General features: G+C 37.1%; 3 protein-coding genes across 3 annotated transcripts; all 3 read left to right on the plus strand.

The window, feature by feature from the left end:
• Nucleotides 1–6,279: 6,279 nt before the first annotated feature.
• Nucleotides 6,280–6,933, plus strand: LOC140890061 (alpha-amylase/subtilisin inhibitor-like). The gene has a single exon (XM_073297815.1). It carries the CDS (start codon nucleotides 6,280–6,282, stop codon nucleotides 6,931–6,933), a length of 654 nt encoding a protein of 217 aa, XP_073153916.1.
• A 15,213-nt stretch (nucleotides 6,934–22,146) lies between these two features.
• Nucleotides 22,147–23,935, plus strand: LOC140892625 (uncharacterized). The gene has a single exon (XM_073301570.1). The coding sequence runs from the start codon at nucleotides 22,484–22,486 to the stop codon at nucleotides 23,726–23,728; it is 1,245 nt and encodes a 414-aa protein (XP_073157671.1). The 5' UTR covers nucleotides 22,147–22,483; the 3' UTR covers nucleotides 23,729–23,935.
• Nucleotides 23,936–50,719: 26,784 nt separating this feature from the next.
• On the plus strand, nucleotides 50,720–52,240 carry LOC140891561 (anthocyanidin 3-O-glucosyltransferase 2-like). The gene has a single exon (XM_073300115.1). The coding sequence runs from the start codon at nucleotides 50,737–50,739 to the stop codon at nucleotides 52,177–52,179; it is 1,443 nt and encodes a 480-aa protein (XP_073156216.1). The 5' UTR covers nucleotides 50,720–50,736; the 3' UTR covers nucleotides 52,180–52,240.
• The last annotated feature ends 8,708 nt before the right edge of the window (nucleotides 52,241–60,948 follow it).

Below are 60,948 nucleotides of genomic sequence, written 5' to 3' on the forward strand. Positions count from 1 at the left end.
AAGTGTCTCAAGATCATGCGTTGTAATAGGGTATTTAAGTTGATACTATTCATCATCAACATTCAAGGAATGAAATCACATTTCTTCATCCTCGTTCTTATTTTCTAACTTGGTATCAAAGCTTCAATGGCTGACGCCTCCTCTGATTCTGGGATTTCTACCCCAATGCCCTCCACGACCATAAATCCAAATTTTCTCCTGGTGAATCCTGCTAATCAGATCACTTTCGTAAAACTCAGTGATGAGAATTTCCTTCTTTGGCATCTGCAAGTTCTAGCCGCCATTCGAGGTCTTGGTCTTGAGTCCTACATCTCTGATAACCCTCCTGTACCACCTCAAGTTCTCTCCGAAAATGGGGCACCAGAAACCATCAATCCTGGTTTTATTATTTGGGTTCGACAGGATCAACTCCTCTTCTCTTTTCTTTTGGCTTCTAGGAGTGAATCAGTTCAAAGTCAAATGATAGGTTGTCAAACCTCAACACAACTCTGGTCACGAGTTGCTCGCCTCTTTGCCACTCGATCTAAGGCGCGAGTGATGCAGTACAAACTGCAACTCCAAACCTTGAAGAAAGGTAATCTCGGCATGAAGGATTACCTTGGTAAAATGAAAGGACATATTGATATTCTTACTGCTTGTGGTCATACCATTACTGAAGAGGATCAGATCTTATATGTTCTTGGTGGTGTTGGACATGAATATGAATCTGTTGTGGTTCATGTCACCTCTCGAGTAGATGCACTCAATCTCTCTGAAGTAGGAGCTCTTCTCATGGCTCACGAGGGCAGACTTGAAGCTTACAATATCACCGGAGACAACCCATCGCTTACTGTCAACACTACCACTTTTTCACAGCAAAAGAAATCAGATAACTCATCTCAATCCTGAGGTTCATCATTTCAGTCTCACGGATCTACCCACAAAGGTAGAGGCAGAGGACGAAACAGTCGTGGGGGTCGGCGATATTGGCATCAAAATAATGGTTGGCCAGTATGCCAAATCTGTAAGGTACCTGGACATGTTGCTGAAATCTGCTACTATAGGTTTGATCAAGAATTTGCTCTCAAGAACACTACAAGTTCACGATCCAGCCCACAGGTTTCCAATCGATCATCCCACTCCTATCCTGCTACTGCCTTCACTACTACTCGAACTGAACCAGTGCATGAGGATTGGTGGTATCCTGACTCAGGGGCTTCTCATCATGTGACCAATGAATTTGGGAATCTTGCTGTTGGCTCCGAATACTCTGGTGGTGGTAAGGTTCATATTGGAAATGGTGCAGGTTTGTCAATAGCCCATATAGGACATTCTAGGTTCCACGCACCCACTTCTTCACGTTCATTTTTCTTGAAACATCTTCTTCATGTTCCAAGTATTACTAAAAACTTGATTAGTGTAAGTAAATTTGCTCAAGACAATCAAGTTTTCTTTGAGTTTCACCCTCTTTTTTGCCTTGTCAAGGACCTAGCAACGCGAACAACACTTCTCCGCGGGACTTTGCATGATGGCCTTTACAAATTTCATCTTGGCTCTCCAGTCTCGGCCTCTCCCACTCCAGCAACCTGTCTCCAGTCTACTTTTTCTCCCACAAGTGCTTCTGGTCAGCACATTCAGTCCTCCTTTTCATCAAATGCTTCGTCCACCACTTTAGATCAATGTCATCTTAGACTAGGCCATCCCACTCTAGCTACTGTTAAGCAAGTTTTACTCAATTGTAATGTCTCTACTTCAAAGAATGATGCAATGAAATTTTGTTCAGCTTGTCAACTTGGCAAGAGTCACCAATTACCTTTTTCTGCTTCTATCACTAAGTTTTCTGCGCCTTTTGAATTAGTATATTCTGATTTATGGGGACCAGCTTCTACACCTTCTCGTAATGGTTCACGTTTTTACATTAGCTTTGTTGACGCTTTTACACGTCACACTTGGATTTACTTTCTTAAACTTAAATCTGAAGCTAGCCGAGCCTTCTTTAATTTTCAAAAATATGTTGAGCTTCAATTTAATTCCAAAATCAAAGTCATACAAACTGATGGGGGAGGGGAATTTAGACCTTTACACAATTATTTTCAAACCTCTGGTATTGTTCATCGTTTATCATGTCCTTACACTTCTAAACAAAATGGTGTAGTTGAACGTAAGCATCGCCATATAGTCGAAACCGGAATATCTTTGCTAGCTCATGCTTCTATGCATTTCGAATATTGGGAAGATGCTTTCTCTACAGCCGTGTATCTCATTAACTGACTCCCTTCCTTGAGTCTTGGTGGGGCTGTTCCTTTAACTCAGTTATGCAACAAGGGTCCTGATTATACTTGGCTTAAAATATTTGGGTGTCGTTGCTTTCCTTGTCTTAGACCCTACAATCATCATAAACTAGCCTTTCGCTCCACTCCTTGCACTTTTATCGGCTATAGTGACCTCCACAAGGGTTATAAGTGTCTCAGTTCTGATGGGAGATTATATCTTTTGAGGCATGTTCGATTTGATGAAACCACTTTCCCCTTCTCTCGGCAGTCCACTTCATCTCCTTTATCATCCTTAAGTCATCCCTACCAATCTTTTTCTTCCTATTCTTTCTGGTTCTGGTCCTATTCATTCCTCCACATCCTCTGATTTTCCTACTCCACCTACTAAAGCTCCTTCTTCCTCTCCTTCAGATTTGTCTAGTTCACCTTCTCCTCAATCTCAAAATGCTCCTTCCTCTGGTACCCTCACTGCTCCATCTCCATTGAACACTCATCACATGATTACTCGGGCCAAGGCAGGGACTTTCAAACCAAAGGTCTACATGGCTGATGTTCCTCTCTTTCAGGAACCTTTGACAGTTAAAGAAGCCATGCTTCATCCTCAATGGTGTCTAGCTATGCAGACTGAATTTAATGCATTACTTGCTAATGATACTTGGTCTCTTGTCACTGCTCCGGCTGATACACCACTTATTGGTTGCAAATGGGTGTTTAAACTCAAAACCAATCCTGATGGTTCCATTGCTCGTTATAAGGCTCGTCTAGTGGCCAAAGGGTATTCACAAACTCCAGGCTTGGACTACACTGAAACTTTTAGCCCTATCGTGAAGCCTACAACTATTCGAATTGTGCTCACAATTGCCGCTTCAAAGGGCTGGAACATCAAACAAATTGATGTTAATAATGCTTTCTTGCATGGTACTCTTAATGAAGTTGTTTATATGCGTCAACCACCTGGCTTTGAAGTTCAAAGTGGTGATCTGCCTCTTGTTTGTAAACTTCATAAAGCCATCTATGGGCTTAAACAAGCCCCGCGAGCTTGGTTTGACAAACTTCGAGTCACTCTTCAATATGTTGGTTTCGTTTCCTCTAAAGCTGACTCCTCCTTATTTGTTAAATTTTGTGCTACTTATGTCATTTATATACTTGTTTATGTGGATGACATTTTAGTCACAGGCAATAATGATCATCAGATTCACACTTTGATTCAACAACTCAGCAGTATGTTTTTCTCTTAAAGATCTTGGGGATGTTTCTTACTTCCTTGGAATCGAAGTACATCGTTCAGCAGTCCAATAGACATTGGTGTAGGTAGTGGCTTGGCATGTTCCATTTTTGTGCGAAGCAGGAGATCTCGAGTATACTTTGTTTCTCACTCAAACAAAGTATACTCGAGATCTCCTGCTTCGCACAAAAATGGAACATGCCAAGCCACTGCCTACACCAATGTCTATTGGAGTCAAGCTTTCTTCACATGATGGTGATCCTTTTGACGATGTCACTCTTTATCGCAGTACCGTTGGTGCACTTCAGTACTTAACCATCACCAGGCCCGATATTGCATATAGTGTCAACAAGGTCTGTCAGTTTATGCAAACGCCTCTACATTCTCACTGGAAAGCTGTCAAACGCATCTTGCGTTACCTACATGGTACTCTTGACTTTGGTATTCAACTTGGTGCTTCAGGTGATCTTCGTTTATCTGGATATTGTGATGCCGATTGGGGAAGTGATCCAGATGATCTTCGATCTATTTCTGGGTTTTGTTGGTTTCTTGACCATTCACCCATATCATGGAGTTCTAAGAAACAATCTGTGGTCTCCCGCTCTAGCACCGAAGCTGAGTATCGCAGCCTTGCCAATGCTACGTCTGAACTTTTATGGATTCGGTCTTTATTTACTGAGCTTCACATCTCCTCGGATGGAATCCCACTGCTGTGGTGTGACAATATTAGCACGATTGCCTTAAGCGCTAATCCTGTTCTACATGCTCGCACAAAGCATTTAGAACTGGATCTTCACTTTGTTCGCGAAAAGATTCAATCCAACATTGTTTCTGTTCGTCATGTTCCGTCCTATGATCAGACTGCTGATGTGCTTACAAAACCTCTTTCTGCTGCTACCTTCATATCCAAGCTCAGAGTGCATTCTCATCCCCTGCTAAGCTTGAGGGGGACAGTTAAAGACCTCAAGCCCAATCTGTTAACCCATGGAGCAAAGCCCAAATAGTTGTGCAGCCCAATTACTAGACTCTTCTAAATAATTATCATTTTATTTGTTTTATTTAAAGTTGTTAGATTTGTTGTAACTGAATCACTAGATCTTCTCCAAGTGCCTCAAGATCATGCGTTGTAATAGGGTATTTAAGTTGATACTATTCATCATCAATATTCAAGGAATGAAATCACATTTCTTCATCCTCGTTCTTATTTTCTAACTCTATATCTGGGGACGCCAAAGATAAATTTTCTTGAAGTGTGAATTAATATGCTTTATATGATAAAATGGTCATTCCGTATTTAATTTCATTCACGCGTGAGTGGAATACGTACCACTAAGAGCATATTCTATGATACTAACAATATTATATCATATCAGTATTTTCTAGAAAAAAAAAATATTTTTTACGCATATATTGTTTATTTATATATCACATCAGTATTTTCTAGAATTTATATATATATATATATAAAAGCATAATATCGAACTAAAATACTCAAATGCTATGGAAAATTATTGATTTGTCTTATATCATATTTTCAATTGAGAAAAAATTTGTCAGGAACTGTAGTATACCAAAACTAAAATTTGAGAATTTATATATGGAGCAAAACCTAAAATTGTACAAGTTAAAAAGAAGAGATTATTTTCCAATTTATATATGTTGAGCATTAATTTGACATTCAATTTTTTTTTAAAAAAAAATTATACGAAATTCTTATATAATGTGGATTATCGAATGTGATTAAATCGCAATTAAATCATAGTCGTATTCCATCTTGATATTGGAAAATCACTATCAACGGTCATATAATTAAGATTGCGAATAAATCAAATAACTCGTGATACTCATACGACCGGTTCAAAGCTACTATGCACCAAATTTCAGAAGCCGCACGTGCAAATGAGACAAAAGCAAGACGACATTCATGCGATAATTAAGGAATTAATTATCAAACAAATGTGTTTAACAACAAAACAAGATCGATCCCACAAGATTTGTACGATATGATTGGTATGATTATGATTCTCCACCAAAAATTCTGCAAAATAATCTTATCAAACTTACTCAAATACGTACACTCGATGAGTATAATTTTTCAAAAATAAAATTTTATCAAAATTATTTTGCTTGTGCTTTTTTAAGTATAACTTATCATTAAGTAACCGAACTAGTTAATTTTAACTAAAGTTACATTATATGTATAACGAAGCTTATACTAATACAGTTGTATATTATTTTAAAATTATAAACTATCTTATTTTAAAAAAGGAAAAATTATTTTTTTGGTCCTGTATGTTTGTCATTTTGCGATTTCACACCTTTATATTTTCAGATTTCAGTTTTAGTCCGCTATCTTTATTTTTTTGCAATTTTAATCCTTTTTCGACGTGACGCTGGCGTGTCACCAATTCAGTGGTGGTGTGGAGCTGACGTGTACAATGTCACGTAAGCATTTTCGAATAAAAAAGACCGAAATTGCAAAAAATCAGAACATGCAGGACTAAAACTGAAATATGAAAACATAGAAAACCAAAATCGCAAAGTGATAAACATACAGAACCAAATTTGTAGTTTTTCCAAAAAAAATTATAAAACTATCTCAAATCCACTAATCGAAAGATATTCTCATTGAAATGATTTTATATTTTCAAAGATAATATATAACTGTATCTTCCTTATACATATAACGAAATAATATAATTAATTCAATCCTTGACATTTAAAACCTTATCCTACCTATAAGTACTACCATGATATATACAACAACATGCATCATATCATCATTAGCATTTCACAAACAATATGGAAATTAAAAGAAAACTCACCATAAGTATCCTCATCAAAATTTACCTTGTCTATTTTTGTTGCCCAACATCATGCAAACCCACGGAGAATTCCATCCAAGATGTAGAGGGCAACGAACTCCAAACACATATAAAGTACCACGTATTCACCGCCTCCGGCGGCGGGCTCTCCCTCTCCGCCAGGGACCGCCGCTACCCCTGCCCACACAACGTCATGCAAGAGACGAAAAACAACACCGTCGGGCTCTCTATAGAAATTTTCCCTGCCGATCACCAGCAAGCTATTATAAAGCCGTCCACCGACGTAAACATAGCATTCCTCGCGGCCACGGTTTGCGTGCAGCCGACCGTGTGGCGACTCGGCGGCGTGGACCCATTCACAGGGCGGCGGTACGTGAGGATCAACGGGAAGCTGGGTGGGCCCCGCGGGGCGGAGACGGGGAGCAGCTGGTTCAAGATAGAGCGGGACGGGGGCGGAGACGAGGGCTATTACAAGATGGTGTGGTGCCCTAGCGGAGTGGATGTATGCGAGGATGTGGGAGTGTTTGTGGAGAATGGTAGGAGGTGGCTTGGGTTGGGTGGCGACACACTACTATTGATTGCTTTCAAGAAAGTGGATCCACCAGTTATTGTTCACAACATGTATCACTAGCTAGTAAACAAATTGCCAATATTGGATCCGGCCAGAGTTTGATAGATATATATATACTACTATTTTATAATCTCTCTATCCTGATCTGAAAATAGAAGAAAACTATTTCATACATCTTGCACCATCTGCATTTTAGTTAACTTCTCAAGTAACTCCAAGCTATATATATATCTTGTATAAACAGACATCTAAATTCTATGTTTTAGTTGTCTCGAGACCCAAAACGATATTTCCAAGACAATTATTCGATGGCTTCTTGATAAACACAAATTCTATCATTTATTTGACAATTTATTTTGTCGTATTCGTGTTTATCTAGCATTTTTATTCTGACTTTTGTGCCTAAATCGTCATACTTTTTTTATATGTTTGTAGGTTTGACTAAAAGTTGAGAAGGCTTAAATATTGAAAAAAAATTCAAACAATGCGATGCCACGTGGGAACTTGGCCGAAAAACACGGAAAAATCCTAAGAAGCCAAGAAGAGTGAGAGCATGATAATACACGGACCACGTGCTGCTTCTGGAAGGGGGTTCGTGCATGTTTGTTGGAAGGGAAATCAGTCCAGAAAAATATCCAGACCCTGTGCCCTGTCTGGAACCACCTCCGTGCCTATGTAAATGAAGAATTCCGAGACAGAAGACATCCGGAGGGGTACACGGACCCTTATCCGGGGTCCGTGTAGTTACTGTTCACAAGAAAATTTAATATCCGGAGGTGTATCCGGGATTCGTGTGGTTAGCGAATTTGGAAAAAATTATATTGCCAGAATTTGGAAATTTCGAGACTCTTTTATTGGAGGCAATATTGGACATTATTTTGGAAGAAAAATAAGGCTTTTTGAGAGACACATAAAAGGGAATCAAGCCCTAATGGGAAAAGGACTTTTAATTTTTTAGATTTTTGCCAGATTTTCGGAATTTGACGGCTGAGAGCTGAGAAAAGAAGAAACGCGCAACGCAAGCAAGATTCAGCACTATTGCTGAGAATTTTCTATTCTTTTTTTTTTTTCTGTTTTATTTTATTATGAATTCAAACATGAAACTTTTGTTTGATTTTATTATTATGGAGTAGTCGTCCTTTGACCGGCAATAGGGCCAGACTATTGATTTTTGTTCATGGAATGAATTGATTGATTCTTTATTTATGAAATATTTATTGATTAATGTTTGTGCATAATTCTTGCTTTTAATCTGTCCAATTAATTGCATGTCTGTTGTTCGATCTGGACTTGAAAAAAAAAGATTGAAATTAGCTTCAAAAATATTAATCAACACATGGTTAAACTGACAAGAAATAGTATTCGGTTTCAGTGTGCGATTTTAGGCGAAAGCTGAAATTTCATAACTCGTGAATGAATTTTTGTTTAATTAAATTCAATTAGAAACAATTGGACTGTTAAATAAAAATAGGATTGTTAATTCTAGAAATAAATTAATAACTATTCTAGGGAATTTCGTCGTGAATATGAATGATTCTTGCTTAATCAAATCTAATACGTGACAATCATCAATGTTTGGTACCGTTGTGTGTTCCTGGTCATTTTTCTGAAATTTGAATCAGTCTTAAATTTATTCTGCTCATTTAATTTAATTTAAACTTCTGCTTTAGAATAATTTAGTTTATTTTCATTAGTTGAATAATTCGTAAAAATCCCTTATTTTAATTAGCCTAGATTATAACTTGACCTAGTTCACTTGCTAGAATTTTCCCAACCGAAATCGTCGGTTACTTTTTATAATAATAATAATTATTATAATAATTATAATAATAATAAAGATGACGATGATGCTTAAGTCAGCTTGGATTTGAACATGTATATATTTTGAAAGACGTGTGTGTTTATTAAATTTATCAATTGTTACTTAATCATATAAAAAAGATGACTTGCGATTTATTCAACTTGAAAATGTTGATTTTAAAAGCATTACTTCTGCGTAAACAAAATATTTAATATCCTTAATTAAAATACCATATTGTCCCGTCCATGTATTGCATAGGATGAAATACTAGCTAGTACGTATAAAAATAAAAATGTTGAATACCTTATCGGATCGATAGTTTAGATTCAAAAGAAGCTGAAAAAATAAGTGTGGTTGAATTTCAAATCTTGAATTTTTACCCTTAACTAGGTAACATGTGTTGCATGTGAGATTGTTAGGATATTTCGGATCAGTAGGATAGAGTTTTTTGGAGTTTTATATGAAAGGAATATTTTATTCCTTAAAATCATCATATTTTGAAAAAGATTTTATTAAATATCTTTTGTCTTTCTTGGACATGAAGTAATCTTTATTTATGTGATTTAGAATCGTACGCCTACAAGGAAACATATTGAAGAAGGATTCTTGGTCTATTTATATTAAGAGAGGCGTACACAAGAGAGGAAGATTGAGAGAGAGAAAAACGTGAGAACCTAAGTATGTACATTGTGAAAAATTGAAGATCTCTCGGAAGCTTAGTTGAAGCTGTGACAATTTGAGGCCGTGTAGAACACTTGAAGATTGGAGATCAAGAAGTGTGCTGCTCGTGTGATTTTGGCTTCAACATAGTTTTTCTCCTTACTGTGTTTTAGTTATTCTATTTCATATAGAATGTTTTAGGAGAACTTTTATTCTTTATTTTCTCACTTGTTTTGAGAAATTGAATTTTACAATAATCACTAGTTTTAGGGTTTGTAAAACTCTTTGAAAGTTTTCTAGTGAAGTTTTGCCCTGAGGCGCTGCAAGAATATTTTATACTCTTGCTTAAATCATTTGAGTCTATTTTTTTGGTTGCTTGTTTATTTTATTTACGCTTTAATTATATTCCGCTGCAATTTACTCAAGGTGTTATTGTAGGTGTTGTCAACACCTTGTGACAACACCTCAAACTGTTTATGTGCAACCCTTATTTACTTACAAGTGGCATCAGAGCCATATTCTTGATACACTAAGAACTGATCTTGGTTTGTTTATTTTATTACAGGGAATAAGATGGACTCATCGTCTGTTGCAAACTCGTTCCTAAAACCTCCGGTCCTTGATGACACGAATTATGAACTATGGAAGAATAGGATGCGATATACTATTAAAGCAATGGATGTTCGTGCTTGACAAAGTATTCTTACTGGGTGGACTCCTCCAAAACGCTAGATGAAGATGGAGACTATATCATAAAGAAAGAAGAAACTTGGACTGCTGAGAAAACACAAAGTTCAAGCTATAATGCTAAAGCACTCAATGCAATTTTTGCAACTATTGATATGAGGATGTATGGAATCATTGCTGACTGCACTGTTGCTAAAGATGCATGGGATGCTCTTCAAGAACACTGTGAAGGAACTGATAGCATGAGAAGAACAAGATTGAGATTGTTGAACGCAAGATTTGAGAATATCAGGATGGGTGAGAATGAATCTATTGCTGATTATGATAATAAACTTAGGGAGATAGCTACAGAGGCGCATGCTCTTGGAGGACCTATTGCGAGTGAAACTATGGTGAACAAGGTTCTTCGATCTTTGCCTAAAAGATTCAATGGGAAGATTTAGGCACTTGAAGAAATAAAAGACACTTCAAAGATGAAGATGACTGAACTGATTAGAATTCTTCAAGTTTTTGAGATGAACAATACAGAAAAAGAGAAGGATAAAGGAAAATCAATAGCCCTTCAAGCCTTAAAACCCTCATACGAGGAGTATGTTCAATTTCATCAAGAATTCCATCAATCTGATTTAGAAGATGATTCGATCTCTCTCATGACTAGGAAATTCAATGATTATCTAAAGAAGATAAAAGAGTCAAGAAAGACGGATAAAAAACTCAAGGCTTCAATGTTCTCTAATAAGCCTTTAAGGATTACTGGACCAGAACAATCACCAAGAAAACCTGTTGATACTCCTAAGCCTCAACTGATGATGGAAGGGAAGCAGAAGTTTGTCTCAAAGAAGTTGGACACTGTTCAATGTCATGCTTGTCAAGGTTTTGGACACTATGCAAATGAGTGTGCCAACACGCTTAGGAAAGGAATGAACACATCTTTGAGTGATGAAGAGTCTGAAGAAGAAGAACAGGAAGATGAAAAAAGCCATACTGCCTTATCTGCCCTATTGAAGGGCAAGAAAAAATTTCAAGTGAATCCTTTAGGTGTTGCCGCAGGTGTCGCCACACCTGGCCGCAACATCTCCCAAAGGTCAGTGTGTTTGAATTCCTCCATTACTGATAACATGTGTGATAATGATACAGGTGAAGAGACAATGTTCGTGGAAGAAGCTCGGATGATGTTTGAATAACTTCATACTGATTGGGTTGAAAGGAATAAGATGAATGCTATTCTTTCAAAGGAAAATTCTGATCTAAAGGCTGATGTGTCAAGACTGGAAGTCATGCTGAGTAAGAAAGACATGGAATTAAGCCAAGTGAAGAAAGAACTCGGAAAAGCAAACGCTACTTTGACCAAGTTTAATTCAAGCACTTCCAAGCTTGATTCGTTACTCATGATGGGAAGAGATGGTATGGCTGGTTTAGGTTTTGAAAACAAAATATTTGAGGTTGGTGAAAGCTCGAAAGGCCCTGTGTTTGTCAAAAAAAGTAGCAGTACAGAAAGCTCAAGCAAAAAGGCCTTACCAATTGACCCTCCAAAACCAAAGCCACAGCATGCTGCTCCTTCAAAATCTAGAAGGAAACGTAAGTACATTTGTCACTACTGTCATAGACCAGGTCACATCAAACCATACTGTTTTAAGCTGCAGGAAGACTACAGGTATAGATCTGCATCGAAGGTGTTGCCAACACCTCCCCACAACATCCCTAGAAACAGATCTTATGTAAGAAAGATTTGGGTACCAAAAGCTGATATTCAATGTCATATGATTTATACTGCTTTAAGAACAAATGTTTCAGGTGCATGGTACTTTGATAGCGGTAGCTCTCGTCACATGACAGGTTCCAAAAAGTTTCTCACTGACTATGTTGAACAGAAAAGTGGAAAAGTAACCTATGGTGGAGGTTCGAAGGGAAACATTGTTGGAAAGGGAACTCTGAATGTTGCTGGTCTGCCCAAGCTTCGCAATGTGCTTCATGTTGAAGGATTAACCGCAAATCTAATAAGCATAAGCCAACTTTGTGATGATAATCTGCATGTGCAATTTGATAAGAAATTATGCAAAGTTTTTGATGATTCAAATCTCTGTGTCATGACAGGTACTAGGTCATCCGACAACTGCTATCAACTCGGAGAAGAGATAGCTTGTAGACACACCAAATTTAATGAGTTTGATCTATGGCATCAAAAATTGGGTCATGCAAATTTTAAGACATTAAAGAATTTAAGTAAGTTAGATGTTGTAAGAGGTATGCCTAACTTAAAATCTGGTATTCCATTTGTGTGTGAAGCGTGTCAGAAAAGGAAGCAGACTAGGGTGTCACACGAGGTGTTGCCAACATCTGTGACAACACGCTGCCTTGAGCTTTTACATATGGACTTGATGGGTCCAATGGATGTTGAAAGCTTTGGAGGTAAGAAATATTCTTTAGTTTGTGTGGATGATTTCTCACGATATTCTTGGGTAAATTTTCTGAGAGAAAAATCGGACACATTTGATGCCTTCAAGAAACTGCTCACTAAGATTATGAATCTACATAATCTGAAGGTAATCCGTATTCGCACTGATCATGGTAAGGAGTTCGAAAACTCTTCTTTTGCTAGTTTGTGTGATAAAAAATGTATTTCTCATGAATTTTCTGCTCCTAAAACTCCACAAGAAAATGGAATTGCTGAAAGGAAAAATAGGACTTTGCAAAAAATGGCAAGAGTGATGTTGAGTTCGAAAAATATTTCAAAACGTTTTTGGGCTGAAGCCTTGAATACTGCATGTCATATTACAAATAGAGTTTATTTGAGAAATGGTACTACTATGACCTCCTATGAAATACTCATGGGAAAGAGGCCAAACCTTAAATATTTTCATGTTTTTGGATATGTATGTCACGTTTTGAATGATAGGGATCATCTTGCAAAATTTGATGCAAAAAGTGATAAGTGTATGTTCTTGGGATATTCATCAAATAGCCGAGCCTATAGGATGTATAACTTGAGAACAAGGACTATTTTTGAGTCAATTAATGTTGTTTTTGATGACTTTGCAGATCTAAAGAAGAAAACAGCTGAGGATGAAGTTAATGATCTGCTGGAAAATTCTGAAAATTTAGATGCTGTCAAAGGAGTGTTGCCAACACCTTCGACAACACCTCCTATAGAAAATCTAGAATCAAAATTTGAAAAGCCTATTGATGAGAATATTGATGAGAACAGTGAGGTAAATGAAGCTAGAAAGAATGTTCCAAGAAGAATTCAGAAGAATCACCCAACCTCACAGGTAATTGGAGATGTGCATGGAGACTTGCAAACTCGAAGGAAAGAGAAAGTGGATTATCGAAAGATGACAGGTTTGTTGTGCATGAGTTCTACGTATTCTCAGGTAAGATTCTCTTGTTTCGTGTCAAACATTGAACCCAAAAAGGTTGAAGAGGCTTTAAAAGATGAATTTTGGGTCAATGCTATGCATGAAGAGTTAGAACAATTTGTTAGGAATGATGTTTGGTACTTGGTACCGTGTCCTGCTCATGGTAATGTCATAGAAACTAAATGGATTTTTAAAAATAAAACTGATGAGTCTGGAAACATCATTAAAAATAAAGCTAGGTTGGTAGCTCATGGGTACACACAGGTTGAAGGAGTGGATTTTGATGAAACATTTGCTCCTATAGCCCGCAATGAGTCAGTCCGACTTTTGCTTGCTATTTCATGTAACATGGGAATGAAGCTTTATCAAATGGATATAAAAAGTGCCTTTTTGAATGAGATCCTAAATGAAGAAGTCTTTGTGAAACAACCTAAGGGTTTTGAGGATCCAAATCATCTTGATTATGTGTATAAGTTGAAAAAGGCATTGTATGGATTGAAGCAAGCACCACGTGCATGGTATGGGAGACTTACTGAGTACTTGCTCAATATTGGATTCAAAAGAGGTAAATTTGATAAGACCTTATTTGTGCAAAAGTCTCAAGGTAATATCTTAATTTGCCAAATTTATGTGGATGATATAATTTTTTGTGCTTCAAATGATAAATTTGTTGATGATTTTTTGAAGTGCATGGCTTCTACATTTGAGATGAGCATGGTTGGTAAGTTAACATATTTCTTGGGCTTGAAAGTGAAACAAATGCATGATGGTATATTTTTGTGTCAAAGCAAGTATGCTAAAAATCTTGTAAAGAAGTTTCTGAATGACAACACTAAACACATGCACACACCTATGGGGTCTAATGAAAAACTGTCTAGGGAGGATGTTGCCGAAGGTGTTGACAACACCCTCTACAGAAGCATGATTGGTAGTCTTTCGTATTTAAGTGCTACTAGACCTGATATCATGTATAGTGTTTGTCTGTGTGCTAGATACCAGTCTAACCCAAAAATTACTCACTTGAAGGCCGTAAAACGTATATTGAAATATGTGGCTGGAACTTTGAATTTGGGTTTGTGGTACACTAAAGAAACCAATTCAAATTTGGTAGGATTTAGTGATGCTGATTGGGTTGGGGATTTAGATGAGAGAAAGAGCACTTCGGGAGGATGTTTCTACTTGGAGAATAACTTAGTGTCATGGTATAGTAAGAAACAAAATTTTGTCTCACTGTCTACTGCCGAGTCTGAGTATGTTGCTGTTGGTAGTTGTTGATCACAACTCTTTTGGATGAATCAAATGCTAAATGATTATGGTGTTAAGAGTGATACTCCTATTGTGTACTGTGATAATTCTAGTGCCATTGATATATCCAAAAATCCAGTACAACACTCTCGAACCAAACACATTGACATTAGACATCACTTCATTCGAGATTTGGTCGAGAAAAGCATGATCTTAATTGAGTTTGTTGGAACCAATAACCATTTAGCTGATATATTCACAAAAGCTTTGGATTTCGAGAGATTTTCCAATCTAAGGAAGTCTCTCAGTATGTGTGCATTATAAACAGAACATAGATGTTGTCAGGAGTGTTGCCAACACCCTGTGACAACACCTTTTCATGCATGTGCATTTTTAGGATCTTAGGCATACTGCATTCATGCATTCATTTTGTTTTGTGATGTGTTGGATACTGTGTAACCATTGACTAGTTTTCACTCAGGATTCTCAGCAAAATATTTTACAGTTTAATGTGGATTAATCGATGAAGAGTTCTGAATTTGTCACAAAGTAGTGGAGGGACGTTCGTGTATTTCATGATCTTGTCCCAAATGAAAAGTGACATTGCAAAATCAGAATAACAAAAGAACAAAAAATGATTAAGCTTGAGTTGAATCAATCATCAAATTTGATTGATAATCAGAAGCTAATGGAAAAAACTACCTAAAGGGGTCCATATGAAGATCGTTCTTTTAGTGTGCAGGCTACCACTTCTGTAAAAATAATGAATTGAATATCAAAATTTTTCTGAATCCTGAAGTGTTGCTGGGAGATGTTGCCAACATCGTGGATAACACCTCATGTGTCAACATTTATTTGCGCATATTTTTGCATTTTAATTTTATGTCACACTTTGTTTTAGACATAATTAGGTCATGAATTTTTTAATTTTTGTGAATATACTAAGCAAAAGGTTAAAAATTCTGATCAAACAAAAATTGTGATTTTTGCCCTATCCTCTGAATTTTTGAATTTGAATGTGATTGAATTTTGTTTCAGTGGTGTTATATTCTGATGATGAGTTAAATTTGAAAATATTTGGTGAAATATTTGGGCCGAGATTATCGGAGAAAATCAAAGAGATTTATTGCCAAATTAAATCGGCTTTGTTACCATTTTTCTCATAGTTATCGTTGGGGATTTTGTTACCGTTGGGGCCTACTCAGAATCCGAGTTAGAATATGAAAAGATTTGGTGCCTTATATATTTGTGTACTTATCTATTTAAGAAAAGATATTATCTCCTTGCTTTGTTTTGCTCCATTGTCTCCTTTGTACTCTCTGTTTTTCCATTGCCTAAATTTCTTCTCTGTTCACTCTTTCATATTCTAATGACAGGAAAAGGATTTGATTCACATGATATTCGTTCTGAGATGGGATACACTGAAGATGCTGCGGAAGGTGTCACAACACCTACATCACCACACCCCGTGGTTGAGCAAGCAATTGTTCCTGTTGCCGAGGAACCTGTGCCTCTGGACTCCATCGCTCCAGAAGAGCCTGGTAATGCCATTGATGTGGAGAATTTACCAGAAATGAGCGTGCTGAATAAGGTGTTTCCCACGAAACCCTTGACTCGCCGATCAAAGAGACAAGCTGGATACAACCCAGATTACACTGCCTCTAAACAATTCCGTGGAAAAGGACAACCATCAAGACCATCTCTGGTGGACACTGAATTCACCTCTGGGGATGAAAGCTCTGATGATGACTTCAAGCTTGTACGCCGAAAAAGGGGAAATTCAAGTACCCAGGAACCGTCTAGAGAAGCTATTCCGGTTCCTTTTGCCGCTGAAAGCAAATCATCAAGTGATTCCTCTGAGAGTGAGTCCACTGAATCAGGAACTCCACTTGTTGCTGCTACTGCTGTTGAGACAGATGCACCTGCATCTGTGCCTACTGTTGAGGAAACATCTACTGCTGTTCCCCTTGTCTTTTCTGATGACGAAGAGATGTCTATAGCCCAGTTCATGGCCAAAATGGAGAAATCCAAAAGCAAGAAGGCTACTGAGGAAGTTTTTGTTCCAGAATCTGAGGATGAACTTATTTTAGAGATATATCAAAATATTACATGAATATGCATGGATCTAGTTTCTTTATACATTAAAAATTCTATGTAGACTGGGACTCTCTTCCTATAAATAAGGGGTCTCTAACCCTTATTATAGAACATTTTCTACATGCTTTTATACGCCTTCTACACGGTCATAAACCCTTCTACACATTTTTTGTAGTAGCCCTGTTTCATTTTACAAGATTAATATGCTAATCATGATTAGATTTAATAAATCATGATTAAGGAATTTTTCTATAATCAAACGGACTAAGAAATCAGATCTAGAACATTCAAAAAATGGTAAATGGACTTAATTGGTCCTAGATAGGATCGGAACTTCCGAACAGATCGGAACCAACGAAGCAAGTTCAGAAACAAATTTGATGATCGGAACGTCCGAACCAGGATCGGAGCTTTCGATCTGTATCATCCGATACGTTGCATTAGAGCTTGAACACGTAGCTGCATGCCGAAGTGTATATAGGAGCTTCCGATCTGTGCCGATCGGAATGTGGCATGCATGCACCGATCAAAAATTCTGATCAGGGGATCAGAGCTTCCGATCGAAGTCTCTAAATAGGGGTCGAGGGGCTCATTTGTTTTTCACTCTGAAACCTCTCCTCACCCGTAATGGCTCAATTTTAAGGGCTTCGGGACTCTTGTATAAAGAGTTGGAGTAGGTAGTAGTATTTTTATAGTTAGCGGACAGTGTGTGATGCCCGGGGCTGAGGAGGCGGGGAGTGATCGCCGGTGCCAAGAGGTTGCACGGACAATGAGCGGCTTCTGAAAGTCTTCTAGGCGAAGGGAGACATGAATGAACCGATCCTGTCGGAATGAGAGGGATTCTGAGACTGTGTAGGTATAAAACTGCATAATTGAGGAGAGTTTAAAAGATTTCATATGTAATACTCATATTAAGAAGGTGCATCTTCTTTTCGTAAGCTCATCACATAAGAACTCCAAAGTTAAGTATGCTTGACTTGGAGAAATTATAGGATGGGTGACCCCCTGGGAATTTTCTCAGGGTGCGTGTGAGTGAGGACATAAACACGCTGAAAAGACCCCTCTTGATACAATGGGTCATTACACAGTGTCCGTAATAGTGGCCAAGCATCGGATCTTTGGCGAGGTGTCCAAAGATCGTAGCAAGGTTATGCCCAAGCTCTGGGGCAATCGACATCAGCGAGCTGACGACGGACGAAGGTATAGCTCTAGATTCTTATAATAAATAGGGAGTATGTTATAGTTTAATTAAGGCTTTTAGAGCATGTTAGATGATGCATGATTATTATGAATTGTAGTGTTGCATGGTAGGCTTGAAACCTAGAGGAGTGCTTCTAGGAACTGCCTTAGAAAGGTACATAAGTACTGACTGAGATTGCCAGCGGATTTGCATGCTTATTTGTTGCATATTATCTGACATGATGCATGTTATTGCTTTGAAATATTATGCTGCATGTGCATTTCATATTGAGCCTGTATCTCATTTGAGATAATCTAATGTTATAGGGTGCTCAGCCTTTGTTAGGACGATTAGACAATGAGAGTCACGATGACCGACGGGTCTGTCGAACTCTAGTGATCCAAGGACATTTGGTCCACGTCCTGTTAGGAATGAGTGGTTGGGGTCCAAAGGTATGAGTCCCAGTGGCTACAGCTCATGTCCTAGGTTCCATTCTGAGTGGATTCTGATTTGTTACCCATATATGATATATGTTCATTGCATGCATCATATATGTATGTTTACCCGTACTAGCATACTGAACGTTTTATGCTCACGTCCAGTTATTTTCTGTTGTCTGGATACCTCATTCGACGGGGCAGTTGCAGGTAGTCTTCATAGAGATTTGGAGATTGGGGGTGACCAAGGCAGGATTGAATGGCCAGCCACTAGGTTTTACCATGCTGGTATTTTAGTTATTTAAGTTTCCGCAGTATATATCTGATTATGATTATTTATTTTTTTAATTGCATGCCTAAGTTTCTGATTAATTAGTAGGTGATCACGGTGCGTGTCATTACACTTTTAATACATCTCTTATATATATCTTTTACATGCTCTTACACATCTCATATGTGTATTTTCTATCCCTTGCAATGTTCATATTTTTTTTTTATCGAATTCTATACTAACATGAGTGTCGGAGTGGCTTCGCCTCCGGGCGAGCCATCTCACGTGTTTTTTTTTATACACAGAAATATTTGGGATCATTTGGCTCGGTTTATTAAAGAAATTAATTATTTGATTATCGGTTCAAGGTAATTTATTTGATGTCAAATTTTTGAACGCATTAATTGGAGCCATTTGTGGAAATGAAAACTAAACCCATGATTACTCTTCACGGTTGATTCAAGAAAAGAAAAGAAAAGAGAAAGAAATATTTTCGGATTTTTGCATGTCTTGCACATCAACCATTGTGCGAAAGCAGTTTTAAAAAATTGAACCGTCGGATCGAGTTCAAATTTAATATACTTATTGATGATTATGTTATCTAAAATCTGAACGGTGGAGATCTTGATTTGTGGCTTGTAGGATTAGATTTTGGCTGTTGATCAGAGGCTTCTCTTCTCGCGTAGTTTCCGTGCAGTCTACTTGAATAGGATCTTCTGAAAGATATAACTGTTGGAATTATGCAAAATTTACATCGTGTGTTTGGAACATCATGTCGCAACTTTTGAATGGTGAAGATTTTCATTGGTTGCTTTAAGATGCAGATATTTACGGCCGAACATAGTCTGTTGTTATTCTCATATGATTACTGTGCAGGATTTTTCAAAAAGCTATTATGGAAAAGTAATCGCTAGATTTTTCCAAAATTTATACCACGTGCTCATAACGTTTGTACGCTCATTCTGGACGGTGGAGATCATTTTTCACTTGCTACATCAAGTCGGTTATTTGAGCAAAGTATAGGAGATGTTATCTTGCTATACATCTAAATTCATGTCATCGACAACGCATGAACGAGAGATAAGTATTTCAATTATCTTTATGTTGGAATTAAATTATCAAAGTTTTATTTTTGAAATTTATTATCATTTTTTAAATAATATTCTGAGGCATCTCCTACTATCAAAATTATATGTTTGTTTTATGGTGATCAAATTTGTCAAAATTGTTATATGCATGATACATCTGGTTTTAATGTAAGCCCATTAACTCAACATTCTCAAAAAGCCCGACCCGCTCGATACCATGTAAGCCCATTAAATTCGCATTCTCGATGTAAGCCCATTAACTTGGAATTTCCAAAAGCCTGACCCGCTCGGTACCATGTAAGGCCAGTAACTTGGCATTCTCTATGTAAGCCTATTAATTTGGAATTCCCAAAAAGCCCGACCCGCTCGACACCATGTAAGCCCATTAACTTGGCATTCTCAATGTAAGCCCATTAACTTGGCATTCCCAAAAAGTTCGACCCGCTCGGCACTAGGGGTGATCACGGTGCGGTTTGGCGTTTTTTCATAAGAAATTCAAACCAAATTGCCAATTGCGGTTCGGTTTTATTATAATTTTTTTGTTGCGGTTTTATATGTAAAATCGTTTTCGCGGTTTTCGGCGGTTTTAAGAGGTTGCGGTCGGTTCGCGGTTTTTTTAATGATAGGTAAAATGAAAAAAAAATAAAGTTATTCAAATTATTAGAATAATGTATGAAAACTATAATAAACAAAATAAAACTAAATAAAATAACAATCAAGCGACAAAATAAAGTTAATCAACTATAATATATTTAGGCAAGTTGATGATTAATATTTGTATAGAGAAGTAGTAAATAGATTATGAAGAGAGAAAGAGGGGAAATTTTTTTGAAGAAAAGTTGGGAGAGAAGAGAGTGGAGACGGCATAGAATCGAATCTATTGTGTATAATGTATATACAATGTTCTATAAATATAACCCTAGTTAAATACCACTATACACGGCGGTGCGGTGCGGGGCGGTTTGGGCCAAAAATTATAATCGAACCATAGCAGCGGGGCGGTTTTTATTTTTTATTTTAAAACCGCGTAAAATGAAATACGACGGTGCGGGGTGGTCGGTTCGGGCGGGTTTTGAAAAAATGTGATCACCCCTACTCGGCACCATGTAAGTCCATTAACTTGGCATTCTCGATGTAAGCCCATTAACTTGGTATTCTCGATGTAAGCCCATTAACTTGGCATTTCCAAAAAGTCCGACCCACTCGGCACCATGTAATCCCATTAACTTGGCATTCTCTATGTAAGCCCATTAACTTGGTATTCCCAAAAAGCCCGACCCGCTCGGCACCATGTAAGCCCATTAACTTGACATTCTCGATGTAAGACCATTAACTTGACATTTCCAAAAAGCCCGACCCGCTCGGTATCATGTAAGCCCATTAACTTGGCATTCTCGATGTAAGCCCATTAACTTGGAATTTCCAAAAAGCTCGACCCGCTCAGCACCATATAAGCCCATTAACTTGGCATTCTCGATGTAAGCCCATTAACATGGCATTTCCAAAAAGTCCGACCAGCTCGACACAATATAAGCCCATTAACTTGGCATTCTCGATGTAAACCCATTAACTTGGAATTCAAAAAAAGCCCGACTAGCTCGACACTATAAGCCCATTAACTTGGCAACAAAGACAAGTTCATTAACTTGACAAAAATCATAAGCTCGACCAGCTCGGCACTATAAGCCCATCAACTTGACAATGAAGACAAGTTCATTAACTTGGCAAAAATCACGAGCCTGACCACATCATTCGGCACATCCCAGTAAGCTCACTCTGTCACGAACTCTCAAAGAAAATTACAAACAAGCAGAATATTGTTTCACATGCTCTAAAATATAAAGTCAACTACTTCAAATTTCTTCTTCATTTCACTCGTCGTCACTTCTCTCCGGGAGGTAATATTGATGATATGATAAAAATCATATAATATATTTATTTATATTTTAAAGATATATCAGAATATTGCATGTATATGCATGAATCTAGTTTTCTTTTACATTAAAAATTTTATATGAACTGAGACACTCTTTATATAAATAAGGGGTATTTAACCCTTATTATAGAATTTTTTCTACATGTTTTCTACATGCTTTTTATACGCCTTCTACACGCTTTTAATACATCTCTTCTATATATATATATATATATATATATATATATATATATATATATATATATATTTTACATGCTCTTACACATCTCATATGTGTATTTTCTATTCCTTGCAATTTTCATATCTTTTTTATCGAATCCTATGCTGACTTGAGCGTCGAAGTGACTTTTCCTATTTAATGACATTAATTAATTTCTAATTTTTCTCCGATTTATTTCACCACTAATTAAATTACTAATTTTTAATTTACTAAATCACTAATTTTACAAATATACATTATTTAATTTCTAATTTTGCTCTTATAGAATCCCACGCACTAATTAATATTAATAAATTAACCCCCTTTTTAAAGGTAAAAAATCGATTAACCTAATTTGCTTGCTCTGTGTATAATGTATTGGATTATAAAATAGTCCACCCTCACACCTTACAACTCACCTCAATTCAAACCCCACATTACTATGCGAATGTACAACAAATCTCACCATCACCATTCACCTTTTAGCAAAATAATAATATAATAGAATTTAATATAAAATCCCATTTTACTAGCAACTAAATTTGGACCATAGCGGTTTGTTTCTGCTGCCATTCATGTCCGATACACTCACTCTGCAACACTGAAAACAACACACACCCCACTTCCCTTCCGCCGTAAAAAATACACAGAATATGGTGGCAAAATCATGCTTTCTTTTGTTTCTTTCGCTTGTTTTCTTCTCCTTTTTCACATCAGCATCGTCCCTTTCCATCACCAAATCTGATCTCTCCGCATTGCGTCAAATCAAGAACAGCCTCACCGACGTTCCCTCCTCCTCCGCCGCCGCACGCTTCTTCTCCACCTGGGACTTCTCCGCCGCAGACCCTTGCACCACCTTCGCCGGAGTCACTTGTTTCTCCTCCAGAGTCACCGTCCTCTCTCTCGGCACCGGCCTCTCAGACTCACCTGGCTTAGCCGGAACGCTTTCCCCCGCCATCGCCAAGCTCACCGAGCTCAACCAGCTCATTCTCTTCTCCGGCATTGTCACAGGTCCCATCCCTTTCCGTCTCGGTAACCTCCACAACCTTAAAGTCATCTCTCTCACCAACAACCGCTTGAACGGAGAAATCCCAGCCGCCATTTTCAACCTACCCAATCTCCACACCCTCGATCTCAGCCACAACCAGCTCTCAGGCCGTATCCCCGCCGCCATCCCCGCTTCAAACCATTTAAAGGTACTCATTTTATCCAACAACGAACTCTTCGGAAACCTTCCCTCCACCATCTGGGATCAACTCCTCCACCTGGATTTCAGCAACAACCACTTCACCGGGACGTTGCCGGAGAAAATGCCGTCGGAGCTCCGCTACCTCTCGATGTCGAATAACCACCTGTGGGGCCCGATCGACGGCCTTGAATCGCTGTCCGAGTTATCGTACTTGGACTTGAGCATGAACCGGTTGAGCGGGCCCATCCCGAACTCCCTGTTTCGGCCCCGTATCACATCAATGCTCCTCCAACGGAACAATTTATCAGGAGGGGTCCCACAATCCCCGCCGTGGAGTTATGGGGTGGGGTCCACCGTGGACCTGAGTCACAATTTTTTGACAGGAGAATTAACTCCGGCTTTAATTGGAGTCGAGACCCTCTTCCTCAACAACAATCGCCTCAGCGGCCAAGTTCCCGAGGGATACGTGCAGAGCGTAAAGTCTGCCACTATGAAGACATTGTACTTGCAGCACAATTACGTCACGGGATTCCCCATAGAAGACGGATACGTCTTGCCGGAAACCACCGCCGTTTGCTTGTCATACAACTGCATGGCCTCGCCGCCGCTCGGGATGGCCGCGTGCCCCGCCAGCGCCGGGGACCAGCCCTCCAGGCCTGCCTACCAATGTGCGGAGTTTCATAATCGGAGCTCTTCTTCTTTGGTTTGATTAACATTTTAACTTGCAAACATGCCAAAAAAAAAAAAAAAAAAAATTAAAGAATCATACTTGCAATTTTATTTTTTAAAAAAAGTTTTACCTTGTTTTGTTAATGCTGTCTTTAGTGAATTAATTATTGCATTGTATATGAGGATATAGCTAGGGTGTACTTTTTTTGTGTTTAATTTTCATATTGTAATGTTCATTTTGGTGGAGTTAAACGATTTGAATGATAAAATATAATATTGTAGATTAATGGTTATTATATATATAAAAGTTTGGGGGTAAAAGTTAGGTGGGGATAAGGGTGTTAAGAATGATACAAAGGTGCACGCGACGAGATGCACATGCGTGTTGGCGCCGGTACTCTTATTGTTTTCACAAATATGTGCGTATTTTTTTTTTTTTTTGGATGTGTGCATGTGAGCCCCATAGCCTATACGCATTGCCTACACATAACGTGACAAATATTTACGCCACTGATCTATAGCTAGAGCTTATCACAAGGAAACGTTCACTTCAAACGTATATATAATTAACGTCCCCTTTGCTGCGCCCTCCGATTGAGCGTGGAATGTCGACTGGGATAAATTCAGGCTAGTTTGGTGTTTTATCACTTGATGCGTGTGTGTTGCCAACATTGCAAAAATTATTGAGTTTTTTTTTTTAGTACTATGCATCAATTTTGGAACGCGTTTATCTGTACGTTTCCAGCTTACAGTATGGCGAAACTTTTCCCAAGGTTTTTAAGGCAATTTAATGGCAATGGGGTACCTATTTGTCTTTCGATTGCAGTAATGGGCACCCTTCATCCAACAAGACACCTAACAGCACTCCCACACGTAACCACCTACATTCATTCACCGAGGAGATTGAAAATTCGAATTCAAGCAAAGGTAATATATAAGTTGAGACAGAACATACCATTTTCGGTGGATAAAAAAATTGTATCTGAAAACTAAGAAGACAGAGAGAATTGAGCTATAACGTGGCGTTAGAACCTTGATGGCTGTGGTCTTATTTTGTGGGACAAGTTTGGAAATATGATTTGAATGAAAATGAAAGAGGCGTAGGGACATGAATTGAAATGGTGTTTCAAGAATCTTTAATGCCTTTCGTCGCTGCAACACATGCAAGATATATAAAACCCAAAAAGTGACAGCGAAGATTCATTTGTCCAGAGCTTTTTTGCAAATGATAATTTATTCAACCCGGCCCGATAATTGTCCTCCCAATTATATATTCCAGATCAGAGTTGTACGAATCTCATAAATCTTGAAAGCAATTTTCCTATGGTTTCCCAGTGACTGGGTTAATTACATAGTATGGGATTTTTTTATTTTTTTTGAATCACATATTAAAAAATTAAATTAAATTGAAACTTAATTGTTAAATTAAATTTATGGATTTTTAATTAATTAAAATACGCCTAAACTGAAAAAAAAACAAAATTATTATTATATTAGCATCATCAAATAAAATATAACTAAAATAAAGTGATTTTATTTTAATTAAACGTATACATAAATTAAATTTTGTAAAAAATTTAAAAATAAAAATGGGGTATCCGAATTACCTGACCCAACAGAAATTTACTAATGAACCATTTATATCAGGTTCAAGGTTTCACCTCACTACCCGATTGAATCGGATCTGATTTGGTCGGGTTGTGGACCGGATTACCAGACCCAAATCCCACCCCTAACGAGAGGATTTGAATTTCATGGGAAAAAATATATATAGTTTACATGAGTTTTCATGAGTAGTGTTTTAAAAAACGTTTGTAGGTGCTGGACAGTTACTCACTACCCTGCTTTAAAAAAAAACGATATTGTAGGCGATAGAGTTCAACCTATCTTAGGCACTATCACATTAATCAATCGTCTAGGTGACTCAACATTTGGATATATCATGATATTGCATGTTAGAGTTCAACCTATCTTAGGCACTATCACATTAATCAATCGTCTAGGTGACTCAACATTTGGATATATCATGATATTGCATGTTAGAGTTCAACCTATCTTAGGCAATATCATAATTTTGATATACATTTTGATATTGCATGTTATGTTGCTTTTACTGGGAATATTATTCTCATCGGAGTTATCCGGCTGTTGTCTTATTTTTGTATGTGTACTCGGCAACAGGTGGGGCAGGATCGAGTCAGAGGCGACATGACTAGTTCGGGGTGTGATTGATAGAAGTGGGGACTCGTTTTAGAAGTCGAATTTGTATTTCGAACTTGTATTGTATTTTGAAATGTAGAAAACCTTGAATTCGATGCATGTTTCTACCTTTCGAGTACTCTAGATACTTCATGTATTGTAGATTGCGAGTTGAATGTATTAATGCATGTTGTAGTATGAGATTTGGAGTTGATGTTGGAATTTTTCTGATTTGAAGTGCCTTTTATTTTTCTGAATTTTAGCAGGGCACGGACCCCGTACATGCATCCGTGCATGGGTCCGTGTGGTCTGAATTCGAGACAGAAACTTGGATTTTTTGATATGTTGTGCACGGACCCGAGCACGGATGGGGCATGGGGTCCGTGCAGAAAATAAAGAGTTGTCTTTTTAGTATATTTGATTAGCACGGATCTTGACACGGAGGTGGCACGGGGTCCGTGTACCTTGCAGCCGTTGATCTTTGACTACAGGTTAATGCACGGACCTGAGCACGGAGGTGTGCACGGAGTCCGTGCATGTTTTTTTTTTTAAAAAAAAATCTTTACTTTTGTCTTGACTTTCTGTTGATGCTTGAATCATTTATTTTCGATTAGATGATTAGAACCAAGGTCTTCACATTAAGTGGTATCAAAGCGATAAATTTCTTGGATTGAATTAGAAGCGAACGGGGTATATCGAGTCCGCTTGATTTAATTTTTCGCATGTGATTGAATTCTTTATTTGATTATTTGAATTCCATGCGTGCATGCTTTAATATTTGAGAATTTTTTAAATTACATGATTTTGTTATTTAAATTGTAAAGCATGAATTATTTGAGTTACAAATTGTAATTGATTTCTGAATTGGATTCAAATACTCTTGAGGTCGAATGAGTATGTTGATCAGAGGTTGATGGTCACAGAATTGCTGAAATTGAGATATATGTGTCCTAACCTCTTGAATATCAGATATGGCTCCTAGTCGAGTTTTGAACAGGGAACGACCAGCAGTAACTCCTCCGAATGATCAAGGTAGTACTGAGGCTGAGGCGATGGATGTCACTGCGACACCGATGGAAACCTTGCTGAAGAGGTTTCAGTCTTTCAAACCACCAACTCTGAAGGGCACCGAAAATTCAGTTGATTGCGAAGTTTGCTACTTTAAGGCAAGGAAATTTGAATATTGAAGAGTATGTGGCCAAGTTCGATATTCTGTGGAGGTTTGTGCCACATATAGCCGATAACGAGGAAGCAAAAGATTATCAGTTTATAAATGGCTTGAATCCCGATATCTTTACATTGGTAAATACTGGAAGGCCCGATAATTTTGCTGATGCACTGAATCAAGCCAAAGGAGCTGAAGCAGGTTTGATAAAACAGCGTGGAGCTCAGTTTGTATCTCGGCAACCGAGACAGTTTCAGAATCAGCCGTCTGAGTATCAGAATAAACCACCAAGGTATGAGGGAGGAAGCAGTGGCAGTAGCAGAAAAGATCACTTTCGATCGAAAGGAAAACAGTTTAAGAAGCCAGAGAGCAGTTCTTCTAGTTCCAGTGGCTCGAAGCAGTTTGGTTCGGGACAGAGTTCTGGTTATTCAGGGATGTCTTGCAGCAAGTGTGGAGGTCGCCACCTCAGTGAGCTTTGTCGTGGGATTTTTGGAAGCTGCAATATTTGCCAGCAGCCTGGACACTTTGCTAGAGTTTGTCCTCGGCGTTCTACCGAGCGACCTCAGAGTGGTAGTTCTTCTAGATCGGCAGCTCAGCCTGAGAGGCAAGCTTCTGCAGTTCACTCTTTTCAGCCACAACAACAGAATCGACAAGGAGTTAACCAGAATGTGAATCAACCTCCGAGGCAGCAGGCTCGAGTCTTTTATCTTACCAAGGATCAGGCTCAGGCAGCACCTGATGATGTCATAACAGGTAACTGTTCGATCTTTGGTTATCCTGCTCTTGTATTGATAGATACATGTGCATCCCATAGTTTCATATCTGAGAAATTTGTTATGATGCATGCTTTGACTTCTGAGCCTTTGCATGTTGTAGTTGATGTTACTTTACCTTTGGGTGGAGGAATTGTTTCTGTGAGATTGGTTCGAAACTATGAACATCGATTTGAAGAGAATGTGATTGAATTCGATTGTATTGTGTTTGGGTTGTCAGATTTTGACTGTATTATCGGTATAGATGTTTTAACCAAGTACAAGGGTACCGTGGATTGTTTCAATAAAGTGGTCAGATTCAGACCCGAAATGGCAGACGAGTGGAAATTTTTCGGTAAATATTCTCGATCCAAGACTCCTTTAATATATGTTTTGTCGATGACTCGTTTGTTACAGAAAGATGCAGAGAGATTCTTGATATATGCAGTTGATGTACTGAAATCTAGCCTCGAATTGGTTGATATACCAGTGGTTAGAGAGGTTGTTGACGTATTTTCGGATGAGATTCTTGGATTGTCTCCAATTCGTGAGATCGAGTTCAGCAATGAATTGATTTCAGGTACTCAACCGATATCAAAATCTCCTTATCGAATGACACCGGTTGAAGGAGCAGCTCGAGGATTTGATTGCCAAGGGATAGATCCGACCTAGTGTTTCACCTTGGGGCTCTCCTGTTCTTTTTGTGCAAAAGAAAGATGGATCCATGCGACTCTGTATCTACTACCGTCAATTGAACCAAGCTACAGTAAAGAACAAGTATCCATTGCCTCGAATAGATGATCTGTTTGATCAATTGCAGGGTTCATCTGTTTATTCAAAAATTGATCTGAGGTCAGGATATCATCAGCTGAGAGTTCGAGAGGAATATGTTCCTAAAACTGCCTTCAGAACGAGGTATGACCATTTTGAGTTTATAGTCATGCCGATCGGTTTGACTAACGCTCCCACAGTGTTTATGGGTCGTATGAACCGAATATTTCACAAATTCTTGGATGAGTTTGTGATTATTTTTATTGATGATATTCTTATCTATTCAAAGAATGGTACTGATCATGCAGAACATTTGAGAATCGTTTTGTAGACCTTGTGTGCTGAACAATTGTTTGCTAAATTGTCGAAGTGGGAATTCTGGTTGGATCGAGTTGTCTTTCTCGGTCACATTACCTCCGGAGATGGGATTTCTGTTGATCCCAACATGATTAAAGTAGTTATGAATTGGCCTCGATCGACATCTGTGCCTGAGATTCGAAGTTTATGGGTATAGCGGGTTACTATCGCAGATTCATCGAGGGATTCTCCTTTATTGCGAAGCCGATTACTCAGCTTACTCAGAAGAATGCGCCTTTTGTCTGGACCAAAGCTTGTGAGGCCAGTTTTATTAACTTGAAGAAGCGGTTGACCAGTGCTCCAGTTTTATCTATTCCTTCAGGTACTGGTGATTTTTCAGTTTATTGTGATGCTTCTCATAGAGGTTTGGAATGTGTTCTTATGCAGAGGAAGCACGTGATAGCTTATGCATCGAGGGAGCTAAAACCACACGAGACTTGATATCTGATTCATGATCTTGAGCTTGCAGCTATTGTTTTTGCTTTGAAGATCTGATGTCATTATCTATATGGTGAGACCTTTGAAATCTTTTCAGATCATAAAATCTTGAAATATTTGTTTTCGCAGTCTGAACTGAATATGAGACAGAGAAGATGGTTAGACCTGCTGAAAGACTTTGACTGTGAAATCAAGTATTACCCGGGAAAATCGAATGCAGCTGCGGATGCTTTGAGCCGAAAAATTTGTTCTCTATCTTTATCTACTGTTGGTGTCTCTCATTTGATCGATGATTTCTGTACTTCTGGTTTAGATTTTAAAACAGATAGGAGATCTATCAGAGTTTTCTCTATTCAAGCCGAACCAGAGTTGTTTGCGAAGATCAAAGAGGCACAGAAATCTGATCCAAGTATTCAGAGTTCGATAGAGAAAGTCAGATCTGGACACCAGTCTGAATTTCAGGTCAGTGATGATGCTTTATATGTGAATAATCGTATTGTTGTGCCAGATGTTTCCGAGTTGAGACAGCGAATCTTGCAAGAGGCACATTGCAGTCAATTAAGCATTCATCCAGGAGGTCGAAATATGTATAACGATTTGAGAAATCAGTTCTGGTGGAAGAAAATGAAGAGCGATGTTACGAGGTATGTACCCCGATGTTTGAACTGTCAACAGGTGAAAGCAGGGAGAAAGCAACCCGGTGGTTTGTTTCACAGTTTATCTGTTCTTGAGTGGAAATGTGATCATATTTTGATGGATTTGTCACGAAGCTATCACGATCAGTCCGAGGTTGCGATGCTATCTGGGTAGTGATTGACCGATTGACTAAATATGCCTGCTTATTCCATACAGGATGACGTATCGACACGATCATATGGCCGATATATATGTCAGAGATGTTGTTAGATTGCATGGTGTGCCGAGATCTATTGTTTCAGACCGAGAACCTCGGTTTACTTCTCACTTTTGCCACAGTCTTCAAGAGGCACTTGGTACTCGATTGCATCTGAGTATAACATATCATGCTCAGACCGACGGACAGTCAGAGCGGACGATTCAGACGTTGGAGGATATGCTGCGAGCTGTAGTGCTTGACTTTGGCACTAGTTGGTAAGATTCTTTACATCTTGTTGAGTTTTCATACAACAACAGCTATGAGACGAGTATCGGGATGACACCTTTCGAAGCGTTGTACGGAAAGAAATGCAGATCTCCTTTGTACTGGGATGAGATTTTTGGATCACCTGATTTGGGACCAGATATGATTCGAGATATGGCTGAGCAGGTAAAGATTATTCGGTTGAGAATGAAGACAGCTCAGGACAGACATGCCAAGTATGCGAATGTCAGACGCAGACCTCTGTGTTTTGATCAGGGAGATCGAGTATTTCTAAAGATTTCTCCTTTCAGAGGCACTGTCAGATTTGGAAAGAGAGGGACGTTGTCTCCGAGATTCATCGGACCTTATGAGATTCTGGAGAAGATAGACGATATTGCCTACAGACTTGCACTTCCTCCGTCTCTCTCTGGTATTCACGACGTCTTTCATGTCTCTATGTTGCGAAAATACCACCCACATCCTTCTCATGTTCTTCAGCTAGACGAGGTCGAACTTGATGAGACATTGAGCTACTTCGAACGACCGATTCAGATTCTTGATCGAAAAGAGAAGCAGTTCATAAACAAGTCGATTCCATTGGTGAAAGTGTAGTGGAGCCGACATGGAGTCGAAGAAGCGACTTGGGAGATAGAGCACGATATGAGACAGCGTTTTCTAGATTTATTTCTATGATGTGAGTTCTTATTTCAGTCTTTGATTCTATCTTTTTATCTTATGTGATTGATTCTTATGCGATTTCGAGGACGAAATCAGTTCTTAGAGGGGTGAATTGTAACGCCCCGAAATTATCTTAAATTGAGATTATTATTGATATTCTGATATTATGAAATTCGAGGGCTGAATTGATATTTGATCAAGGATTGATTTGTAATTTTTGAAGAATTCAAGTGTTAAAGTGAAAATTCCCTTGTTTGACTTAGTCTTGATATTTATACTGATGGGTTAGGCGTGTCATCATCTTCATCCTTCTCTCCAAGACCGATTCCTCCATTGAAGATCTTTCAAGATTTTCAATTTTTGATTTTTGCTCGATCCGTCCGGTAGATTTCGAATCTGAAGGTATATTTACGATCACAACTGCGAGAGATTTGTTCCATCGTAAGTTTTATTATGATCCAACATGTTTTGATTTTGAGACATTTTCAGAGTCTGATTTCGATTGGATATGTTGTTATTGAGCTAGCATAGATTGTTTATTCCAAGGCGGATCAAAAAAAGAACAACGTTTTGATTTGCTATGATTTTTGGAAGAATTTCGAAAGGGTCCAAATATGAGATTCACGTTTTTGGCTTGAATGTGTTGAGATTTTGATGTATTGATGATGTAATGAGTTGAATTGGATAGATATATTGTTGTTTGTGGATTTTTGGTTGTCCGTTTATTAGCCGTTATGCCGCCGGTTGACCGAGGATTGGTAATGATTCTACATCGAAGTTTTGTTTTGAGTTTGATATGATTTTGATTGAGATCTTTTGATTATCCAGATTTGGAGCACATTGAATCGAGAATAAGGTAAAAGTCGACATCGAACTGAAAAGAGACGAATACTCGAATTCGAATCGATTTTTGAGTTTTCTGAAATCACATACTTGCATTTTATTTGAATTACTTGAATTATCCTTGAATGTATTACGATTTTTCATATGCATTCATCTTGAGCCGAATTATTTGATTCTTTTCGAATTAGACGTTTTGGGGACTATATTGGAGTGACCTTGGTTGTTGAGTTCTTCCAAGAGCTAGAATGGGGCAGGATTGAGTCAGAGGTGACATGACTAGTTCGGGGTGTGATTGATAGAAGTGAGGACTCGTTTTAGAAGTCTAATTTGTATTTCGAACTTGTATTGTATTTTGAAATGTATAAAACCTTGAATTCGATACATGTTTCAACCTTTCGAGTACTCTAGATACTTCATGTATTGTAGAATGCGAGTTGAATGTATTAATGCATGTTGTAGTATGAGATTTGGAGTTGATGTTGGAATTTTTCTGATTTGAAGTGCCTTTTATTTTTTTGAATTTTAGAAAGGCACGGACCCCGTACATGCATCCGTGCATGGGTCCGTGTGGTCTGAATCCGAGGCAGAAACTTGGATTTTTTGATATGTTGTGCACGGACTCGAGCACCGATGGGGCACGGGGTCCGTGAAGAAAATGAAGAGTTGGCTTTTTAGTGTATTTGATTAGCACGGATCTTGACACAGAGGTGGCACGGGGTCTGTGTACCTTGCAGTCGTTGATCTTTGGCTACATGTTAATGCACGGACCTGAGCACAGAGGTGTGCACGGAGTCCGTGCATGTTTTAAAAAAAAATTCTTTACTTTTGTCTTGACTCTCTGTTGATTCTTGAATCATTTATTCTCGATTAGATGATTAGAAACGAGGTTCTCACACCGCTACTATTAAGATATTAGAGATTAATTAAGCATTCAATTTAACAATAATTAGAGATTAACTGCGAAAACTTGAATAAACGCTAAACCGGCGGAATAAAACCGGTACGATAAACTCCAATAATACAACTCAATCAAAATAATTAAATAATCTAGCTAATTCTCCAGCAGCTCTAGCTTGATCACCATCTAATCCCCGAATCCTGGTAGAACACCTGTAACTGCCCTGTCGAATGAGGTGTCCAGAAAACACATAAAATACTGGACGTGAGCGCTAAAACTCAATACGCTAGTACGGGTAAATGTTACGCCTTCAACGCATACAAATCTCGTGTTATGGGATTAATGTTTTTAATGCATTAACAAGTCTCATAATATTATGTTTTGATGATTACAAAACTCGGTTAATTGTTACTAACCATTTAAAGTGAGATTTTACAAATTAGATTTATTGATGATTAAATTCTTGGAAGCTATTTTGAAGCTATACATATATTTATAAAGTCTTGTATTGCTCATTGAATGGATGAAACATTGTTAAGAGATATGAAGAAAAAGACAAGAAGAAGCCAAAGTATAGAGCAGCAACTTCCAAAAATTACTGGGAATTTTTTAGGCATTGAAATCCGATCTTCACCAATCATAATCGTGATAAGGACGTTTTACATGTGCTGTCCAAATTTGAGAGCAATCCAACGGCTAGATATGAAGTTATGATTTTTCCACAAAAGTTGTGCAGTACCTATTTCTGCAGAACTTGAAGCAAAGGATAAAGAATCAACTTATGAAAATTACTGTACGTGCTTGAGACATCCAAATCAAATCTTCACCAATCAACATCAAGATCAGGATGTTTTCAAACTTATATCAAAATTTCATATCAATCCAATGGTTAGATATGGAGTTATGATTTTTCCACAAAGGTTGCACAGTACCTATTTCTGCAGAACATGAAGCAAATGATGAAGAATCAAATTCAAAAAGTAACTGGGATTGTTTGAGACATTCAAATCAAATATCCACCAATCAGATTCAAATTTAGGATGTTTTACAACCTCTGTCCAAAATTCAGATCAATCCAACGGATGGATATGGAGATATGAATTATTCAAATATGTTGCACAGAACAAGTTCGAAAACTTGATGAAGTGACTTCCGAAAATTACTGAAAATGTTAAATCCTTAAAATCAAATCTTCACCGTTCAGAATGAAGACCCAGATGTTTTAAAGATTCAGTTCAAATTTCAGATCAATCCAACGGTTAGATTGAAAGATATGATTTTTCCACAAATTCCACTCAGTGCTGGGAAAAAGTAGGCAGCGACGCCGAACACTTTTTGTCACTCCTTGACTTCTTAACACATGCTCCAAGCACTCAAATCAGATTCAAACCTTTGCCAACTATAAATAGAGGTCATCCAAGGTCATTTGGAGACATCCCAACTCATCTCTTCTCTCCTTTGCAAGCAATTTCTCACTATCAAAGTGTGTGTGTGATATATTCAAGTACTTGAGAGTGTTTATAAAAATAGTTTGTGAGTTGGTTGTGCTATTGTTGTAAACACTTGAGTGTGAAGCCAAGTGTGTTGTGCTATTGTTGTAAACACTTGAGTGTGAAGCCAAGTGTGTTGTGCTATCGTTGTAAGCACTTGAGTGTGAAGCCAAGTGTGTTGTGTTGAGGCTATCCTTGGAGCCCTTAAGGCCAAGAGTTTGAGTTGTATCGGCGCGGTGATCGTGTTGAGTTGTACGGCTATCCTTGGAGCCATCAAGGCCAAGACGTTGAAGTGCTAGTGGATCCTTGGTTAATCGATCTTAACCAAGAAGGGGAGACGTAGACGATTTATCGTCGAACTTCCATAAACATCTCTTATCCCTTTTATTTACATTACGCATTTATTTACCGCACTTATTATTAATTGCTTTAAGTCTTCCGCTTGCGTACTAGCATAATCGCTTTAAATTGCTAAAATTGCCAATAGAACCTAAATTCCCCCCCCCCCCCCCATTAGGTTCTAACAAGTGGTATCAAAGCCACCTTTTTCAAAATATTTTCAAAAAGGTTCTTATGGCAAATCTAGCGAGCGACTATGCTCAAGGGCAATCAATAAATCGTCCTCCTTTTTTCAATGACATAAACTACGGATATTGGAAAAATCGAATGTCCCTATATATCCAATCCGTAGACTATGACCTTTGGAAGGTTACTGTGAAAGGTCCCTACATACCTACTAAAGAGGTTGAGGGTGTCAAAATTCCTAAGGGAATGGACGACTTTTTTAAGGAGGATATGAAACTTATATCTCAAAATGCTAAAGCCATGAATATTCTTCATTGTTACTTAGATATGAACGAATACAATCGGATCTCGATGTGCTCATCCGCTAAAGAGATATGGGACAAGTTGGAGATATGCCATGAAGGGACTAATCAAGTCAAAGAGACGAAGATCGATCTACTCCAACTCAAATACGAAACATTTGAGATGGAAACCAATGAGGATGTTGACACAATGTTCCGAAGGCTTACTCAAATCATCAATGAGTTAGCCCAACTTGGAGAAAAGTATCCATCCAAGAAAGTTTGGAGAAGAGCTCTACGCGCCCTACCCAAGGAGTGGGATGCAAAGAGGACTGCCATCATTGAGTCCAACAAAGGTGACACCGCATCGTATGATCTTGATCAACTCCATGGGACCCTAAAAACCCATGAGTTGGAAGTATCTACAAGGAAAGAGTCAAAGAGAGAGGATGAAAAGACCAAGGCAAAGGGGATTGCCTTATCTACCCAAGTTGAAGAAGAAGATGATGATGATATGACACTCTTCACAAAAAAATTCAAAAGATTTATGCGAGGAAACAACTTCAAAAAGAAGACGGACAAGGAAGTTACTTGCTACAACTGTCACAACAAGGGCATTATTCAAATGAGTGTCCTCTCAAGAAGAAATCTGACAAAGGAAAGAAGAAAGCACTTCTAGCCACTTGGAGCGATAGCGACGATGACGAGGAAGAAGCTAACATTTGCCTCATGGCTAAAAGTGATGACATCGTCTCCGACGACGATGACGAGGTACCTTCCTATGACGAACTACTACATGCATATAAAAAAATGTTTGATATGGCTAAGTCACTTAGAAAGGAAAATAAAAACCTTAAAAATGAATTAGAAACTAAGGGGCATGAAAACGTAAGATTAAAGGATGACATAGCCCACTTAGAAAAATCTTTTAATAAGTTCAATGTCAGTAGTAATAAATTGAATAATCTACTTAGCATGCAGAAATGTAGTTTTGATAAGGGTGGAATAGGGTACGGTAAGAAATCAATAGACTTTATTAGTCTAATTGCTAAAGCAAAAATGAGATCACCCTCTACATGCTCTTATTGTTATAAAATTGGTCATGCTAGATATAAATGTAGATCCTTGAGATTTCAATATGATCAAAGAGTTATATGAAATGGAGGCCTAAAAGTACTTAACAACTCATCAGTTGGCATTATGAGATCATGATCTAAGGGATTTCATCATAGACCGGTTTAAACCGCCTTGACTTACGACTGGTCTTCCTGATGAACGCTGCTCTGTCCAAGAAAATAGGTTTTTAAAGAGGTCATAGCCCTACCTACTACTGGGAGCACTCTTAGAAAGTGGCGATGATGTTGCTATGAGAGACTGAACTCTTAGAAGTCTATTTTGTATCTCTCTTTTCTAACATTGTGGACCCAAAAGAACTAAAGGGTACCAAAACCAATTTTTGCAGGGAATAGGAAAACTGTTCTCCCTAGCATATGGTATCTAGAAAGTGGATGTTCTAGACATATGACGGAAAACAAAGAGCTACTCCAATCCATCAAACCAAAGGAGAAGGGATCTGTCACCTTTGGAGACAACAACAAAGGAGTTATCGAAGGAATCGGCTCAATAGGTATTTCTAAATCCTGCTTGATTGATGATGTACTCCTAGTGAAAGGGCTTAAACATAATCTACTAAGCATAAGTCAATTGTGCGATAGAGGTTATGAAGTCAAATTCACTCCCCAACACTGCACTATATCACTCATGACTGACAAATCCATAAATTTCAAAGGATATAGAAGTGAAAATGTATACAAGGTTTCTTTAAATAATTTATCTTTATCAAATATTAAAAGCCTTGTATCCTTGAATGTTGATGACAACATTCTTTGGCATAGACGAATAGGTCATGTTGGTCCTAGTACCATAGAAAAACTTTTTAAACTTAATTTAGTTGTTGGTATGCCAAAACTCAATTTAAAATTAGATTATGTTTGTGATGCATGTCAACTTGGCAAACATACAAGAGAATCTTTTAAAGCAAAAATTTTTTATCAACTTCTATGTCCCTTGAACTTCTCCACCTAGATTTATGTGGTCCCTTGAGGAACGCTAGCCTAGGAGGGAAGCTTTATACATTTGTCATTGTGGATGATTTTTCACGTTACACGTGGACATTGTTTTTAGCCCACAAAAATGATGCCTTTGATTATTTTAAAACTTTTGTCAAACGAGTTGAGAATGAGAAAAATCTTTCTATAAAACAGATCCGTAGTGACCACGAAACTGAATTTCAAAATGAGAGTTTTTCAAACTTTTGTGAATAGAAAGGCATCGGTCACAATTTTTCTTGTCCTAGGACTCCTCAACAAAACGGGATCGTTGAGAGGAAAAATAGGACACTTGTGGATATTGCAAGGACCATGATATGTGAGCATTCTCTACCAAAATATTTTTGGGCTGAAGCAATGAGCACTGCTTGTTACATTATCAATCGTGTATCAATAAGGCCAATTCTCAAGAAAACTCCATATGAACTATGGAGAGGGAGAAAGCCTAAAATTTCATACTTTCGAGCTTTCGGTTCCAAATGCTATATTCATAATAACGGTAAGGACAACCTTGGAAAATTTGATGCCAAATCCGACAAAGGTATTTTTCTTGGATATTCTACTACAAGTAAGGCTTTTAGAGTATTTAATAAACGCACTTTACTTGTTGAAGAATCAATGCATGTAATATTTGATGAATCTATGTCTATAGTTCCTCGTAATACTAACAATGATGTAGAATTACTCGAAGAAGAGATGACCTCCTCAAGCTTAAATGATATAGATGTTTCTGTTGAGGAAACATCACTTCCGAAGGATTGGACGCTTCACAAAGATCATCCTATGGATCTTATCATTGGAAGTCCTTCGAAGGGAGTAACCACTCGCTCTTCAATTAATAATATTTGCAATCATCTTTCTTTTGTTTCGCATGTTGAACCTAAGTGCATTGATGATGTTTTATTAGATGATTTATGGATTATTGCTATGCAAGATGAGTTGAATGAGTTAAGACGTAATAATGTTTGGAATCTTGTTCTTAGGCCGCATGATAGATCTATCATTGGTACTAAATGGGTGTTTAGGAATAAACTTGACGAGCATGGTACTATCACTAGAAATAAAACTAGGCTTGTAGCTAAAGGATATAGTCAAGAAGAAGGCATAGATTATGATGAAACTTATGCGCATGTTGCTAGACTAGAATCTATTCGCATGCTACTTGTTTTTGCTTGCTCTAGAAATTTCAAGTTATTTCAAATGGATGTCAAGAGTGCATTTCTTAATGGTGAATTGAAAGAGGAGGTTTACATTGAACAACCTGATGACTTTGTTGATACTGCTTTGCCTGATCATGTGTTTAGACTTAACAAAGCCTTGTATGGATTGAAACAAGCTCCTAGATCTTGGTATGATAAATTGTCTACTTTCTTGCTTTCAAATGGTTTTTCAAGAGGAAAGATCGACATTACTTTATTCACCAAGAATGTCAAAGATGATTTATTAATTGTGCAAATCTATGTTGATGATATAATTTTTGGTTCTACTAATGAAACTCTTTGTCAAAAATTCTCTAAGTTGATGCAGGAACACTTCGAGATGAGTATGATGAGGGAACTTAAATATTTCCTCGGATTACAAATCAAACAGTGCAAGGATGGGTTCTTTGTGAACCAAAGCAAATACATCAAGGAGATTCTAAATAAATTTGGGATGGAGAACACAAAATCATCATCCACACCGATGAGCACAGCAATCAGACTCGACAAGGATGAAAATGGTAAAACTGTAGATCAATCTTCCTTTCGTAGTATGATTGGCTCCTTACTTTATGCTACTGCTAGTAGACCGGACATTATGTTTAGTGTTTGCTTGTGTGCACGATTTCAATCATGTCCAAAGGAATCACATTTGTTCGCCTTAAAACGCATTTCAAATATCTTTCAAATACTCCAAATCTCGGCTTGTGGTATTCGAAAAATTCTTTCTTTGATTTAAAATCTTACTGTGATGCCGACTTTGGTGGATATAAGGTGGACCGTAAAAGCACTAGTGGAACTTGTTTCTTTTTAGGAAACTGTTTAGTTTCTTGGTTTTTGAAAAAGCAAAATTGTGTTGCGTTATCAACAACCGAAGCCGAATATATGGCTGCTGGTAGTTGTTGTGCGCAAATTCTTTGGATGAAGCATCAATTGCTCGACTATGGCGTCTCTTTTTCAAAAATCCCTATTTTTTGTTATAACACTAGCGCCATATGTCTTACAAAGAATCCGATTCAACATTCGTGCACCAAACATATTGACATTCATCATCATTTTATTCGTTACCACATCGAACGAAATGAAGTTGAACTTCAATATGTTGACACGTCAAATCAAATTGCTGATATTTTTACAAAACCACTAGATGAAAATACTTTTATTCGTTTGCGTGGTGAACTTGGCATGATTGAGTTGTAATCATTTGTGGACATAAATAAATTTAATGTCATATTAAGGGGAAACTTAATATAAAATTCGAGCAACTTAATTTTGGATAATACAAATTAATTGTATTTATTCAAAATTATAAAGCTCACATTTTATGTGAAATTTATGTGTTGCATTTTAGAAATCATATTTCAATTCTCTTGTTTTGCATTTACTTTTCCAGTCTTTTTGATTATCACAAAAAAGGAGAAAATTAGTTTGGTTAAATACTTTAACTAAGGGGGAGAGTTAGTTCGGTTAAATGCATGGAGAATAAAATTGGTTATTTGATAAACAAATTTTTAATTCTCTTCTTAACTAATTGTTTAAATTAGGGGAAGTTTTATTCATGCAATTATATTTTACAAATTTAAATTTTTTATTTAATATTGTACATTTATTTCTCCTATTTAACCAAGTTATGTGATCATCGAAAAGGGGAAGATTGTTACTCCTTAAACGCATACAAATCTCGTGTTATGAGATTAATGTTTTTAATGCATTAACAAGTCTCATAATATTATGTTTTGATGATTACAAAACTCGGTTAATTGTTACTAACCATTTAAAGTGAGATTTTACAGATTAGATTTATTGATGATTAAATTCTTGGAAGCTATTTTGAAGCTATACATGTATTTATAAAGTCTTGTATTGCTCATTGAATGGATGAAACATTGTTAAGAGATATGAAGAAAAAGACAAGAAGAAGTCAAAGTATGAAGCAGCAACTTCCGAAAATTACTGGGAATTTTCTAGGCATTGAAATACAATCTTCACCAATCATAATTGTGATGAGGAAGTTTTACATGTGCTGTCCAAATTTGAGAGCAATCCAACGGATAGATATGAAGTTATGATTTTTTCACAAAAGTTATGCAGTACCTATTTCTGTAGAACTTGAAGCAAAGGATGAAGAATCAACTTATGAAAATTATTGTACGTGCTTGAGACATCCAAATCAAATCTCCACAGATCAACATCAAGATCAGGATGTTTTAAAACTTATATCAAAATTTTATATCAATCCAACGGCTAGATATGGAGTTATGATTTTTCCACAAAGGTTGCACAGTACCTATTTCTGCAGAACATGAAGCAAATGATGAAGAATCAAATTCAAAAAGTAACTGGGATTGTTTGAACATCCAAATCAAATCTCTACCAATCAAATTCAAATTTAGGATGTTTTACAACCTCTGTCCAAAATTCAGATCAATCCAACAGATGGATATGGAGATATGAATTATTCAAATTTGTTGCACAGAACAAGTTCAAAAACTTGATGAAGTGACTTCCGAAAATTACTGGAAATGTTTGACTCGTTAAAATCAAATCTTCACCGTTCAAAATTAAGACCAGATGTTTTAAAGCTTCAATTCAAATTTCAAATCAATCCAACGGTTAGATTGAAAGATATGATTTTTCCACAAATTCCGCTCAGTGCTGGGAAAAAGTAGGCAGCGGCGCCGAACACTTTTTGTCACTCCTTGACTTCTTAACACACGCTCCAAGCACTCAAATCAGATTCAAATCTTTGCCAACTATAAATCGAGGTCATCCAAGGTCATTTGAAGACATCCCAACTCATCTCTTCTCTCCTTTGCAAGCAATTTCTCACTATCAATGTGTGTGTGTGATATATTCAAGTATTTGAGAGTGTTTGTAAAAATAGTTTGTGAGTTGGTTGTGCTATTGTTGTAAACACTTGAGTGTGAAGCCAAGTGTGTTGTGCTATTGTTGTAAACACTTGAGTGTGAAGCCAAGTGTGTTGTGCTATCGTTGTAAGCACTTGAGTGTGAAGCCAAGTGTGTTGTGTTGAGGCTATCCTTGGAGCCATCAAGGCCAAGACGTTAAAATGCTAGTGGATCCTTGGTTAATCGATCTTAACCAAGAAGGGGAGACGTAGACGATTTATCGTCGAACTTCCATAAACATCTCTTATCCCTTTTATTTACATTACGCATTTATTTACCGCACTTATTATTAATTGCTTTAAGTCTTCCGCTTGCGTACTAGCATAATCGCTTTAAATTGCTAAAGTTGCCAATAGAACCTAAATTCCCCCCCCCCCCCCCCATTAGGTTCTAACAGTAAACATACAAACATGATGCATGCAAATGAATATCTGGATATCATACTTGGAATCAAATCCTGCTCAGTCTAGGCGTCATGGTATGTAGCACGCTGGGCCTTCGCATCAGGAGGTGGCTCTCATACCATATACCGTGGACATATCCGGTTCCCAAAACTAGAGTTCCCATCCACACATGCAATGGGACTGAGCAAATCCCCTGTACTGGGTAATCCAACAATATCGGCTAAATCAAGATGTATGCACGTGTAGCATAACAGAATCATACAATCATGGCACATAAATGGAACATATAAGCATGCATATCCGCTGGCAATCTCAGTCAGTACTTAAGTACATTTTTAAGGCAGTCCTTGAGTCATTCATCTAGGTTCCAAGCCTACTAACCATGAGACTGCGTCTACAATGAAAAATACTCATGCATCACTATTTAAGCTCTAAAAGCCTTAACATAGGTATAGCATACTCCCTAATAATTTTAGGAGTCCAAAGTTATACCTTCGTCTGTCGTCAGCCCGCTGATGTCGATAGCCCCCAAAAATTAGGCACAACTACTATCCCCGTAGCGCCTTGCCGCTTCCGGCCCTTTAGTAGGACGCCTAAAATGGCCCTAAAAGATAAAATACTAACTTAAAGAGGAGAGGGAAGAGGAACTCGGTGCACTCCAAACTGAGCCTCGACACCCCTATTTATAGAGCGAGTTCGGACGGTTTGATCTCAACTTCGGATCGTCTGATCTCTGCATGTGTGACATGTGTCACTGCCAGCACTTCGAACCGTCCGAATATGTACTTCGGATCGTCCGATCCTAATAATATGTCATCCGTGACGTCACCATCTCGGACACCTAGCTTGGCCCAGTTCGGATCGTCCGAACCCTTACTTCGGAGCGTTCGAAATCCCACACCTAGCTAATCAAATTCAATCCTTATCTTATCTTATCTGATGGAGATCGGATCGTCCGATCCCGGTTCGGATCATTCGAACCCTGCCCATCCGAACTGGAACAGGGCCTCCGAACTCCATCCCTTCGGACCGTCCGATCCTATAGTTCGGACCTTCCGATCTCTCCGAGAGCTTGGACTCTCCCGGCCATTCTCAAGTGTTCTGGATCCATTTTTGAACTCCTTAGACCCGTTTGAAAATCCATTAATAATGTTTTACATAATCTAAACACGATCGCTTGATTAATTAACACTTAATCATTAATTTTGGATACGGGTTACTACAGATCCCATATTTCACGAGATATCAAATAATTTGTTGAAATATCGATATTTTCATGTGATTGTAATTCTTCATGAATCACGTTTTCCACATTTGTTTCATTTATTCCTCTTGTTGTATCATGTAAAGTTGCTTCTTTTAGAGCTGTAACTGCTTCTTTATCTTGTACCTTCCTTTTTTCAGATACCGTATCCTACAAACCAATTGGTCGACCACTCTTCTGGCGTATTTTAGATTCGTTTTCGGGTAAAGTATTACATGGTCCTATAGGGACATCAATCTTCATCGGAATATTCTCTACTTGTGTGTATGATTTTGTCACATTTTTGTATTAATAAAATCATCGGACAATTGATTTGCAATTCTTTGCAAATGAATAATTCTTTAAACTTCTTACTCATATTGATTGTTTCGGGGATCATAATGAGATAATGTTTTCTCATTCCAACAAATTTTTCGTTGTTCCTCAGGATACAACTTTGCTCCCCCTAGTGTTGAAAAATTAGTTTCATCAAAGTAGCAGTCTGCAAATATTGCAGTAAATAACTCACATGTTAAAGGCTCCAAATATCTAATGATAGATGGTGAATCATATCCCACATAAATTTCAAGTCTATGTTGTGGACCCATTTTGGTCCGTTGTGCATATGGGATAGGGACTTGTACCGCATAACCAAAGACTCAAAAGTGAGAAACTTCAGGTTCTTTATCATATGCAAGTTTCAAAGGTGAGTATTGGTGGTAATTAGTTGGTCTCACACGAATCAATGATGAAACGTGTATTATAGCATGGCCCCAAGCTGCAGATGGTATTTTTTTTTATCATGAGTAGCGGTATAGCAATCAATTGAAATCGGTTAATAAATGATTCTGCAAGACCATTCTGTGTATGAACATGTGCAACTGAATGCTCAACTGAAATCCCGATCGACATACAAAAGTCATTAAATGCTTGTGATTTGAATACATCAACATTATCAAGGCGAATTGCCTTTATTGAGTGATCAGGGAACTGAGCTCGTAATTTTATTATTTGCCCAAGTAGTCTAGCAAAAGTTATATTTTGAGATTCTAGAAAACTAACATGTGACTGCCTATTTGAGGCATCAATCAATACTATAAAGTATCAAAATGGTTCACATGATGGGTGTATAGGCCCACAAATATCCCCATGAATTTTCTCCAAGAAGATTGGAATTTCAATATCAACCTTTGTTGGGGGAAGGTCTTATAATTAATTTTCCTTGTGAACAAGCCACACATGAAAAATCATCATGTAAGAGAATCTTCAGGTTCTTTATGGGATATACACGATAATTATTTATTATTCTTTGCATCATTGAACTCCCAGGGTGACCAAGTCGGTCGTTCCATAATACAAAACCTTCCTTATCAACAAAATTCTTGTTTATGATTGTATTTGCTTCCATTGCTTTTATCATTGTGCAATACATCCCAGAGGAAAGTGCACATAATCTTTTTTTATCTGCTTCTGGCCAGATATAATAGATGTAATGCAAAGATATTCAACATTGTTTGCATTCAATATTTTAATATGATATCTATTTCGGCAGATATCTTTAAAGTTAAACAAAGTTTTACTAGATTTGCTTGCATAGAGTACATTTACAATTGTATCATTTGATAAAATGACTTTTGTCTTCCCATGACTTTCAATAATTTTTTATGCACCGAGATTGTTATAACATTATTTTTAGCTAATGTTAATTCCAGAAAATACCTTTTTATTTGAAGGATTGTGTGTGTTGTACCACTATTAGCTAGAAATTTATCGTGATATTATTTCATTAATCTAAAAATAAATGCATAATTTAGATAAGTTACAGCTCAAAGATAATTACATCCAAGACATATTTAATTTATGCAACAAAATAATATAACTTATTATCATTATTTTCATGAAGGATGTGAACATATAAGAAGATTAAATAATGAGTTACCCATAAAAATAAATAAATTAAATTTATCTAAGGTATAGATCTAGTCACAATTTGTGCAAAGAAAATATAAATAAACATGATATAGTGTAGACTATGGAAATGTATATAAACTTGTGATGTTACCATAGTTATTAATCAATCAAATATTTGTGTTTACCTAAATAATATATTAACAACTTGTTAAATCAACAAAATTAAGAATACAAATAATAAACAAGCAAGTCAAGATCATTCTACAGGAATATTGATATATATTAGATCTCGAACCAATATTATTTGTTAATATTGATATATATTAGATCTTATATCATTATCGTTGAAAAATTTAATATCAAAATTTTTCTAGAATTTTGGCAAATCTCAGAAGATTTGATTCTTCAAAAATATTGACAAACTTTATATCTCGGATCAATATTCCATCAAGAAATATTGATAGATCCACAAAAATATGGATAAATCTTAAATCTTGAATGAATATTCTTCAAGAACATCAACATAAAATTAATTGTTGTGCTTCTTCAGGAGCATCAATAAAAATAATAAAATTTATGCAATTTCGAGAAGCATCAATATAAGATCGAAATATTGTGTTTCTTCGAGAGCATTCATACAAAGAAGATAATAATATTTTTTTACTCTACCTTGAAGAACACTCGTGCTGATAACGTGTTATAAATTTATTAGACAAAAGGAGAGGAAAGAATGAGAGAATGAAATAGAGAAAAAATTAGTGAAATCAATTGTCTCTCATTTCAACTATATACCTTTACTTATAGGGTAGAGAGAATATTACACTAAAAGAATATTATAATCAAATCAATAACCTAAATATTATCTATATATAACAAGGGTAAATAAATAAAAAGTTTTCGATCTATAGAGCAAATAAATTAAAAACATGTAATTTATATTAGCTTGCAGGTATTTGCCCTTTGAGTGTAGGGTTTCTTTAGATTGGCATGACTCTCGGTCTTGCATTACATTCCGTCATATTTTTCTTATCGCTGTCTTTTTTCCAAGGAGCACAACTCATCAGCTTCCTCGATGCGTATGCATTTTTAGGCTCTAGAAAACAACTCCTCCAAGGTGTTGGGTGATTTTTTTTCAGTGTTTTCATAACCGGACCGGTGATCGAACCGGTCTACTTGAAAAAAACGGTCCAACCGATCGGACCATTTTAACTGGACGATCGAACCGGAAAACCTTTTATATAATTTAATATAATAAATAATATATTTTAAATTTTAAAAACTAAAAAAATATATAAATAGACAAAATATATATATATTTAACATAGATTGAAAACTAAATAAATATGTAAATATATTCAAAATATCAATTATAGTTATAAATTTTTTAAATAATAAATTATTTAATTTTAAAAAACAATAATTATTAAAATAAATTTTTAAATGAAGTAAAAATTCTAAATAATAATGTATATATATATAAATAATAAATTTAAAGTTTTAAAAATAAAAAATCTTAAATTTTAAAAAATAAATAAATAAATAAATCAAAAAACCGGTTGAATCGGTTGAACCGATTTTTCGGTTCTTGACCGGTCCAATCGGTTCTTGACCGGTTCTGATCGGTTGGACCGGTTTTCCGGTTATCGGAGTCGTTTCGGACCGGAAAACCAACCGGTTCCCAGTCAAACCGATCGAACCGGTCCGGTTCCAAAAACATTGATTTTTCTGCTATAGATTCCTTGAACTTTCCATGACGCAAGTTTTGCTACATTATTACAGACAGTAAATCGTGGTTCACGTGTAGGACTTCATGAACTGTGTGAGTAAATCGTCGAACATATTCTCTCAAGCTTTCTCCTTCTTTCTGAATGATTGTGAATAAGTATGTTTTTATTTTTGGATATTTCTTGTTAATCGAGAATTGTATTGCTGGATGAAGCACTGAGTGAGTTGCTCCAAGTTAACGATGGATCCAGACGGCAGCTTATTGAACCATGAGAGTGCTCGCCCTAATAAGGTTGTTCGAAATATTTTGCTGTAAACAACGGTTGTTATGTCATACAAATATGCTTTCGCATAGAACTTGTCAATATAATCTTGAGGGTCACTGATTCCATCGAACTCAGGTAGATGAAGATTTTAACTCCCGTAGGTAATGCTTTAGATAGAATGGCGCTGGTTAAGGGGCTCCGATGCACAGGCAGGATTTTTGAATAATTTTCTCTGTCGATATTTATGCGAGACTCATATCCTAATATTGGATTGGTGGTTTTGTTTTATTCAGAGTGGTCTCGAACTGGGAGGCTACTAAGTTCGCCTTCTTTGCGAGTCGTATTTTTCTTAGTTTCCTCGGGATCTTTGTCATTTGTTTTTTACGCGGTTTTCTTTGGGTCTTTGTTACTAGGGTCATGAGATAAGGAGCCTTCACTTTGAGCTCTTTTGTCGGTTCTTCGGTGTTAATGGGATGCCACGAACTGAGCGACAACTTCAGTTGTTGCGCGTGCGGCTATTCCTTCCATTAAGGCTGTTAATGTTTCTTGGGTGAAACTAAATACATGCGGTGGTTTGGAGATGGGAGGTGAGTCTCCATTGCGATGATTTCCTCGAGATATTTGTGATGGAATATGCATTCTAAATGATGCAATGAACAAGTTCTCACAGTCGGCGCAAAGCTGATGTAGCAAAAAATTCATATTACCCGATTGGAAAAAATCTACGTAATTGTGGAGATCCGGGTGGCCGGATTCATACTAGAACAGTTTTAGACAAAGAACTTCGTGGGTTGTAATTACCTGCATCACAAAACAAAGTGAGTGGTGCTGGGGGTTGCCCTGTGAAGACACTCCGACGCTCAAGTCAGTATTTGACCAATAAAAATTTTAGAGAACTAGAGCATGTGACTATAAAGCGCGTACCTTAAAAATGAGGTGACTTGAACTATTTATAGATATTTAAAGAGTTTCATGAGCTTGAGCCTCTTACGGGCTTTTTGAAATTTATGGGCCTTGATAAATTGTCCAAATAAATAACTAAATAATATTAGACTCAAATGGATTGAGTCATTAGGCTTGATTCCGAGAGAAAATTAAATTGGATCATAACCCATCATAAACCCCCTACTCTCGAGCATGTCGTAGAAATGACGAGTAAAAGTTTCCGGAGTAGTCTGTTAAAGATACTTGCTGCAAGAGTCTGATAATATGGGTCGAGAAGATAGTAAAATTGGGTCATAATCCATCAATTCATATCTCGAGTTTTGATTTAAAAAATTTTAAACCAATAACAAATGCTATTTTATTTTAATGGTGAAACTAACCGGACTATGTAAAATGAATTTGTGCGATATAAGGGGAGCACGAGTGGCTTCGTCACGGAGGGGTAGCGATATGACTTTTACGGATAAAACAGTAGAATGTGACGGGTTGCTGGGCTGGGCTGGGCTGGGCTGGTTGTAAATGAGGCAAACAAGAGATGTCGGGCTACTAGCATGATTCTCTTCATACAAATTACAATGCACCGAACATGATTTCAACATGAAACAGAAAGTCATACTCAGATATTCCATTCGTCCAAAATATAAAATGTTAGCATTTGCCCCAATGGGATGTTCAAGTTAGTAGAGTAGGTGAACTCTTGGTCATATGTCAGGAGTTCGATTTCTCCTGCCAACATCTTTTTGGACTAGCCTGTCACACAAGACTTGCGTAGTGTGGTTTATCTGACTGGCATAGTTTGCAGGCTATTACGTTAGTCCAAGGGTTTACCCAAAGCGCACCGAAAAATAGCGGCTGCGGGTTCCCACGTCACAAAAAAAAATGTTAGACTTTTTTTTCCCTCACGAATATATAATCAAGGTTTCATATTTAGTATTATTTTCTCAATTTTTTTTTATCAATCTATCTCTATAATTAAATATATTAACTGTTTTCAACAATATTTTTATCCAAATTTAAAAATTAATTAAATAGGGATATAATGAATATTTTTTGTCAAATATACTTTCTTAAAAAAATTTAAATTTTGTGTTAAATATACATGTCAATATATATAAAGGATACTTAATTAAAAATATAAATAAATAAATAAATATATATATATATACATACACACACACACTATCTATACTGTAGAATCTTTTAATAATAATAATAATAATAATAATAATAATAATAATAATACATGAACCTCTTAAATTTAATACTATGAACCTCTTAAATTGAATACTTTGATCAACTTAATGGATAAATAAAAATGCTCGTTATTTCAATAAATTTATAATTTACTATTTATACTATCATCTTTTAAATATAAATTTTTACTTAATAATATTAAAATATTTTATACACTCGTATTTTTTTTAACAGGGTTGACCCTGAAGGTGACACAATCTCACATGAGTCAGAGGCTCATTGGTTCATGCGAGGTTAAATCGAGGGATGTGGACTAGCGGCAGGGACCTGAGTGACCAACCCCCAGAGCATATCCCTACAATATTTCAGCAGAAATATGCTCCATATGAAGATCGAACCCACAACGCTGTGAAATTTTTTCTCACGTCACTTTAGGTCTTACCAACTTGCTTATACCCATGTGAACTATACACTCATATTTTTGCGTGTGTGGATTACGTACCGATATATCTAAAATACAGTGAGTGAAAATTGTAAGAAAAGTTCATTTTTGGGAGCATCACACATACCATCAACTTGTTACGCATTCATGTGGCTCTGGAATCTTGATGCCCATTTGGAAACCAACCGAACAGCGAAAGATAAAAACATAAAGTCAAATCTATGAGACTAAGACATTATTAAATCACAAAAATTCAAATGTGAATTATCGTCGATACCTTAATTAAGTATTCCTTCTATTTATTTTTTCTTTGTTTTTTCCTCTAAATAGAGATGGCCGGTTAAGGGATTATTCTATGCTACATTTGGAGTACTTTTCCCTCCATGATGTGGTCAAATATCAACCAATAGATTATCAACACATATATTAATTTTTATAAAAATATAAGTGTCTCACGTGATCTAATGATATTGAAATAGATCTAATGATATTGAAATAGAGAGAAAAATACTTCAGGTGTAGACTAACCCCCGGTTAAGTATTCACAATATCCGAATCCTATGTCGTTTTAGCTAAATAATTTCTTGATTATTAATAAGATACATAAACTTCACTTCAAAAATACGATAGATTTGTGAACTTGATTATTAGTTATTTTTTGACGTTAAGATTATTAATTATTATTTATGAGAAAAAAATGTTTTTTAGTCCCATAAATTTGTCTCTTTCGAGTACGATCCTTTGTATTGTCAAATTTTTTGTTTGGTTATCAATTTTTTTTTTTTACAAATTTGGTCTTTTTTCTACATGACATTGATGAGATATCATTGAAGCGCTGTCTAGAACTGATGAGTATAGTGACAACTCAGTATTTTCGTCGAAAAAAGATTAAAATTTCAAAAAAAAAAAAAAATTAAAACATACATGATTAAAACTTAAATATGAAAATATAGTTGACGAAAATTACAAAATGATAAAATCACCATATCAAAATAACAATTTTTTTCTTATTTATGAAGTTTAAAAAGAGTGAGAAATGAATTATTATTATTGTTTTGTTTTTTTTTTCCTTCTAATAAATAATATAAAGATATAGATAAAATGATTCTTCTGTAATTTTCATATCCCCTTATCCTTTCCCTCTATATAATATTCAGTTATTACAACAAAATTCAGACCACTCGAAACTCAAACCGCAGCGCAATCCAAATGCAGAAAACACAGCTACTATTCATCCCCTCACCAGGGCTGAGCCACCTCACCTCCACCGTGGAGATGGCCAAGCTCCTCCTTGCCAGAGACAACCGTGTCTCCATCACCGTTCTCATCATGAAGCTTCCCAAAGATAGTAAAGTCGATAATTACATGGCCGGAGTTTCGTCGTCGGATTCTAATTTGAGCTTCAAGAACCTCCCTAATCAAGATTTCGACTCCAAACCCGGCGGGATCTTCAACTTCATCGACGGCCAAACGATTCATATAAGAGAAATCGTGAGCGGTTTGATGAACGTCGAAACATCCGGCGGTGCTCCTCGGTTAGCCGGATTGGTTCTCGACATGTTCTGCACGAATTTCATCGACGTTGCGAACGAATTCGGGCTGCCTTCTTACGTCTTTTTCACCTCAGGTGCGTGCTGTCTGGGTTTGTTCTCTGAACTAGTTTCGCTTAAATTCGAGCGAGGCCAAGAACCCTGCCAGCTTATAAACTCTGTTTCCGAGTTATCCATCCCCTGTTTTTCGATATCCGTCCCGGCAAAAGTGTTTCCTCCTGTGTTATTAACCGATAATCCCATGGCAAATATGTTCTACACTTACTTCAGCAGATTTAAAGAGGCTAAAGGAATAATGATCAACACATTTTACGAGCTGGAACCGTATGCCGTTGAATCTTTATCAGATGGGAAGCTCCCGAAAGTTTATCCCGTTGGCCCAATTCTGAATTTGAGTAACAAAACAGACAGTAGCCAAAAAGACGACGAAATCATGAAATGGCTTGATAATCAGCCCGATTCCTCGGTCGTGTTCTTGTGTTTCGGGAGTATGGGGAGTTTCGAGAAAACTCAGGTGAAGGAAATTGCGTTGGCGCTAGAGAGAAGCGAGCACAGGTTTCTATGGTCTATCAGGAAGCCGGGGCCGAAGGGAGCGGAGCATCTTCCGACCGAGTACGAAGATTTTCAAGAAGTTCTCCCCGAAGGGTTCTTGGAGAGAAGTGAAGGAGTCGGGAAAGTGATCGGGTGGGCGCCGCAGGTGGCGGTGTTGTCCCATTCCGCCGTGGGGGGATTCGTTTCCCACTGCGGATGGAATTCGACGTTGGAGAGCTTGTGGTGCGGAGTGCCGGTGGCGACGTTTCCGTTGTACGCAGAGCAGCAGCTGAATGCTTTCGAATTGGTGAAGGAATTGGGGCTGGCGGTGGAGATCAAAATAGACTATCACAAAAAATTCCAGGCCGCGGAAGGCGAGGAGCAGGAAATATTGGCGGCGGAGGTGATAGAAGCAGCCATAAGGCGGCTGATGGCGGAGGAAGGCGGCGGCGGAGTAAGGCAGAAGGTGAAGGAGATGCAGAAGATAAGTAGGATGGCTTTGGTGGAAGGTGGATCCTCTAATAGAAGTATCGATGTTTTTATCAACGATGTGATTCAAAATATTTCTTAACCACTTCATTGTATTGTATTGGTCTCAATTAATCGAGCATTCAGCCTGATTGTGAAAATTCATATATAACATGATTTTTAAAAAAATTATTTACTAAGTCATTCATTTTTTCGCCCAAAAATAAGCTGGAAAATGCTTGCACCGTACGGGAAATTATAGAGCTACACTTTTATTTATATATATATATATATATATACATATTTGTGAACTAGTGTATGTGATTCTTGTTTACACTAATTAAACACTTTATAAATAAAAAATAATAATAAAGAAGAAAAAATATGTTGCACTAAATACACCAAAATATTTAATCCAACACCCTCATGCCTCTACAAGAGCATGTACAAAGATGGAGGAAGCCATGCCAAAAAGTGGGTTTCTTCGGCCCATTTCATCCCTCACCTCCTTCGAAGGGATGAGGATCTTGCACCTGTACATTATCCGTGTATGTACGAGGATATGACGGGTCCTGAGGGGAGCTTCTCGCACGGTGAGGTGTCAAAGTGTCATTGACACCTGGGATGCATGTTAGATCGTACAGTTCGAAATGTGTAGTAACCCAGATACCATTTTAAGATAATAATATGTTAAACATGATTAAGGGTTGGTATTTAACCAATTTCGGAGTGTTATTGGACTTCAGAAGTAAAATTTGGGCTTTTTCATTTTGGGCCGGATAGTAAGTTCCGATCCCGGATAGTAAGCTCCGATCGGAACGGAAGCTCCGATCCTGGAACGGAAGTTCCGATCCCCAGCTGTCAGAAATGATCGATGACTCAGTCGCGAGTTTTGACAAGTGTCGGTCATAGAGCAGATCGGAAGCTCCGATCGTAAATCGGAAGTTCCGATCCTGGCGTGGCAGACATGCACGCAATGAGCTGGATCGGAAGCTCCGATCCCGAAATCGGAAGTTCAGATCCTAGCCGAGAAATTTGGCTATAAATAGGGCCGTTCAGAGTTCATTTCTGAATTACGAATTTTCGAGTTTCCTTCTTCAGTTATATAGTGTGAGTTATACACTTGAGGGCCCTATCGGTTATAATAGAGGTTCTGGAATAACCAAGGTGTGGTTATAGTCATCCGGGACTAGCGACTTCAAAGGGCTATCGACGGACGAAGGTATGGTCCGAGAATCTATTTAAGTTTTGGGAGTACTTATTAGCTTAGTTAAGGCTTATAGAATTTATGTAGTGATACGGTGAACTTTTGAATATAGGCTTGGAACCTAGGATCTACTTTACTTGAACTAGCCTAGAGGTACGTACACATTGACTGAGATTGCCAGCGAGTATACATGTTTATATGTTGCATTTATTTGGCATTATTATATGGCATGATGTATGATTTACCGTTTTCTATACTCATATGTCATGTGCATATACACGTTGAGCCTATTCTTTGTTATACCTGATTATAGAGCCGCTCAGCTCTATACTCGATAGTCTGTCACTGAGGGTACCGCGACGGCGGGGGCATTTATGTCTGTCTACTCTGGTGTACTAGACGAGTGTGGTTGCACCCAGAGGTTGATCCGTGCGGTGGCAGCACTCATATGGCGCCGGTTCTGAGCATGATTTTTCAGATGATCTTTTACCAGTCATCATGCAGCATGCATTATATACATATGTTTACTCATGTCTATGTACTGGGCGTAGCGCTCACGTCCTAGTTGTTATCTTGGACACCCTATTCCATGGGGCAGGTCGCAGGATGGACGGAGCTGGTAGTTCAAGGCAGGACTAGGGAGCAAGAGCCTTGAGGATTTTATTATACAGCAGATTTAATGTTTACTGTTTAAGATTTCGATTTGGTTGTATCACTACAGATTTAAGTCTGGATTATATTACTAAGCTGATATGTAAATTATGGATTATGTTTCCGCACGTTTTTACTCTGTTAAGTATTTTGCTGTATTAAATTTAATGCATGCTATTAGTTGCCAGTTAGTAGGTGATTCCATGCAGGGTCACTACAAAATGGGAGTCCGAAGATGATCAGAGCTTCTGAAGTATATATCGGAGCTTCCGAAGATAGGTGTTCAGAGACGTGTCAAGACATGTAGGATCGGACCTTTCGATATAGGGTTCGGAGCCTCGGAACGCTGTCTATAAAAGGTTGAGATTTCTCACAATTGGTATATATATGTTTTGAGGTGTTGGTGAATGTTAGTACACACACACACACATATATATATATTTGTTTCTAGTCATTTTCTCGAGGGCTGGGCAATAGAGAGATGTTTCGGGAGTCGTAGCGGAGTTGTGCCTAAATTGCGGGACCTTCGACAACGGGCTGATCACAACGGATGCAGGTATAAGTCTGGATTCTTAATAGATTTTGGGAGTAAGCTATTAGTTTAGTTAAAGCTTTTAGTTGAATAATAGTGATATGTTATTCACTTGATTATAGGCTTGGACCCTTGACTTAGTGCTTTTAAGTTACTTATTTGAGGTATGAAAGTACTATATGAGATATCTTGGTTGAGTAAACATGTTTTATGTGTTGTATTTTATATGACATGTTTTATGTGTTTATCATATGTCACCGCTATTATACTGCATACATGTCATGTTGAGCTTACATCCTTGTGATAGCCTATTAATGTGGTCTCTCAATCCCTTCTTTCTTGAGTAGATTGTTGGATTCGTTAGTACGTGGTCTGGTCACCATTATCCACATATTTTATGGTGTGGGGGTCACCTTCTAGTGTGACGACATAGAATGCTATATATCATGACGTCATCTAATTGAGCAAAGTTTCTTCATCATATCCTTGGTACACCGTACAATTGCATTTATGTACTCATAGCACTTGTATACTCATACTTTCGTATTGAGATTTTTCATCGCTCAAGTCCTAGGATTTTTTATTGGATGCCTCATTCCACGGGACATGCCTTATGTTGGATGACCCAGCACGACCGGTCGCTGAGATGGCATGGGCAACACTGTCAGGAGTGGCGATCTTGATCCATGTTTTGTTTGGGTTTTAATACTTTGATTCGATGGTTGTATAACATTTGGCATTTACAGGTTTTCCTCAATGGGATTGTATAACTATGTTTAAGTTTTTCGCTGTTTATCCAAGTTTGCTTTAGTTAAGTTAATTGCATGTTTTAAGAATTGTTTAATATGTGATTCAGGACGGGTCACTACAGAAAAAAAATCGAGACGTGTTGTCGGAGCTCAAAGATTATTTAAAGATTACTTCAGTAAAAGTCCAATCTACAACGATCATGATTTTCGAAGGTGATTCCGAATAAGGAGACTTTTTTTTCAAAAAAAAATTATGGAAGCTTTAATTACAAACCAATGTGCCAAACTTTGTCTAACAAAGGGACGCAACCAATAAGCCTGGGTTGTCATCGCTGCAGAGGTCTATGCTACAGTCTGAATGCTTGCATATCATGTTGCAAGCGATGTTGTTGACAAATATTTGAGGATAGGTCCATCGATGATGTTGGAGTGTTTGAAAATTTTTGCAGGATGATATATGATATATTTTATGAGCATTATTTGCGGCAACCAACACTTGAGAACGTCGCTCGGCTAAATAATGAATATGCTCAAATGGATTTCCCGGGATTCTTGGAAACATTGATTGCATGTATTGGGCTTAGAAAATTATCCGACTGCTTTGGCAGGACAATATCAAAGTGAATACTGAATACCAAAAAGAATTTTCAATCATACTACATGTGGTTGCATCGAAAGATTTACAGATTTGACATGCATGTTTTAGCATACCAGGATGCAACAACGAAATCAACATAGTGGAGAGGTTCAATTTGTTCGTAAATATGGGAAAAGGATAAGCCACTCCGGTGCGGTTTGTGGTGAAAGAGAAGAAGTACAACATACAATACTATCTCGTCAATAGAATTTATTCATCTTGAGCTGCCTTTGTAAAAATCATCCATCAGACTCTCTTGCAAAAACATATGATTTTTTCACGAGATCAATAGGGGTGAGAAAAGATGTTGAGTGGACCTTTGGTGTACTTCTAGCATGCTGACATTTAGTGAGAGACCTATCTCGCATATGAGATCCAATTGATATAGATTATATACTAAAACATATATAACTCTTTATAAATTGAACGTGGAGGACGAAAAGGATGATATGTTTTTGTTTTGTCAGGTTGAGATGAAAAATATGTGCCCTCAAATGTTGTCACTTCAAAAGATTTTTTCGTAGAGTTCAATGTTTTTTTTTGGAGCAATGTGTCGACATTCGAAATCGAGAATTACACCACAGGCTTAAAAAATACATAATCGAACATAGTTGGAGATTACATAGTGATGGAATCGTGGAACTCGTCCACTTTTTAAACATGTGTCATTTTTTAAGGCTCTTTTTTATTTGTGTGTGTGTGTTTTTTTTTGGGATGTTTATTTTATATTTTTAAAAAAATTATGTGAAATTATAAATTGTTTTAAATTATGTGCACTTTTATTCTGTTTTTCAAATATTAAGTTAGTAAATATAATTAAAAAATAATAATGTTTCAACATATCTGTACATCATCTCACTACTGTACATGTTATAATATACCTATTATGTGGATTTATTTTACAAGCATGTATATAATTAAAGATTACTAAGACTTCGATTATAATTTAATTTTATTACCATTATATTTATTAAATATTTTTTAAATTATTATCATTACTACTGCATTTTATATCGTAATTTTTTTTTTAAATTTTAGTTTTTTTATTACTTTATTATTACCAATAATATTGTTAATAATTATTATTATTATTATAAAATTTTAAAATGATAAAAATATCATGTTTGGTTAGCAACTCGATGATTTAAGAATTTTAATGTTTATTTAAAATACATGCAAAACTAAATGTGAAGTAGGATAATAAACACCGGATAATTCGTCACTATCATCATTCAAAACTTTTAAATTTCACAAATATTAGTGCATATGTTCCATTGATTTGAAAACAAATAAATATCATGAGTTTGAACATATTGCTTTTTGAATGTTCCAATTATTATCAATCTAATGACATGTAATACTCATATATGAACAATTTTGTCAATGATCACTCCAAATATCGGAACACAAAAACTTTATTATTTAAACTCGAAAATTCTTTAATTAATTCTTTTTTTATAAACAGCGACTAATTTTTTAATTGTACGTTTGAGACTATTTCTTGAGATACATCTAATACAAAAATTTGCACTTGTAAAAAACCAATTTTTAAAGGATAATTTATCACTAAAATTAAAAAAAGTTTTTTAATCACACAAACTTTAACCGTTTCTTCTCAAAATCTACCTTCGTTAAATTTATCGCTAAAACTAAAAGAAAGAAAATTCCAGAATTTGAGTTTGAGAACGATTCCATCGGATGATTTTTCTTAACATATATACCGCGTCAAAGTTCCATATCACGTCCTTGTTGAAATTTGTAACATTTCGACAAAGTATTTGCATTTGGCTTGCATATCACCAGAGGGAAGCATCACCTTTTCGAAATGTTTGGTGAAGATATCGAATGTCGGGCGAGGTCCTGCTCGAGTTTGTCTTTCAGGCGCCTTCGGATTGCTCATAATTTCTTGACTTTCATGATGACATGTTTGTTGAGCTTCTTGTTCACATTCTTGATTTTTCTCATCAGAACAATCAATATCATAGCCATCAACATTGAATTGAAGAAACTCGATCTCGGATGACATGATGCATTTTCCCTTAACCTTTCCTTTTCCTTCGCCACCCCTACTACGACTTGATCCGGATATGGAAATTTGTATAAATATGAAATCGAAGAATATGAAATTGGAGTAATTATGAAAATAAATCAACAATTGACAATAAAACAATAATCAAGACTTGATATTTTTATAATCAAAAAATGAGAATTAGAGATTGAGAGAAAATTTTGTGAAAAAAATGGTTGGGTTGGGGTATTTATAAAAAAAATTGGACAAAAAAATAAATAAATAAACCAATTGACTGTGCATTGAGTCACCTACTAACTGGCAACTAATAGCATGCATTAAACATAAAACAACAGAATTCTTAACAGAGTAAAACGTGCGGAAACATAATCCATAATTTACATATCAGCTTAGTAAAACAAGTTCAAGCTTAATACTATAGTGATACAACCATATAGAAAAGCTTAAAAGTAAGCATTATACAGCTATATCAAATCCTGCTGTATAAATAACTTCTCAAGGCTCCTTGTCCCTAGTCCTGCCTCGAATTACCAGCTTCGTCCATCATGCAACCTGCCCCGTGGAATAGGGTGTCCAAGATAACAACTAGGACATGAGCGCTAACGGCCAGTACATAAACATGAGTAAACGTATATATATGATGCATGCAACATGATGGTTGGTAAAGGCTCATCTGAAAAGTCATGCTCAGTACCGGCGCCACATGAGTGCTGCCACCGCACGGATCAACCTCTGGGTGCAACCACACTCGTCTAGTACACCAGAGTAGTCAGACATACATGTAGACCTGGCCAAGGGCCGGGTTGGACCCGGACCCGGACCGGAACCGGCCCGTGGTCAACGGGACGGTTAACTGGGTCAACGGGTCCAACCCGGAACCGAGACCAGACCGGCCACTAGGCGGTCCGGTCCCGGTTTTCCCTTTGGAAAACCGCCGACCCGGCGGGTCGGCCGGTTCGACCCGGCGGGTCCGACCCTCCGGGTTCGCCGGGTTGACCCAGCGGGTTTATCTTTTTAAAATAATATTTTTATTTTATTTTAAATAATATATATTTGATATTCATACATAGGAGAGATTTGAACCCAAAACCAAATGATTTTGTGTCTTCATTCTTGTACTAGGCCAAGTGTTAATTTGTTAATATTTTGTGATTGAATATAATTAAATATAATAATATTTTTTATACAAGATATTTAAAGTTTAAATGTAATATATTTTTTATTGAAATAAATAGAGTTTTTAATTGAGATAAATAGAGTTTTTAATATAAGATGTTGAAATATAATATATATTTTTATTGAATAAATATAATAAATTTTTTATTGATATATATAATTTTTAATATAAGTTGTGAAAAGTTGAAATGTAATATATTTTTTATTTAATAAATATATATTTTTTTATTGAACTAGATAAAGTTTTTAATATACAATGTTGAAAGTTGAAATACTATATATTTTTTATTGAATAAATGTAATATTATAAGATGTTAAAAATTGAAATATAATATATTTTTTATTTAATATATGTATTAGATTTTTATTGAGATAATGAAATATTTGATAGAGTTTTTAAAGTTCAATTTTACAATTTTTTTATATTTTTTTTAAAAAAAAACAAGGGTCGAACCGAACCCGGAACCGCCGGTTAACCGAACCCGAAACCGGACCCGGACCGGCGGTTCCGGGACCCGGACCGAAACCAGCCACGGGCGGGCCGGTTAAGGGTCGGCCTATTGCCGACCCGGACCCGGCCCGTGGCCAGGTACATACATGTCCCCGCCGTCGCGGTACTCTCAGTGACAGACTATCGAGTATAGAGCTGAGCGGCTCTATAATCAGATATAACAAGGTATAGGCTCAACGTGTATGTGCACATGATATATGAATATAGAAAGCGGTAAAACATACATCATGCCACATAATAATGTCAAATGAATGCAACATATAAACATGTATACTCGTTGGCAATCTCAGTCAATGTATACGTACCTCTAGGTTAGTTCAAGTCTAGTAGAATCTTAGGTTACAAGCCTATATTCAAAAGTTCACTGTATCACTATGCAAGTTCTATAAACCTTAACTAAGCTAATAAGTACTCCCAAAACTTAAATAGATTCCCGGACCATACCTTCGTCCGTTGTAAGACCTTTGAAGTCGCTAGTCCCGGATGACTATAACCACACCTTGGTTATTCCAAAAACTTTATTATAACCGATAGGGCCATCAATGTATCACTTACTATAGATTGAACACTAGGAATGTTTTCTTATCAAATTTAACATCTGAATGCCCCTATTTATAGGCAAATTTCACGACGACAATCGGAAGCTCCGTTCGGGATCGAAAGCTCTGATTTCTTCATGCACAACACTTGTCAAAATCTGAAGCTTAGTCATAGGTGCACGTCATCGAAAGCTCCGATCGTCGATCAGAAGTTCCGATCGCCATCGGACGTTCCGATCTCCATCGAAAACTCCGAACTTCCTTCGGACTTTCCGATCCACTATACACTTTTTAAGCCTTGATTAGTTATGTAATTACTTAAATCGGGGTACGGGTTACTACATTCTCCCCACCTTTAGATATTTCGTCCGCGAAATACATCTAAATTAAAAACAAGAAATTTATACTTCAAATCATGTTTTATTACAACAACTGTAATTACATCTTTACATGATAATCAAAAGTACAAAGCAAACAACTTAGAATATTCTGCTCGCATACGGATTTTTTTCCCAAGTTGCTTCTTCAACGCCTCGGCGCTGTCACTGTACCATCACAAGTGGTATAAACTTGTTTCGAAGAACTTTCTCCTTCCTGTCTAGGATACGGAGTGGTCGTTATACATACAAAAAATCTGGCTCTAGCTGAACATCAGTAGGCTGAATAACATGTGATTCATCATCTATGTACTATCTAAGTAACGACACATGAAAAACATCATGTATACTAGAAAGATATGGTGGTAACACCAAATGATATGCAACCTCTCCGATATTTTCTAGTATCTGGAAAGGCCCAATGAAACGAGGTGACAACTTGCCTTTCACACCGAACCTCATCA

Source organism: Henckelia pumila, chromosome 3 (genome assembly GCF_033568475.1).
Source record: "Henckelia pumila isolate YLH828 chromosome 3, ASM3356847v2, whole genome shotgun sequence".
NCBI lineage: Eukaryota > Viridiplantae > Streptophyta > Magnoliopsida > Lamiales > Gesneriaceae > Henckelia > Henckelia pumila.

Coding starts and splice junctions, on each gene's coding strand:
- LOC140890061 (XM_073297815.1), top strand. CDS start 6,280: ATGGAAATTAAAAGAAAACTCACCATAAGTATCCTCATCAAAATTTAC.
- LOC140892625 (XM_073301570.1), top strand. CDS start 22,484: ATGGTGGCAAAATCATGCTTTCTTTTGTTTCTTTCGCTTGTTTTCTTC.
- LOC140891561 (XM_073300115.1), top strand. CDS start 50,737: ATGCAGAAAACACAGCTACTATTCATCCCCTCACCAGGGCTGAGCCAC.